The sequence below is a fragment of the Alosa sapidissima genome, chromosome 22 (assembly GCF_018492685.1).
Source record: "Alosa sapidissima isolate fAloSap1 chromosome 22, fAloSap1.pri, whole genome shotgun sequence".
In the NCBI taxonomy this organism is placed as follows: domain Eukaryota; kingdom Metazoa; phylum Chordata; class Actinopteri; order Clupeiformes; family Clupeidae; genus Alosa; species Alosa sapidissima.
This window is the reverse complement of record NC_055978.1, coordinates 15,874,462-15,926,961: the sequence shown is the minus strand read 5'-3', so window position 1 is coordinate 15,926,961 and position 52,500 is coordinate 15,874,462. Positions and strand designations below refer to the sequence as shown.

At 43.2% G+C, this 52,500-nt stretch overlaps 2 protein-coding genes across 8 annotated transcripts; one reads left to right on the top strand and one right to left on the bottom strand.

The window, feature by feature from the left end:
* Positions 1-2,253: 2,253 nt before the first annotated feature.
* On the bottom strand, positions 2,254-38,634 carry gpd2 (glycerol-3-phosphate dehydrogenase 2 (mitochondrial)). Of its 5 annotated transcripts, none has more exons than XM_042078772.1 (18): positions 38,532-38,634; positions 36,800-37,018; positions 34,264-34,272; positions 32,334-32,505; positions 31,341-31,465; positions 30,391-30,488; positions 28,519-28,682; positions 22,491-22,655; positions 21,646-21,790; positions 20,998-21,191; positions 17,166-17,300; positions 15,109-15,284; positions 11,971-12,102; positions 11,110-11,268; positions 8,392-8,504; positions 7,383-7,461; positions 7,047-7,145; positions 2,254-5,515 (listed from the first exon to the last, which is right to left on the bottom strand). In XM_042078772.1, exons 2-18 carry the CDS (start codon positions 36,896-36,898, stop codon positions 5,390-5,392), a joined length of 2,190 nt encoding a protein of 729 aa, XP_041934706.1. In that variant the 5' UTR covers positions 36,899-37,018; positions 38,532-38,634; the 3' UTR covers positions 2,254-5,389. The 5 variants fall into 5 exon arrangements, with proteins under 5 accessions (XP_041934706.1, XP_041934707.1, XP_041934708.1 ...); XM_042078773.1 differs by having other exon boundaries at positions 36,800-37,015; positions 38,532-38,631; XM_042078774.1 differs by having other exon boundaries at positions 36,800-36,904; positions 38,532-38,629.
* Positions 38,635-40,084: 1,450 nt separating this feature from the next.
* Positions 40,085-45,205, top strand: LOC121697599 (nuclear receptor subfamily 4 group A member 2-like). Of its 3 annotated transcripts, XM_042079176.1 has the most exons (8): positions 40,085-40,262; positions 40,858-40,921; positions 41,034-41,872; positions 42,528-42,657; positions 42,775-42,935; positions 43,300-43,502; positions 43,603-43,781; positions 43,922-45,205. In XM_042079176.1, exons 2-8 carry the CDS (start codon positions 40,897-40,899, stop codon positions 44,176-44,178), a joined length of 1,794 nt encoding a protein of 597 aa, XP_041935110.1. In that variant the 5' UTR covers positions 40,085-40,262; positions 40,858-40,896; the 3' UTR covers positions 44,179-45,205. The 3 variants fall into 3 exon arrangements, with proteins under 3 accessions (XP_041935110.1, XP_041935112.1, XP_041935111.1); XM_042079178.1 differs by lacking the exon at positions 40,858-40,921; XM_042079177.1 differs by lacking the exon at positions 40,858-40,921 and having other exon boundaries at positions 40,994-41,872.
* The last annotated feature ends 7,295 nt before the right edge of the window (positions 45,206-52,500 follow it).

Genomic DNA, 52,500 nt, shown 5'->3' with positions numbered 1-52,500 from the left:
TGTGTGTGCATCTGTGTGTGTGTGTGTGTGTGTCTGTTTGTGTGTGTGTGTGTGTGTCTGTATATGTGTGTGTGTGTGTGTGTGTGTGTGTGTGTGTGTCTGTGTGTGTGTGTGTGCTGAGGGGCTGGAGCACAAGCTGTCAGCTGTGGTAGAGTCTGCATGCTCTTTCCGCTGGCCGGTGTGTGTGTGTGATGTATTGACTGCCCTGTCGCCGGCATGGCTGTGGGGGTAGCATAAAATCATTCCCGCCGTCAGTGATCTTCCTGCCGCGCGCAGATTAGCCAGGGAGAAGAAGGCTCGTGAACCTGCTAACCTATGTGAAAGGCTTGATATTTCTTCCCCTCTCCTCCTCTCTCTCTCTGTCTTCTGTCTTGTCTGTGCAGTATCAAAGATCTGTCTTAGTGGAATGTGATGTAGGCAGTGAGGTCTGGCCAGCATCATTAAACACACAAGGGTCAGGGTGTCCATCTGAACAGAAGACAAAGACAGAGAGGGAGGGAGGGAGGGAGGGAGGGAGAGAGAGAGAGAGAGAGAGAGAGAGAGAGAGAGAGGAGGCACTGGGACACACTGACAAATTTCCGTCAATATTTGGGAGGGCAGTTGATGCAGCATTTCTTGCCATTGTACAATGCTTTGTTTGAGTGTTTCAGCCATCAGCTCAGCTGTGGGATGCCAAAGCACTTCAGGGACACGTTGTGGAACAGCAAGGTGTCCTACAGTACTCAAAGTATGGGACTGCTGAACACAGAACCAGTGTGTAGCACCACTGTGCTAATGGCATGGGTACAGCTACAAATAAATCCATCAAATAAATCAGTTTGAGATGATTAATCTGAAATGATAAAACATGTCTATATACTCTATAAGCCTGCCACATTTCAGGGCCCGTAAAAAACAATAACAATTGGAACTGAACCAGGCGAGTGAATGTTCTCCCTGCTCTTTGTTCAATTGTTCAATTGTTCTGTAAACCTTCCAGACTCTGAAATTAGGTAGAAATTCTCGTACAAAAACAACACACACACGAAGACCACACTGCCATTGTGTGTGCTTGGCCTGTCCAAGCCTTATAAAGCCCGCCAGGGCTGGTCAAGCAGGTCTATCTGAGTCTGGAACCGTGAGTCGGGGCTAAGTCAGGGCCTTGCATAATTAAATGGACCCCCCGGCAGGGCGAGGTGAGGTAGGATGGGGTGTGGGGGCGCTATCACACCGCCATTCAAATTAGCTCAGGATTAGAGAGTGCAGTGAACGGAGCTGCCTCCTTAATTGCATTGTGGCGCTGAAATAACCGTTACTCACACCCCTCAGAAGGGGAATAAATCCCCAGGATTAATGGACAGGCAGATGACTGGACGCCCTGGCCATTAATAGACCTTTATTTCTTTGGGGGGTGGGGGGGTGTTGGAAGGTCCCGCTCATGCAGCGCCACTCAACCACCACCACACCCCGAACCCCTCCCTTTGGTGTCGTGCTCGCGTTAATGAAATCAGGCAAATGACAGTGTAATAGATTTATCACAAGCTTAGGGGTCGGATTTGTGGGAAATCAGCTTCATCCAGGCAATCAGCGGATGTGTGGGCTGGGACATGCTGTGTGATGGCCTGTGTGTGTGTGTGTGTGTGTGTGTATGTGATGGCCCGAGTGTGCCTGTGTGATGGCCTGATTGTGTGTGTGTGTGTATGTGTGTGTGTGTTTTGAAAGGAAATGTGAGTATTGCCTTGAAGACATTGACATGGATATTATTTTCCTACTGCTGAAAATAAAAGATAATATGATTCTACACAGTAGAACACTACTCAGCATCTATAAATACATTAAATAATGTGATCTAATCTTTCAGATTATTTCAGGATCAGTGAGCACCAAACATGTACACAAATGACACGAGTCCTGTAAATCAAAACAATGTCAAACAATCACACACTACGCAACATGCAGATAGACCCCCAAAGAGTGCACAAATGACTTTAATATTCAAATACAAACCATTTGGTCCTGTTTCAGGACTTTGATGAATAACAGCAAACAGTTTGGATCTGTAGCAGTGTAAACACTCCAGACTACAGCCCTCACCTGCTGAACACACTGCTACAATGGATTGTTTTGGAGCTGCCAGGGACACTAGATAATGACTGTGACAATACAGTATGTACAGTGTGTATTGATTGTCATCCTGTCAAACTGCATCCCTCTCTCTCTCTCACTCACTCATACACACTGACAGGAAACAAAGACCGCACCTGAACAATGTAGTCGGCAACCAGATACATTTAATGATATAATTGCATTGCTTTTTTAATAAGCTTCCCAGATCATGTTACAATGCATTGCTCTCTCTCTTCCCCCACTCCATCTCCTCTCCTCTCATCCCCCCAACTCCCTTCAAAGAATATGAATCTCTTTCAATCTGGATTAAGATGAAATTACACCCATTGGCACAGACAATCACGAGTGGGACACTCAGCCGAGGAGGTTTCCTGCTCACGACGGGACTGAGCTAGCCGTTCACAAGCCCTGCCTGTCTCGGCATTGTGTCCTGGTGACAATCTGTGTGTGTGTGTGTGTGTGTGATGCAAGCCCTGCCTGTCTCGGCATTGTGTCCCAGTGACAATCTCAGTTGCAAAAACACACCTCCTCCGGGATGGGCACGGCCCCTCAGGTGCCAATCAAACCGAGGAGATGCTTTCCCTGCGCGGTGGGCCCAGGTTCCCAACAGCTCCTTCAGCACTATATGGTTGTGTTGTGTCAGTAATCAACCTCACGTGCTACACGTGCTTTTCTGTGCTTAATTTAAATCTGGAGAAAACGTGGCATACTATAGCTGTGTTTTAGTTTTGATGAGCTTCCAAAAAAGCTGCCTTAATATGAGGTTATAGTAATGTTGTCAAATAAGCCATTACTTCAATTCATTGTTTTTTCTTACTCTCTGATGACATATGGTGATAGTTTTTGGAATGGTTACAATTTATTTTCCATTATTTCCTACATACTGGTCCTTTAAGCATTTCTAATGTGGCCAAATGAGCCTAATAATTACAGTAATTATAAAATAATATGGTGTTGGTGGACATGATGATTACATTGAAACATTTTCTTGGGGAAAAATGAACCTGCTGACTATTATGTGTCAACCTTGATCGCATGGTTACATTCAACTGAATGAAGGTTGGGAACCTGAACCCTTGACAGTGTCTGTGAGGTTTTCACAGTGTAATTCTCAAATCCAGCTTAACTTAAACAGTATCAGTCAGTAATACAAAAAAGATACAACATACTGTAGGTCCATCATATATTTTCAAAACTTGCATTCTCAAGATACAAAACAGTAGCTATACATATTAGAATATATTATTATGTATTATACAGTATTATGCATTATTATGTGCGCTATTAGAATTATTATTTTTGCTGTTGTTTTATTTGTAATTATTCTTGTGTATCCCTGACATAAAAGCTGTGTCATTGGTCCGCTTTTGCATGCATCAGTGATTGATTGACAGGTAGTGATTGATTGGCGGGCAGTGTAGCATGCAGATGTTTGTGTCAATCCACACATTCATGAGCATGACCGAGACCACCAGAAACAAAGGCACATTTAATACAATCCCTTTTCTCCTGTATTAATGTGAGACTGGATCCCTGTATCTCCCACAAACAACACTTACAGTAGACACAACAACAAAACACAAGCAGCGCTGCCACATAGATACAGGCTAACCAACCACATAGGGTGGCCTTCTACAAGCACCTTACAAAACATAAAATACCGTCTTAGGAGTGCTAAGTAACCAAGCATAGAAATTTTCAAGAAAACACTCTTGCACAAATATATAAATGATAATCTATTGGTCCTTTTGGCTTCTAGTAAAAGACCAAATAGGACCGAGAAGCATAATAAATAGAGTAAACCCACACCAAGATGGAAGAAGAATATATTAAATAGAATATATCAAATATAAAATGTAAAGGAGCAGTTTCAGTAAAGCAGTTATCCATGTAAACTTAAGAGACTTGGAGCTTAAAGTGCATCAAGTTCCTCATTACACTCCCAAATCTAAAAGCAATCCATACTCTTTATAAGGAAGGTGCCATCAAAGTGGCAAATAACCTTAAAATAGTCTAAAACTACAGTCCCATTTTTAAAATATGCTTGACTTTCAAAAACAACTTTTCAAAAACGTTGCTTTGATATTTCCCCCAAAAAATATTTTGTCCTTTAATGGGGTTCGCAAATAACACTTCACCGAGAAAACAATGGTAATGATGTTCATAGCCTATAAACTTTCCTGACACTTTTCAAACAAAAAGGGAAGTTCCCCTTTAAGTTGGGTTTTCAAGCACTGTAAACCACACCACAGCCACAACAGAGGCGCCTTTCTTTGAACGAAGTGTTTTCCTAACATAAGTCCCACATTGCTTATAAAATGGCACAGCAGAGAAGTACAGTACAGAAAGCAGTGGCTGGACTGACTCATCAGTATGGGAAGCATACAAACGGCTTCATTCAAACGATTGGAGCACATGGCATAGTGGCTTGTCTGAGACAACAGCCACAACAAAGAAACACAACAGAAAGTCACAAGTCTCACTATTCTCAGGTCTATCGTGTCATCTAGATTTTTTGTTACTTTTCCGAATAAGACAACCAGAACGCAATGGTGTGTGTGTGTATGGGGGGAGGGAGGGGGGGGTTTGCTTGTGTCCTTGTCACATTTCTGTGCTTGTTTTGAAAAATGCCCAAAAAAGCGCTGCAACACGTTAATCATGCTGATGACTGAACAGGCAAGCCCCTTAGCCCTTCATCACAGATCCCCTGTGATTAAAATCATAATAACAAAACACATCCCGTACAAAAAAACAGTTTCAATTGCATAAATGAAGCGTTTGATAAATTACTGAGAAATACAAAATATAAACACAAGCGTATCTTATGAAATCTAAATAGATTCACAATCAGTGTGTTTGACTTGACTTTGCATCAGTGTCATAGGCGTGCGCATACAAAAACAGGAATGTATGAAAATGAGAAAATGAGAAGGCAGATAATTGGTTGGATGAGATCATTGGTTGCTGTGATGGACACAATGTCTGGTCCTATTACAGACTGTTGATAAAGGCAGCTGGCCAATCACAAGTCAGATGTCAAAGGTGGGAGTGGTCCAAGTTCAGAGAGTAAGAAATGATTCTACCACATATATTTTGCCCGGCACATCTTAGGCCATGTAATGTTTACTTCCTGGGTGAGCCACTGTGCTTATCAGTTAATGCACAGTGTTCATATACAATACCAGGGGGGCGTTTACTCTCTGAATGTGAAATTTACCCCTTCTGTCTGAGACTAAGGGTCAAGGGGGAGGGGCTTTGAGGGTCAGAGGTCAAAGCACCAGCCTTAGACCCCACCCCCGCTGCGGTCGACGGACACAGGGCCTCTCTGGTCCAGCCCTTCCTCAACCGTCTTCATTAGGATGGCCAATCGGCTGTCGGACACCTGACCCTTCTTCACCGCACTCATGAGCTGAGGGAGACACATACACACATACACACATACACACACACACACACACACAGACACACAGAGGAGAAAGGTTAGATGTCTGCTGCACAGGACACACACACACACATACATGTATACACACAAGTTCATACACATCATGTGCACACACACACATACACACACAGAGACACACACACAGACACACACACACATACACGTGCATAAAAAATGACCTTGGGGGAGCTGTGGTGCAAGCGGCAGCACCGTACTACATCTGGGTCTCAGACTCGGCGCCCATGGGGACCCAGGTTCCATTCGGGGCTGTGGTCATGTCCCAATCCCACCCCATCTCTCTCTCCCATTCACTTTCTGTCTCTTTCCACTGTCCTATCCATATAAAGGCAAAATGCCCAAAAACTTAATAACACCAATTACCAATGTCAACAACACACATTCAAACACATTCACCAGTAACTCCACTGGTGGCTGTTACTAGACTGTGTAAAGACAAAGGGCTGTGTAAAAAAACAAATAGATAGAAAAAAGAAAAGAACAAATAGTTAAAGGGTAAACAAATGACCTCCCCATCATAAACCTGTGACCCACACATTCCCATCAATGCCTTTCTAGAGGATTCTAAAAACAGTGTATCTTTTTCTTGCATTTCGAGCACAACCTGAACACCTCGAGTGTTCCTGTCAGACATGAATACAGTCAACATTCCAGTTCTCTGACTGGAACGACTGCACCTTCAGTGGAAGTCCAGAGTCTCATTACTTCTATGACATAATCGCACGTAAAAGTACAGTAAGTGATCCTGCTGTTCCCACAGGTGTACTTTCTCACACCCACACCAAACTGAGGGCAACCTGCAAATTAATATCTCATTCACTGCACAGCTTCTATTAGGACAGAGGGAAGACATACAGAACAGGAGGGGGAACATAGGGATGTTTCTTTTTTTATAAAGGGGTGTTTACAGTAATGATTTGGGTTAAAGGCTTAGTCTGTTATTTTAATCCTGTATAGCTTTGGTCTTTTTTATCCATTAAATTATGACTGTTCAGTGCACGTACACACACACACACACACACACACACACACACACACACACACACACACAAAAACACTGTTTGTAAGCTAAGCAGGTATGGGCTAGATTGGCACTTGATGGGAGACCTCTTTGGAAAAAATTAAATAGCTGCTGGAAGTGGTGTTGGTGGGTGGCTAGTAGGTGCCAATCTTCCCTCTGCCCAAAAATCAATGGCAATGCCCCAGCGCAATGACGGGGACACTGTGCTGCAGGAGATGCCGTCCTTCGGATGAGACATATAACAGAGGTCCTGACTCACCGTGGTCATTACAGACACTTATCGCTAAGAGTAGGGAGTTCCCCGGTGTCTTGACTAAATTCTCAACCTGACTCATTCAATCTTGGCCAAGCCATAATAGCCGTAATATTAACAACTTTTCCCCTGAAACATGGACTGCACCTTAAAGGTTTTTAAAGATAGGAAAGCGACTGGCTGGCTGGCTGCCATACATGCCATACCTGCATGAACTCGTCAAGCTCAACCTGTCCATTCTTGTTTAAATCCACCTCATTGAGGATCTCGTGGAGTGCATCCTCATCAATCCGCATGCTGAGTTTCTATGGAAAAAGCAAAACTCATATTGAATGGGCAAATCTTAACGTTTCATGCTTCATGTTAAAATGAAGTGATCAACTTCCCCTGCATTTTGCTATTTGAAGTGTGTACATTTGAATTGATTTAAACATGCTACTTGACTATGTTATATTTTAGGCATGAGAATGAGAGAGGAAAAGCAGTTTGCTATTACACACTAACCAAAAGTGTATTGTTAAGGTATGGCTGTGTTAGCTTACCTCCAAGACCTGCTGCACATCCACTATGGTGATGAAGCCTTTGCTCTCCTTATCAAAGCGGTAGAAACGCTTCTTATACCTGTCAATCACAAGGCACAGGAGGCACACAGGTGAATACGTGGGCACATATGTGTAGGGAGAAAAAAAGAGAGAAAGAGACAAAGTGTGTGTGTGTGTGTGTGTGTTTGTGTGTGTGTGTGTGAAAGAGAGAGAAAAACAGTGAGAGACAAAGTGTGTGTGTGTGTGTGTGTGAGAGAGAGAGAGTGAGAGACAAAGTGTGTGTGTGTGTGTGTGTGTGTGAGTGTGTGTGTGTGTGTGTGTGTGTGTGTGTGTGTGTGTGTGAGTGTTTGCGTGAGTGAGGGTGAGTGTGTGTATGAATGTGAGACAGAGAGAGAGAGATAGAGAGAGAGAGGAGAGAGAGAGAGGTATAAGTAGAAGGTATGTGAAACAACAAGAACGGCAATAAGGCACAATGCTGTAAGAACAAATCCCCTAAACCAACCATATTTGCCTGTACATATTCACATTGTTTTTAGTTGCCCAGACTACTGTAATGTGTGGCATGTGTAGGGGCTTAAGTGTGGGCGCTTTGGATGTCTGGGACGGAAAATTACTGAGCATTTGTGAGGGAATAATAAATAGCATTATTCTTCAGAGAACATAATCATCATATGCAGTCAATCAGGGGCACAAAATCAGTCCTCCAGTCTTTCTCCCTTCCCCCCACCCCAACGCACACACACTCATACACACACACACACAAAACCCAACACACACACACACACACACCCACACACACACACACACACACACACACACACACACACACACACACACGTGCATACACATACACGTTCACACACACACACACACACACACACACACACACACACACACACACACACACACAGACGTGCATACACATACACACACACACACACACACACACACATACACACACATACACACGCACGCACACACAGACACAGACAAACATGTGGGCTTGTACCTGTTGACCTCCTGCTCGTTGAGACAGATCTCGGAGGTCTTGGTCAGCTGTTCTGAGCGGGACTTGTAGCCCATCTCATGATACAGGAACTCCTTCGCTGCCTCCATCTCCTCCTGCACACACAGGAGTACAGCGCAGGAGCATTCAGTGGCCGTGCTAGTAGCAGCCTCTACACACACATCTAGAATCACTCCACATTACAGCTCTTTAGGCATAAGCACTAAAAGTTGCTATATGGAGGTGTTGTTTTGTTTAAAACGTTAAAAAAATGACCTAAGAATATACACAGAATGTTAAGAAACAACCGTTTTGATGTAAAATCAAAAACTCCTGTGCTCTAAACTGTTTAGATATAGTCACGGAAGCCGGGCCTGCTCTCTCGTAATACCACTTTAAGCCACCTATGGCCCTGTATCTACTACTATGAAAAGCTTATGGAAGAGTGCTGTGAGGTTGCAGAGTTCCACATTTACCTTTAAAATCATATATGATTGATCAGAACAACAGTTTTGTTGATGGGATTTAAATCAAAGTATTTGTGATGGTGTCTTTTGTATAGGGAAGGGCCAGGGAGCACTACGACTGGTGGCTATGTGACAGCAGTCAACCTCATTACTGTCTGTGTATTACTGTAACACACCTAGCATAGAAACTAAGCACTAATGACTAATAGCACTGATCCACATCTGTTTGAAGAAAGTTCTCATCAAATGCCATGCATTCCAGCACACTAACTTTCCCACATTGAGTTAAAGGAAGAAAAAGTGGCCAGGGACACGAATGGTATCTGATCTGCTTTTAAATGGTTTGTTGTCATATCACACACAAAGAGGCGGAGGTGAACTTGGCTGCTTGTCTCTCTCATGCCTGTCACAGGCTGAACTGTTTCCAGTCATTCACCCTCACTTACGCCCTCTCACTCACTGAACTGTGCCTCTGAGTTGCTCTCTCGTCTTTCTACCCAGACCTGGCGCGGTTCTGGCTGAAACTTGGGCCAGATCTGGCTGAGGTGTTTTCCATTCAGTGGCTACGTGAGCCAAAGGTGTTGAGTTCTTCAGGAGAGCTCATAATAATGGTGCAGTAGTTACACTGTAAGACGGGAGGGGTGGCTGAGTTGAGTTGGATCTACATGACACGCTACAGTATCCTCTGGAGAGCTACAGATACCCACTGCAGCCTACAGCCAAGTGACGTTCCGGTCTCTGAACTAAAAGAAATCATTTTAATTTTAAGGAGTCTTCAGGGACTTATGTAATGTATGTACTGTACATATGTATTGTATGTTATGTACTGTGCGTATGTGTCAGTTTATACCTCTCAACGTGGGGGTCCTTATTTACATGTTATAGTAATTAGTTTTAAAGCACATTGCATTAAAATGAGGGCATTCTTTTTATTACTGTAATATGTGCCTAGGAGAACAAAAGTAATGAACTGACTACCTTTAGTAGTGTCCCTATCATCATCCAGCAATGGAGCCGACTGATAGAGCCCTGCTGTTTGTGCTGTACCTGTTCCATGGCTTCAGGAGATGGTGTCATGTGAGAGGGGGCTACTGTAACAGAGGGACTTGACCCCTCGGGAACGATTTCAACACACAGGCACGTACACAAACAGCAGACCCAATCAGTCTGAGTGTGTGTGTGTGTGTGTGTGTGTGTGTGTGTGTGTGTGTGTGTGTTGAGGCATGGGTGTGTCCCCTCCCCTGTATTGTGTGACTCCGCTAAGAAAACTCCTCCTGAGAACTTGAATCCCCATCAAAGCCGAGCACAGGGAACCAGGCCTATTAATAGCATCACAGGAAATGGAGGGAGTAAAATGTACGTTCGGAGGAAAAGAATAATCTTTCTCTCCCTCTCTACCTGCCTCTCTCTCTTTCTCTCGCCCTCCCTCCCTTTGCGATTTTCAACGATTGGACACATGGAATACATTCAGTTTACTGAAAACAACCATGGGAGGGTGTGCTTTAATTGTTGTCTTTACGGCACCTCATCCATGTGGGCTATTTTTAATCATGAACAGGAACAATAGAGTGCTGGTGCATTTGAGCACAGAGAACATTTCAGGTCTTGGCTTGGCAGTCATTTAGGGTCACTGGCCTCCAGTATTGTGCCGATTCAGGTGAGGCCAACAGGCACATTGAATTGTGGCTTGAAATCAATCCAAACGCAAAGCTACTGCCAAGTATTGCGTACAGTGGCAGTCAACCCCTGTCTAGACTAAAATGACTTACTGACAGTAAGCATCACATATACTGATACCTGTTGGATTTATGACACATTGTAACTTGCCATACAATTACAGTAATATGTAAGACCTTGTCAGTCTGCCATGGGATAGTATTCAAATAAGAGTATGTGTAGCGTGGCACACAGTTAAGAAACAGGGCTTAGGAAGACGGGGAATGACCTTGGAGGGTTGCATGAGAGAACTTAGTGAGGTTTGTCCTAACCGAGGTCACAAAAATCCCCCGACACTCAACGCAAAGAGTAGCGTGTTCCCGGTGTCCTGGCTAAATTGGTAACTTGGCTCATTCCATCTGGACACCTAATTGGTTGATTGATTCCCTCAGCACAAAATGGCTGCCATGCATCACCCAGGTCAGTTGGGTGCTACACATTCATGATGGTTGTAGTGAGGTTCCCCCCTCACTGTAAAAAGTGCTTTGGGTAACTAAATTAATTTTAAATGAAACATGTTGTTGTTGTTATTTGTCACCTGACTCCTCTCCTCGCTCCAGCCCAGCTCCTTGGCCATGATCTCCACGATGCGGGGCAGCGCCTCGTCAGCCGCCTGCACGTTGAGGAAGCCCAGCCGCGTGCGTCTTGCGATCACGTCGATGGCCGTGCACGCGTACTCCTTTATGGCGTACAGAACCTGTGGCCCAGCGTGAGACAGAGCAGATGGCTTTGATATAAAGGAGAATTCCGTTGTGATATTGACCTAAAGTGTGTTGAAACATGATACCGAGTGTGAACGTACCTGAGTACGTATTCTGAGTGCAGAGGACAAGCCGAGGTGAGCTATGAGACATACGTTTACACTCGGTATCATGTTTCAACACACTTTAGGTCAAAATCACACCGGAATTATCCTTTAAAGCACTCAGAGGAAAGTGTTTGCATCACACTCACTGTGTACACAGAAAACACACACTCAAGTTGTCCTCCAAGTCACTATCTGTGCTTAGTTGATTTCAACTTGAGGTCTCTTCTCGATGTTTCTCAGACTGCTCAATTTACACAATTGGTCCTAACTCAAAATAAGGGACAAAGTGTAAAGTCTAACTAAAGTTAATTCAATAACTAGACAAAATCTATTTGCTAATTTAATGCCATGAGCAAGATCCTAAGCATTAACCTCGGTGGGTCAGCTCAAAACTTCCACATGCAATGCAATAGCTTTAGTTTATGCATGAAACACTTTGCTCACTGACTTAGCACTTTGCCCCACATTTAAATTTGTCAGTGGAACATGTGCTTATAGCTCTTGAATTCTTTATCTAGAGTATAATAGTCTACTTGAGTACAAGGATGATAAACAAAGCCAATAATGTTGAATGTTTAGGCAAAGCCTCACCTCACTCTCGATGTAGGGGAACTCGGAGACCAGGCGTTTTCCAACGATGGGCCACCTCTTCCCTGTCACCTGCGCCATCTTGGCCACATCGAAAGACTTGCCTCCGTAGGTCGCTGCCAGGTGCTGAGCAACCTGCGAGATGAGATGAAAATAGACAGAGCTGGTACACACTGAGTATCTATCAGCAAGCAACTTACTGAGAACCGAGAAAAAGTCAATTAGATGAACCAAAGTCTTCATGACTTAGTTGCATTGTCTGGTTATCAAAAAACTCCTCCATGAAAGCACTATATTAGTTATTTTATGGTTAATGTTTTACTACTATTTTATTACCACAATCATGTCAGTGTGGAAATGATGGAAGCATGAATGGAAGCGATGCATGCGGGCAAGAGATTCCACTGATATGTGTGACAAACCGGGCTGTCTTAAGACCCACACACAACCTAACGAAAGCTCCATTCACCACTGCTGTTTAATGTGTCAATAAGGATCACTCCATCGAGTTGCACCTTCAAGAGGTTTTGAATGAGTTCAGGTAAAGTCAAGTGGACACATATTGCTCAACCATTCAAAATATAGATTTCAAACCATGGTCTTTGCCATGGTCCTAGACTAGAAAGCTGTGTAGCTATGAAAAGCTACAAACATTAAATACTACAAATAAATAAACTAATAATATGAAATAAAATTGAGAGGCCATCTTTCAGAACTCAGTATGACATTTATCAGCAGAACCAAATTGCATTCCGAGCAACACGGGTAACCTACAGCACACTCAAAATCTAGCGTCTATGATGGCTACAGAGTCCATCTAGCTGCCTGCCTGCTCTGTCCAGTTCGTCTTGCAAATGCCACGTGTTCCACAGCAGTCACTCCCCCTGCCCGGGAGAGGCAGGCAGGTAGGGGGATCACCAGGTGACACCTCATTAGGAGACTCCGCAAAACAAACAGATCTGCCTCCCTCTCTTCATCCCTTTATTCTTTCTTTCTTTCTTTCTTTCTTTCTTTCTTTCTCTTCCTCTCTCTCCCTTTATCTAGGTCTTCTTTTTCTTCACTATCTCCTTCCCTTTCTTGCACTTGCGCTTCCCCTTTGCTGTATCTCTCATTCTCTCTAGGTCTCTTTCATCTTTTCTTTCTCTCTCTCTCTCTCTCTCTTCTCTCTCCCATCCTTTCTTCCCCTCTCTCCCTTTCACTCCCGTTTTCGCTCCCCCTTTCCCTTTTATGTCTCTCGCCAAAAAGGTCAAGTGCTGTCAGAAATATCTGCATGCTGACCTTTTTAAATATGCTGGCAAACAGCGGCGGCGTGGCGGGGAACGTCCACGCCCAGCACACCCCCACGCACACCGCTCACCTCCACCCCTCCGACCCACTCTAACGAGGGCTCGCCACTCTGACTCCCCTCTGGCCGCGAGGGGATGCTGCCTGTCCACCTCAGGCGGAGCCAGGCCAATCCCAACCGTTCGATAAATAGTGCCCCGGCGCTAGCTGACCGGGAGGTGCGGGGAGTGAGTTTGTGAAGCGTTTGTCTTGCGCGTTGCTTTTTGGTTGTGGTAAGAGATGGACTCACTCCGGAAGATCCCTGACATGTGTGTGTGTGTGTGTGTGTGTGTATGTGTGTGTGTGTGTATGTGTGTGTATGTGTGTGTGTGTGTTTGTATGTGTGTGTATGTGTGTGTGTGTGTGTGTATGTGTGTGTGTGTGTGTTTGGCAGACAGTGTAGATGTGACTGGGATTACTGTGTGTGCACTAGTTTGCACTGACGGTCTCACTGTGCGTACTGTATGTGTGCGTGTTCATACGGACAGCTTTCCTGAGGTTGAATCATTTCTCAAGTTCAATTACCAAACCCACGGACCTCGCAGACATCTCTACCCCCTCTGTTCCACACGGTGTCAGAAGTGGGACTATGCCCTGAGGTCACTGAGGCATGGCAGATGTGCAGCGCCATATGTGTGTGTGTGTGTGGGGGGGGGGGGGGGGTTGCGCAGCGCTGTGTGTGGGCCACCCTGTGATGGGTGAAGCGCAGGGTGGGCATGCGTGAGGGATGCCACAGGGTACAAAAGACGCCAGCGTGCCAGGAATGCCCAGGGATCACTGTGTATGGCTAAAAACAAATGAGCTTTCGCTGCCATATAAGGGCTTCTACATACTCGACGCACCCGACCGGTAGCGCGACAACGTGACGTCAAAATGACGTAGACCTTGCTGGCGCGCCAGGATTTAACCCAGGTAGCGCGAGGTAGCGCACCACTCATTTTTTTTCAGACGAGCGCGACAAAGCGGAAACAGGAAGATAGACTAGTTCGAGGGCAAGCGAGAGTTGCATTGTTTTGTTATAGTCGTGAATTTTTAATAATTTGCTGGATAAGTTAACAAAGTTACCAGCGAGAGTTGCAACACATGGATTTAAGAGGAAAGAATAGAAACGATTTATTTTCAAACAAAGGATATCTATTAAGGCCTGAACAAAATCTCTTTCCACTTCAGGAAATAACACAAACTCAGCCAGCTGCTAACTAGCTAGCCAGCTAACTAAACTGTTTAAATTATTAAAATTTCCCTCGGGATGACTAAAGTATCTATCTATATATCCATCTATCTATCTATCTATCTATCTATCTATCTATCTATCTATCTATCTACCTGTGCACACACCTTGGAAACTAGATGATAATGATGATGGTAGTTGTGAATAGTAGCAACCAAAGTCTGAAGTACCATCACAGAGGCTAGCTACTAGTGTTTCTTACTGCAGCTTCTTCTGCTGTGTAACGTAGTTAGCGTTAATATTTTCACAACAGCGACACCTCTGTTCAGGAGAATATTGCAACTAGTGTCGCGACCACCACGCGCGACGTGACGTCACATTGTCGCGCTACAGGTCGGGTGCGTCGAGTATGTGGGATGTTTAACAGAGCTTTGCTGATTTGTGACCATAGGAGTCTCTCTCTCTCTCTCTCTCTCTCTCTCTCTGTCTCTCTCTCTCTCTCCTCTAACTCCGTCATTACTAGATTTTACAGAACTCAGAAGCCAGAGATGAGTTAAACAAGTCTTGAATCTTCCCAAAAGATGACATGGGAAAACTACAGTGTTGCTTTAAAAAAATATTGACCATTGTCAGGTAGAGGAGCCCACCTCGTTCTCCAGGCCGTAGTCCTGCACCAGGCGGATGTAGAGGGTGGGGGTCCAGTCCTTGCCCCCCTCCAGGGTCAGTCCCATGGTTCTGCTAGGTCCGGCCGTTAAGCCGAGGGTCTTCACTGCAGTATCCAATGTCTCTTCGGCCATGGAGCGGTACGTAGTCCACTTACCACCTGCGGACAGACGACCACAACTGAACACTAAAACACCCATTGCTTCTGAGCCATTTCAAAGAATGGAGACATTAGATCAGGCTCCTCAGATACTGGTTTTGGTGTGGTATTAGTGTCATATTAAACATGCATTTGAACAATTGCATCAAAATATAATGCAATTGTAAACTGACTAGGGATGTCACTTTTGTGAAAAATTTTTTCGATTTTTGAGACATAAGTGTTCATTGAATTGATTGTAAAATCGATTTTTCATGTCTACAGACGTTTCCATTTTCAACGGCAAATATAGGTCTAGGCCAATTCACAAACAACTAACAGGCATTAGGACGAACGTAAAGAGGGCACTTGTAGACGCAAGCCAGCAATATTTCTGATGATTTATTGGCGTGAAGTTTCGTGCCTGCAGGTACTGCTGCAGGTGTTGTGTGCCTTCCGGTTTTTCCCACCTACTGGTTTCCTTGCGCGTGCTCGTGTTTCTCACCACAGCTGCAAGAGTTGTCAAACAATCACAAACAAGTACTTGTTTTGATTTGAAGTCGCATTTCATATCTATCCCATGATCATTACACTACAACCACTCGTACAAAATACATGAAAAATAAAGGCTATAATTTTGCACACTTTATCATGGGCGGATTATGAACTTTCAGGCCCCTGGGCCCAGATGTATTAAGGGCCCCCCCACTTATTGTCGTATATGTGGGAGGGGGGGTTTGGGGGTCCTCCCCCAGAATTTTTTAAATTTGTTTGATGTGATTTCCTGTATTCTGGTGCATTTTGGGGATGGCCAATACTAAATTCAATCAGATTCATAGCCTACATCCTGATTTGTTGATATTGAGGCAATGATTCCATGCAAAGGCTTGGGCTTCAGGGCCCCCTGACCCCTTGGGCCCCTGGGCCTGGGCCCAGTAGGCCCGTGCAGTAATCCATCCCTGCACTTTATAGCATTAAAATGGATTCGAACCTGCAATAAATACGCACACCTATGAACCAGACCGACCGATCTCTTTGAGCCACTCCAATTCGCTGAAAACCGTCATCAAATCACCTATTAATTAACCACGCAAGCAACATTTTGTCGTGCATTAGGTGACACAAATGGTATTGCCTTTATAACTCCTTGTCTGAGCGACTTCCAGGCCTATGGTTTTGAAAAGTCAAATGTTCCCTGACAAAGACATTCATAAGAATGTTTATTGACTTGAAAAATACGCAATTTTTTTGCAAACTCCCTTCATTCAACCGCTTTGTTCTTCTCCATAGTTTGATATACCAAAAACCCGAAGTAGGCCTACTTCCACATCGAACTCTTCAAGTTATTAGGGCCTATCACTCGTCCCTCATGTCGCACAGGTTGATCGCGTTGTCCTCCATTTTTTGGCAAAACACGAGCAGCACAGCAGCTGATTGAAACAGCTGTTTCCGGTGCGTAAAATTGGTGGGAATTTTCTTTTTAGCTTTTGCAATGCTTACTGCACTTCGGAATTCTTTTATATTCTTATATTGTTGTTTGTGAATTTTGTTACATCTATCCTTTTTATTTGTTTAATTTGTTTAAAATTAATAGTGTATATTTGGTTAAAATCGATTCCCTATTTTAGTTTTCGAAACTTGTGTTGTTTGGTCCAATCGATTGTGCAATCGATTTTCGAACGTAAAGTGACAGCCCTAAAACTGACATACTGTACTGTAGCTGTAAGGAGCTAAAGCTGTGAATCCTAGCTGTAAGTCTTTGAATGTGTGTCTCTTTATTAACATTAAAGCTTGTGCTATGATCCTGCATGCTCTTACAGTAGTCACGCATGTGATATTGATTCCTATTCATGTTATATGAACATATTAGAAAATGGCTAAATAAAAAGTGAGAAGACTGACCAGCAATGGTGACCAGTCCACTGTCACTGATGTTGACAATGTGGTTGCGGCAGATCGACTGGGTATCCTGGGAGTTGGGGTCTGTGACCAGCGGTCTGATACCACTCCAGGCTGCTAAGACATCCCCCCTCCTCACTGAGGACCAGAGAAGGACACACACACACACACACACACACACACACAAATATACACACACAGCCATGAGCGACAAATCAACAGACAATGGGAGGTCAAACATTCATTTCAAGAACTCTTGAGTGTTTCCAACAATGAATTAAGGTTTCACTGACTTCACAGAATAACACCCACAATCTCATAGAGACATTTTAACCAAATTCACCACCATGTGTTGTGTTAATAGTTACACAGCTGTTCTCTCATGTGTGACTAAAAAGTGCGCTCATTGTCAAAGGAAAAAATATTCATCTGCTTCCCAGCACAGCTGTTGTTGATTGTAGTTTATACAAATGCAGCACTACTGATTAGTAAAAACCATACCATTAACACATAACACTGTATTCTTTATTTTCTCTCTTCTACTGGAACATGGACTAATATAATGTGACACAATCCAATCCACACTAAGCTGTTCAACTGTAATGGAGATGAACGACCAGACTGAATAAAGACTGATAGCTGATAGACTCAGCTAATAGCTCATGGCCTGGTCCAATGCGTTGAGCTTTTTCCTGCTTCAGTATCATGAAAACACATACCGTGCCAGTGAATCACAACCTGCGCAATTTAAAACGTGCAAAGTGCAATTTGACACTGTTGTCTTTTGTCATGGTGGGGAAACCTGTATCTGTCATCAAATGCTCCTGTCTCCTAAACATACAGTACTACTTGTGCAGAGTGAAGCTACTCTAAAGTCCCAGGGAAGAAGAACTGGCGCCAACAATGCCAGAGTTAGAAATCCAGTCTCTCAACTCTGGGTTCAAGCACATCAGCCACAGTGGCGCAAGGAAACTCCTGGTGTGGCGGAGTTCGGCTCTCGGCGCTTGGGACATCCCTGGCATTAATTATTCACTGCCAAGTTGCTAATCGATCTCAGAAATGAAATAATAAAAGAAATAAAATAACAATCCCACGTTAACACACAGGTTTGATATTTCTGAGAGTCGGGGGGAAACAGACACAGACGTCTCATTACCAAAGGGCATTTGTGAAACATTTATGACAAGCTGGAAGGGGCCAGGAGTCTTGTACTCGTTGGGAAAGATCAGAGCGGGCGTCCAGGGAACAGGTTACAGTGGAGACTCCGAGTCTGTCAGAGCCGGTGGCGGCAGCAGCAGTGACTCAGGAGGTAGACCAGTCGTTCCACAACTGGAAGGGGAAGTGTCCTCCAACGGGACACTGAGCTCCAAACCTTTGCAAGGCAGCCTCTGCCATCGGTGTGTGAGCGAATGGATGAATGTGAGGAATGAAACTGTGAAGCACTTTGACTGTTCAGAGGAGTAGAGAAGCGCTACACTGGACGAGAGTCATCGTCCTCCGATCTCAAGGCTGACTGCACCGAACATGCTGTTTTAGCCGGTAAATGAGCAGCGGTGAACAGAAATCGGTTGTGACAGATTCTTTCTGCCCTCTTGCATTTTCATTTTTACTGTCCTTCTTGCCCCTGTCTCGTGTCTGTTCTACCCACTGCGGGGTAAATGACACACTCCCCCCCCCCTCATGACACACACACACACACACACACACACACACACACACACACACACACACACACACACACAAACATATGAAAACAGGGACATGCACACTCATAGAGACATGGACACACACACACACATCACACACACACAGAGTAAGATATATCGCCCTGATCCACTGCCTTGTGCACTGTATCCATCAGTGTGGACACCTCCAGTGATCCCCACACCATCCACCTCCAGAGGCAAGGTCTTCTACCCGTCATCTCTCTGTCTTCCCTCTCACTCCCTCTCTCCCTCGTTCCTTCACTCCTCCACTTCCTTCACACATCCACCTCTCCACTGGGGGTAACGTTACCCCCCGCGGGGATATAGCCCTCGTCGGGCCAAACAAGTGACCCCATTCCCCTCGATCTGTCACCAACCACCAGAATGGATGTCAACGCTGTGCATTGTGGGTCTGGTTGGCTCATACAACACCCTGCTCACCCACTGACTGTCTCCTCTCACACGCAACAAGCGGCAGGCAAGTCACTGACTAAAGGGGAGTGGATGACTCATTTTAATGTGTCATGCAAGGAGGTGAGAACACACACAGAGAACTACAGAGAACCTTTTAAGTTGCCAAGGAGCAAGGCACTGGATAAGAAAAGGCTTTAAAGGACTAGATGTCTTTCATTGACAAAAAAAAGGACAAAAGCAAGACGTCATACGTGTATTTGCCATTGAATTAACAATAAAGTTAATATAAAAGCATTAGCGTGCTCTGGGGGGGGGGGGGGGGGATCAATACATTCTGGATTCAGCTCACACACATTAACTGTTTTTAGACATGTCCTCCTCACTATATGCAGATCTTTGTCAAACCGATGTCCGACCCTGCGAGTGATTCAGTTATGATGCTTACATGCGGACATTATAAGCAGCTATATACTCTCGCTCTCTTTCATACACACATATATCATACACACATATATACACACAGACACACATACTCAGGGGCACACATACACACACACAAAGTGGAATCACAGTATGAACATGCATGCAAGCAAATGCACACACACACACACACACACACACAAAGTGGATTTACAGCATTCACATGCATGTACACAATTGCACACACACACACGCACGCACACACACACACACACACACACACACACACACATACACACACACACACACACACACACACAGAAAGCATACCTAGTGTCTCCCTACTCCCTGACAGGCTGCCCTGCCTGCCTATCTGTCTGTCTGTCTGTCTGTAGGCTTCTGTGTGTTCACCAAAGGAGACTAAGACCAACGAGGAGTCACACAGTCCACCGCCACCAACAAACACTCTCCATACAACACAATATAAGATTATTGACACATACTTCCATTAAGGTCTAAAAGAGTTAATCAATCTTTATGGGCCTTTATAAGAGTCAGACAGGGCACATAAATGATATTTAAGTGACAGTTATAATGGAGACACTAAATTGAAGGCAATAAAAAGTTAGTAAGAGTGAGGGCTGAAACAAAGACTGGTACCTATTTGCTAGGTATCTGGGGATATCCCTTAAGTGTGATTCATACAGTAGTACTGCACAGCAGCAGCAGCAGTAGTAGTAGTAGTAGTAGTAATAGATTGGTGGTTGAACAGCAGCAAATGGAGAAGAATTACCAATAGTGTCATCCAAATAAAACCTCTTTTGAACTATGTGTATTCTGATAAATAAATGCACTGTGTAGTCCATAAGTATGTTTGCATTCTTGCATATGGATTTAAATTGAAAACAAAACAATGAAAAGTTCCAATTTCCACTTTTAAGTCAATGCATTTCAGCCATGTACAGCATTGAAACCCATATATGCATATTATGCATCAAACAAGCATGTCCTTGTCCAAACACATGGACTACACTGCATATTTATAAACAGTGTGTATATTCTGTGTGTATTAAGTGTAAACCAATGTAAACATATGTTGCCCTTCTAAGCCTCACAAGACTTAAGACATCAGGGACAGAAGATCAGCATCTTCCAAGCTGACAGGACTGCTAAATGGGGGATTTGTTGAGTTCAAGTGGATCTGGATTAATATTTTTTTTTTTTTAAAACATAAAAGAAAATACCTCCTACCAACATCAGTTTATATAATCGTTTTTATCTTTAACACTACACACCTTCCACGTCGGCGCTGAGGTAGTTGCGGACCTCGTTCAGGATGAAGTTGATGTCTTCCTCCCTGGGAATGGGGTGGGCGGTGACGTCAGTGGGTGTGTCAGTTGTCCCGGCGATGGTCATCTTCTCCCAAGGCAGGAAGAAGATGACCCGTCCGTCACTGGTGGCTGGGTCCAGCAGCCCCATGTTGTCTGGGCTGTATCACAGTAAAGCAAGAATTCACAGAACATGAAAACAAAGTCTCTCCTTATCGACTCTCATGACAGAGCATTTGGATGTCAGTATGAAACTACTGAAGACTCAGTCAAACATCTTTGTGAAGACTTTGTTTTCACAAAGATTTTGCAACAACAACAACAATGTACACTGGCACACGTTAAAGTCTATCAAATCAACCAGTGCTCCCATACATCATAAACACATAAGACTGACATTCTGCAATTTATTAACTACATACTAAGCTGTATGCAAAAAGATAGCTGCATCAATAAAAGGCAAATAATATTTTGCATATCCTGGAAAAACTTGATTCAAAGTCATATTGAAGTTTCACTGAACTTTGACCCTTTGGGAGCTGTAAAAGAGACAGTAACATGCAAGGAAAAAGAAGTGAGCAAAAGAGTAGGCAGAGAAAGGACGAGACAGGTCACCTGTAGTAGCCGGGGATGACTATGTGGACGCCAGCACTGGGCTGGCAGATATTGGCTGTCTTCTGGTTGTCCATCTTCCGCAGTGAGTCTGTGAAGGGACCGGTGGCGTTGATGACGCATTTGGCCCTCACATCAAACTCCTGGCCTGTGAAGACGCAATGGAGGTCATATAGGTGCTGCTGCTTCTGATTGAGTCTGATTGATAGGACACAATACGATACCATACCATACTATACCATACCATACCCTACCATACCATACCATATGATACCATACCATACCATATCATACCATACCATACGGTATCAATATGATATAATACAATACGATACGATACGATACGATACGATACGATACAGATGCACATATAAACATATTCCTGACTTTATTTTTACAAGACTGAATATATGTTCACACATATAACAATCCCATAACTTACAACAAATCACATAAAGTGTCGTGAATTAAGATTGCACTGGTTCAGTTTAGTTGCTTCAAACAAAACCAACTAAACTGTTGCATATGCAACACATGACCACAAATTGTCAAAATGAACGTCACTGAAGGTAATCCACTATATTTTGTTGACAGAACACTACAAGCTCTCGTTTCCCACTTCAACTTCAGTGATCCTCAGTTAAACACAGCCACAGGAGCTTCATGTGAGGACGTCAGTCAAATTAGATCAATCTGAGTCCTAAAGTCTAGCTTTAACACCACATTCCTGTCTAATCATCATTTCAGTTTCCTTTTTCTAGTTTCACTTAGCTTTATTATCATGGTGTGTGTGTGTATGCTTCTCTGTGTGCGTTTATACATATTTTGCATATGTGTGTGTGAGGTACCTGTGATGACATCTTTGCAGCGAGCTCCACACACTCTCTCTTTGCCCGTCTGTGCGTCTGTGGTCTTAAGGAGCCGCACCACCTCTGTGTAGTTGCCGATGGCGGCCCCATGTCTGGCGGCGGACAAAGCGATGGCCAGGTTCATACGTGCGTCATTGTGCTGACCTGAGAATAGGGGAACAAGGGGGGGTGGCGTCAGAACAAGGGAACCACCCCAGGCACAGCACCCTCTACACACACACACACACCCACACACACACACACACACACACACACACACACACACACCCCACCCCCCCCCCCCCCCCCACACACACACACACACACACACACACCCACACACCCCCCCCCCCCCCCCCCCCCACACACACACACCCACACACACATACACACACACACACACACACACACACACACACCCACACACACACACACAGAGACTCTCCACTGTGTCGGAAGCGATCTATCACACATGTCCCTGTCACTTCAGATCAGCTTATATATGAGACACAAGGAAAAAACATTAATGCTCACACACACGCTCTCTTTCTCTCCCTTAGTGCTTCACTGGCATACATACAAACACACACTTCTGAGCACTGCTGTACACACACACACACATGTGCTTACATGCAAACACTGTGCCAACCTGACAGTCACAGTGCCCATATTTACTAATAACTACAAACACACACACACACACACACTCGTACCCACATGCCCATGCAGAAACACCCCTATTGTCTCTTGTCAGCACTAGAGAGGGTTGAAAAAAAGTAAACAGATATTTTCCTAATACCATCTCTCCTACAAAAAGGCTGTATGATATGCATGTGGTTGGTGTGTGTGTGTGCATGTGTGTGTGTGTGTGTATCTGTCTTTGTGTGTGTGTGTGTGTGTGTGTGTGTGTGCGTCTCTTAGACAGACAACCACGGGACACAGTAACTAAAACAGCCATAGCTAAATCTAGTCACAGCTCAAGGCAATAAAGACTGGTACCTATTTGCTAGGTATCTGGGGATATCCCTTAAGTGTGATTCATACAGTGGTACTGCACAGCAGCAGCAGCAGTAGTAGTAGTAGTAGTAGTAATAGATTGGTGGTTGAACAGCAGCAAATGGAGAAGAATGACCAATAGTGTCATCCAAATAAAACCTCTTTTGAACTTTGTGTATTCTGATAAATAAATGCACTCTGTAGTCCATAAGTATGTTTGGATTCTTGCATATGGATTTAAATTGAAAATAAAACAATGAAAATGTCATGAGCTCTCTCTCTGCCTGGTAACACACGCTGATTGAAGTCTGATGACCTCCACCTGTTCCTGCTCTGCTCTGCCTCACCCTCGTTACCTACCAGCTGCACTGCATTCACCACTCATCATGCCCTGTATATAAAGCCTTGCTTTTCAGTCCACACTTGTCAGATCGTCTGCAACCAGCACCAGTTACCTGCCTGTTTTGGAAAACGCCTCTGACTCTTTGCCTGTGATCCCGGACCCGCTCGACTACTTCTGTGTTCTCCAGCCCCGGTAATCTTGACCTGCCTTCCGTCCCTCTTCTACGAATACCGCCTAGTCCTTGACTGTACTGCTGCTTCGTTTCAATTGCTGTTGTGTGTGTGTTTCCCCCAGGACTTCCCGGATCACCCAGCTCCTGCCATCGCTGTTCGGCTACTGGGGGAACACACACACGCAGACTCTTGGAACTCCTGTACCCCCCCCCGGAACCCCTGAAACCCCCTTAACCCCCTACCCTTAAATAAACTTTTGAACGTGACGCTTTTGTGGTCCTCGTCCTGTTTGGTGTCTGACAGAAAAGCTCCAATTTCCACTTTTAAGTTAATGCATTTCAGCCATGTACAGCATTGAAAACCATATATGCATATTATGCATCAAACAAGCATGTCCTTGTCCAAACACATGGACTACACTGCATATGTATAAACAGTGTGTATATCCTGTGTGTATTAAGTGTAAACCAATGTTAACATATGTTGCCCTTCTAAGCCTCACAACTTACACACACTCGTACCCACATGCCCATGCAGAAACACCCCTATTGTCCCTTGTCAGCACTAGAGAGGATTAAAAAAAAGTAAACAGATATTTTCCTAATACCATCTCTCCTACAAAAAGGCTGTATGATATGCATGTGGTTGGTGTGTGTGTGTGCATGTGTGAGTGGGTCTGACTTTGTGTGTGTGTGTGTGTCTGTCTGTCTGTGTGTGTGTGTGTGTGTGTGTGTGTGTGTGCATCTCTTAGACAGACAACCACAGGGCACAGTAACTCACACAGCCGTAGCTAAATCTAGCCGCAGCTCAAGGCAATACAAGCTTATGGGAAAGAAAAGACAGAGCGAGAGAGTGGGGTGGGGAGGGGGGCAAATTTAAAGGGCAAATATTGGAATGAATTATGGGTAGATCGGTGGGCAGGGAGAGGCTGCATACTGTGCATGGTCATATGAACCCCAGGTAGCCACGGGAGAAACAGCCCAAAGCTCTTATGTGTGTGCGCAGGGCAGAGAAATGTGCTGAACGGGCATTCCTCTATTTACAAAGCAGCACAGCCACAAGGCCTGGTCATTTACAAACACCAGCTCGACCAGTTGTAACAATGGCACAGAGAAAGGTAATGGAATCAGCATAATGGCTCAAAATGGCATGCAAAAATATGCCATTTTCATCTGATAATTTCCACTCATATGCGCCTCATCATTTAGGAGGACAAAGGAATGCAGAAATGTCAGCTCCTCAAAGCAGAGCTTGTCATCTAATAAAGACAAAATAGAATGATCTCAATTCCTTTATCCTCTTTATCTCTTTCTCTCTCTTACACACACACACACACACACACACACACACACACACACACCACACACACACACACACACACACAAACCTACTACTATGAACATACACATAAGTAACAGGTAACAGAAGCATGTGAGAGTGAAAATGAGAGAAACAGCTTTAGTCCATGTCCTTAAAAATAAAAATAAAACACTACATGCATACACACATATATCACATCATGATGGTGTATGTAAAGATTCTATGAATGAAACAACATGAAAACACCATCACAAATTTGGACTGCTTCAGCAGTATCGCACACTTCTTGACTCCAGCCGTGATTCAGATCATGTTTTAGATACACTACTGTCACGAAAAGCTACTGAAAACAAACATTGTTGATGTTTTTTTCAACAAAGCTTCCTTAGCTAGCTGTCCATACAGCTGCCCATGACAGCTATCTCAGTACCATCATTTCCCAAGCCGAGGTTTATATATTGATTTTGCAACATTCTTAAGCTATGAGGTTAATACATGTGGGCAGTTAATATGGTATTAATATGGTTTTGTTTTTTTTAACTGGCATAAAACACTGTCCTACACAATGCAGCTAATTCACAGGAAATTACTGCAACCTTCATTGACTAGGTTACAACTACAACTCTGTATGTGTGCTGCTTTACACATGCAAGAGACGAGGTGACCTCCTAGAGTGAGTAAACCTGTCTTCCTGACCAAGTCTATCGAGTCTGCTAGCGAGATTCCTTTTAGCAATTTCTGTTACTTCAACAAAAGTTAATAAACATAATTATACAAAAAAAAGAGAGAACTCCTTTTAGCAGTTTCAACTTAAAAGGGGATCTGTCTTAATTTCCTCTTCACCGCGTTTGCTTGTATTGCTTGGCTTCCTTACTGTAACTTCCTGGATTTCATGATGAAATTAGAGCATTGAGATGAGAATAGCTGAAGAAAGAAGGGAAGAAAGAAGGAGGGAAGGAAAGAAAGGAAGCAATAGAGCTGGAGGAGGACGGAGACAGTACCAATTGAGCTCGAAAGTCCACAAATAAATCTCGAGGGGAGATAGATGGTAAACAACAGTAACGACGTTGACCCCTTGTGTTCCCTTAATGTGATCCCAGTCTCTGACCCTGACAAACAAATTAGATCAGGTATGGTGGGCTGGGCACGGAGAGGTCAGAACTGCTGCGGAACATCTAGAGAAAAGCTCAGAGACGAGATAACGACAACGGAAAAGTACCCATAACATCCAATCGCTGTTTTGGAGAAAGAGAGAAGCCAACAAGGCAAAAATATCACAGTCTTTCTCATAGATTATGTCAAGGGTGCAGACTGCATAGCGACAACACCACAAAACAGGTCCTTATTCATGCATGACTGACTACAATCTGATTATTGGCCAGAGTGAATGCATATTGACACTGTGGCTAAAGCCAGATTTGACTAAATGAAAGAAACAAAAATGAAGCAGCACAAGACCAACAAAGACATCTGTGTGTGTGTGTGTGTGTGTGTGTGTGTGTGTGTGTGTGTGTGTGTGTGTGTGTATGTGTGTGTGTGAGTGTGTGTGTGTGCATGTGTGTGCGTCTAGCAGCAGCAGGAGGAGGAAGAGTACAGCGGCAGCAGTCAGACGGTCAGCAGAGCGGCTACTCGGCTCCAACTCCGACTCCAGCTCCCTCTCTGACTGACTGACTGACTGCGGCCGAGAAGGTCAGACGCTGAAATGTCACCGCCGTGATTGTCCCAGATTGAATAATTGGAGAGAAAAGCCGTCTGACAACCCCAGGGAGAGAGGTGGGGGGAGAGAGCAAGAGAGAGTGAGAGAGGGAGGGAGGGAGGGAAGGAGAGAGAGAGAGGGAGGGAGCGAGAGAGAGGGAGGGAGGGAAGGAGAGAGAGAGAGGGGAAAAGTGGGAAAGTGAGGGAGAGAGAAAGCGATGGTAGAGGAGGTGGAGTGGTAGATAGAAGGCAAAGGGGAGGGGAGGGGCAGATGAATATCATCTCTGGACCTGCTCATTATCATTGTTCCCTTTATCTCTCTCTCTCTCTCTCCTTTCCTTCTTCCCACACAGCAACTGTCACACCATCATTGGCGCTCACACCCCCTAGACCTAAACCATACATATCACCACAAGACGCTACTAGTCTCTTAAATACGGCAACACCGGCGCTGCTTCCAAACGCTCTCCCCCCTGCAGTACTGTCTATCTTGGATGACAGCTAGGCACACACAGAGGGAGTGGACAGGGCAGTCGACAGTGCCGCCGCTGCTCGAATGCCCGCTGTGCGCCTGACCACCAGCCCACCCTGCGAACCTGCGCTGTTCTTTTTCCGCCACCCCCCCTTGTTCCCATCCCCTTTCCCTGTTCCTCTGCTTTCAGGAAGAATTTCCGGGTGGCGGCGCCCAAACGCGTCCTGACAGCTTGGGCCTCCGAGGCGGCCTTTTCCGCGCGCTGGACAGGAGACCTTGAGTGAAGGGGAAACGCATGGCTCGCTCTCTCCACACTGGGGCTAACCAGTAGCATATGGTGGGTGTTCCCAGTGCCAGCCCAGGGCTCTGCGTGTGTGTATTTGTGTGTGTGTGTGTGTGTGTGGCAGGGGGGATGTGTTTTTGGCAGTGTGTATGCATGCGTGTGTGTGTGTGCGTGCGTGTGTGTGTGTATGTATGTGGGGTTCTCGAGCACAGATGTCGGCTCTCGACACTGGCGGTGGGTCTGGTGTGAGATGGCCGGTGGTAGTTTTCCATGTGAGATTATGGAGCAGAGTCCATGTTTGTTTGTTTGTTTTTTTCTAGGAGAGTTGCTATGCGGGTGTTGCTGTAGACTAGAGAGACTGGCTCTCATTAGGAGGCCAAACACAGAGAGAGAGAGAGAGAGAGAGAGAGAGAGACAGAGAGACAGAGAGAGAGAGAGAGAGAGAGACAGAGAGAGAGAGAGAGAGAGAGAGAGAGAGAGAGAGAGAGAGAGAGAGAGAGAGAGATGGGTCTCTGCATGAGCTGCCTCCTGTGTAGTAGTGTGCACTTTAAACATGCCATGGGCAACACTGAATCATGACAAAAAAAAAAAGGGGTGGGATTACCGACAATGAATGAAGTAAAGCATGCGCACACACACACCTTCAAGCACAGTGTCCAGTTATTAGTGTTACAGTAACTGTTTAGAGAACGTCAGAGTTGATCAGATCCCTCCATCAGAAACACACACCACATCCACACACTCACCATCGTAGTAGACGATGGCCCCGACCAGCTTGTCCTTCTTCAGCATGGGGAAGTACTCCAGGGCTTTGCTCTTGCTCAGCACATAGCTGCTCTTCAGGCACTTAGATCCAGCCACCATGTCATACATCTTTATCCCAGCCCAGTAGTATGGGAGCTGCCACCACCTACATACACAGATAGATAGACAGATAGATAGATAGATAGATAGATAGATAGATAGACAGATAGATAGATAGATAGACAGATAGATAGAGAGATAGATAAATAGATAGATAGATAGATAGATAGTAGATAGATAGATAGATAGATAGATATATATATAGGATAAGATAAGATAAGATAAGATAGATGAGGGTCTGGCTTAACTTATGCTCACTTGGAGCGGTAACAACTCAACAGCTACGTAACACTCTTCACAACTATGCAACAACGGTGCTGTTAACCACTCTATAATCCCCTTTCACATACTTGGCACCAACATGCACTTGTTATGGGAATAGAACGAGGACATATTTATCTGGATCACGTTTACACTTTGTATTCAAATGTGTCTCCAGGGTGTCCTCATAGACATCAGCAGCATTTGCAGAAGGAAAAAAAAACCACAATGTTTCCAAAGTTTCCACTAGTTTCAGATTGTTTAAACAAGGTAACATTAGTCTTTAAGAATCTATCTAATCTAAGACAGCAGGTCAATATCACAGACAACTGTTTGGGAAAATGAAGAAGCCAGGACTAGTCGCTGAACTGGTTCCTGTAACTTAGCTTGGAGAGGTATTAACAACATCAAGGTCAAAGTTCAATTATAGAACACAAAACACTGAAAGAGCTTTATACAGTTTTCAGACAACAGGCCTACCCTTGTTCAGAACATCCATCCATTCACTACCAAGTTTATGGTGGTTGCTATATATAGGGAAGTTAGACATGTAACGTAAGATATTAAAAACAGAAAAAGAGCTCATCATGTAGTCAGAAAAGAACACTATGTAGTCAGTGAATAAGTTGATGCTTTATTGAGAACAGTGTATTATGGATATAATAGTGGCTACTGCAAACTATACTTTGCTCTCAAAGTCCAATGCTAAAGTTTGGGTGAATTTCATTAGTTTAACCAGAGACCACTCTGTGACAGTGGGTTTGACAGTAGAGGAGGCAGTCTGTAATGAGACCCCACGTATTCTGTCTTCTCCCTTTTTAAATATCATTACAGAGAATAAATGCCACGGCTAATTAACAATGATGATGTGCCGACTGCTCACATCCACGTATACCTCCACGCTAACACGGAGAGGAGGAGGAGGAGGAGGAGGAGGAGGAGGAGGAGGAGAGGAAAGGAGGGAAGGGAAGGGTGAAGGGGTCTGAGAAGGCTACTGGTCCCCTAGGATCCCATCTAGACCCGGTGCCAATCAAAGACGCAGAGTGCTATTTAAATGATCTTTTTAATGCAGCGGGAGGAGCTGCCTTCTGACTTGTGGCATACACAGAGGTACACTTTGGAGCACACTGTGGCTCACCTATACAGAGATACTCTGTCACACATACACAGATGGCTGGGTACACCAACACACAACTACACACACAGACACACAAAACTGACCACACACACACGCACACACACACACACACACACACACACACACACACAGGCACATTATGCATATCCTTCCACAGTCAACTTAGTGGATGTATGTGTTACTGTCTTCTAGCAGTCATTGTCACCATGAAGTGCACGGTGCCACACACACACACACACACACACACACACAAACACACACACACACACATACATGTAAATATGCCTATGCTTACACCTCTCTGTCTAAATCTACCCCTCTACATGGCTTCCCCAGATGATCACGTGACACTCACTTGTAAACAGGGAGCATGATGGGTAGCGGAGCTGACAGGTGAGGGGCGATGTCCAGCAGATTCGACCGTTCCTCCAGGGCCTCTTTGACCATCATGTACTGCAGGGAGAATCACCATAACAAGACATGACACAACCAGCCATGATCTAATATCACACCTGCAGTGAAAACATGCACTGCTGCCATTAAACTAAAAACACTATTTTAGCACATGAGCCAGCATAGTGTAACTCAGTGGTTCTCAAACTGGGGGTCAGGAATATTAGAGGGGTCACCAAATGATTTGCAGTCTGCGTTCTAAGTTCCGCAACAATTGAAGGTTCTAAAATTCTATGTTGAATTCAATGAACCCAGATATTCTTTAGAACATTCATTTCTCAACATTCCCGTCACACCAGTGTGACGGTACTCCTTTAATTAAAGACATTTTTGTAAAGGTTTTTAGTCAAAGGCTGCCATTGACATAATGCCTTTGATGTTGATATAGCATACCTATGAGTAAAGACATTTTCCAATGCTTCCAATGCCCATCTCACAACATTTCGAAACCAAATTCCGCCGGTTAAGGGGGTTGCGAGACTTGGCCCATGTTTTTTGGGGGGTCGCCAGACATAAAGTTTAAGAACCACTGGTGCAACTGAGTGCGTGTGAAAAGATCAGTGTGCTGCAGAGTCAAATCCCCAGTGCCTATTCCACACAAAACACAACACGTTTCATATCCCTACACCTCATATTGTTTTGCACCATATAATAATAAAGAGAAACTACAGAACATCTCTGAATGGCTCCTCCCCCTAGACAGATACACACACACACACACACGCACACACATACAGTACACACCTCATGTGAGAAGAGGACATACAGAGGGTATGTGTTGGTGGTGAGTGTATATATGGCCATTGGGGAGGGGGGGGGAGGGGGGTTATGTGGGGGGAGGGAAGAGTTTACCTGCTCATAATCTAAATTCATGATGGCTTTCTGCAGATAGCGCACGCCACCATGGATCAGCTTAGTGCTCCTGCTGCTCGTGCCCGACGAGAAATCACTCCTCTCCACCAGCGCCGTCTTCAGATCTGACAGAGGACAGAGAGAGAGAGAGAGAGAGAGAGAGAGAGAGAGAGAGAGAGAGAGAGAGAGAGAGAGAGAGAGAGAAAGAGAGATGGGGGTGTGAAGAAAGGGAGAGATTGTAAGAAAGAAGAGAGTGAGAGACATGGAGAGAAAGTGGGGAGACAGCACAATTAAAGAGAAGTAAAATAATGAGGGATAGAAAGAAGCAAGGACCGAAGGGGATAGATAAAGAGATAGGGAGAAAAGAGAGGTAACATGGAAGTCATAAAAAGAAAAAACAACAGAAAGAAGGGAAGTGGGAGACAAGAAAGAGATGAGAGCAAGCAGACGAGTGGCAGTGATGGCATTTCAGCTCCTTCCCAACCCAAATATTTAGACTGCATCTGCTGTCAGCTCCAGCTCCAATCTACCTGCTCTGTAATATGCATGAGGTGAAATACCAGGCCATGCATACTGCTTCGGGGAAGGAGAGAACCCCTTTATTGTGTGTACCTGAACCAAGAGCCAAGAGCTTGGAGCCAAACACCTTTATGAGAGTGGAAGACCTGAGTGTTTTAAAGACCAATACAAGCCAATACAGCATTTGCTATGCTATTCCATATGCTATTCTGACTCTTAGCAGGATCAGTGTATGTATTTTTAATGACGTGAGATGAAAGAAAGGAACTGGGGTTCATTTGGAAATGTCACATTTTGGCAACTGCTGGAATGACAATCAAATATTTTTAAGTTTATAAAACTAGAGGGTAAATCTTATTTTTGTAATGCTTGTAGATTACTTGCGAGAGCAGGAGAAAGAGATAGAGATGGAGAGGGGAGAGAAAGAAAGATAGAGAGAAGAAGAGAAGGAGATAGAGAGATGGGTAAACTCACTGCGTGTGACAGCATCTAAGGCACAGCCTGCACCGGTGGCCCCTCCACCCACCACCAGGACGTCAAACTCGGGAGTGTCGCGGAGCTTGTTCAGCTGCTCCTGCCGCGTAGGGAGGGCATCCTGATACGGCACCTTCAGCTCACCCTGGGCCTCCACATACGCCAGCCGACTCTGAGTGAGTCCATTCACAAACACACACGCACACACCCACACAAACACACACATACATACACACATGCACGCACGCACAGACAAACATGTACACATGTGGCACACACACACACACACACACACACACACACACACACACACACACACACACACACACACACACATATATTAGTATTACACCCTATTATGATGATAATGATGATTATAAATAATGCATTACAACAGAAAGAAGGAATTCAGATGTATAAATTAAATGCCTATTTTTGTCTACTGAATTCCCCCTTATTTATTGAACATGATTTGATGAAAGGTGGGGAAAAAAAAGATGGAGTGACCTATCATTGGTTATAACTAAATTCCAAACTGTGATGTTAGTAAGTCATGCTGTAATAGTTATGATACCTGTGTAATCAACCACTACATTATAAGAAATGGCAGGATTATATTAAGGATCAATTTCATTCATCAGTCATTCATCATTGTCAAACAGAGACAATGAAAACCATAATCATGATCAGAATACACCTGTGCAATCTTTTTTATTATTTAATTCGATTAAAATTAAATGAAATTTTAATTTTGAACTGAGTGGATTACCCCGAAGCCTGTAGTAAGAAAGGAATTATTCCTTGTATTGCTCTTTTCAAGCCTTCCTACACAGAGTGAATTTTACCGAGAGGCTTATGTCAAACTTTACACCTGGAACAACCTCACAGGGCATGCAGAGGAACCAAATCAACTGGTCTGATGTTTCTCAGCACCCCCAGGAGAACCTCCCAAGGCAACCAGAACAAACTGCTTTGGCTGGTCTACCGCAGGGCACAACACGTTTTTCGTAAATGAAATATCCAGACGGAGGGCAATAGCAGAGCCTTGGGCATGTGTTGGCTACGCTGTCTGCAATGTGTGTGTGAGAGTGTGTGTGTAAGAGAGAGAGAGAGAGACAGACAGAGAGAGAGAAAGACAGAGAGAGAGAGAGAGCAAAAAAGCATTGCTGTGTGTGTGACAAAGAGAAAGAGAGAGAGGAAGGGAGAGAGAAAGAAAGAGAGAGACATCTTTGCTGTGCTAGCAAATGAATGCAAGAATGAATGGGAGTAAGTGATCAGATTGCACATTAACTCATGCTGCCCTCTCTATCGCACTAACAAAGACCCAAACTAACGCGACGAGAACACAATCAAATGACAGCGGCACGCCAACGAGTGGACGGAGCACGGGCCATGTGGAGGATTTTTTAGCCATAATGAAAACATTTTTTTCTTTCGGTCTGCCACAAATTTAGCATTCATCTCCCTAAATGATTACATCAATCTGCCGTGAAGTCAGGTTGGAGGCCATTTGACTTGCAAATCTCTCTGGAGCGGACTCAGACATTTGCAATTTGGACAGTAACGGCAAACAAGATGTCGTAATTAGTGTCTATTTCCGAGGACGCGCATATTTAAACTGTCTGCGGTCAATTAAGAGTCAGACTGGCCTGCAATCACGTTGAGTGTGCGAGAACGACGATGAGCCTCAATGTGAATGGATAATCGGCCACCACAGAGAAACTCAAGTTTCTGTGTCCTTGCCTAGAGGAATCACAGACACACACACTCACAGACACACACACACACACACACACTCATTTTAGAGTGTTCCAATATTCTCTATTAGCATCACAATGTCTCAGATTTTAGTTGGTAACATGCATGATTGGAGATTATTTTTTTCTCTAGGCTACTGTTGATTATTATTTCCCCCAAAACTTTCTCTTACCAATTTTGGCTTGTGAGGGGATGGATGATGAGAAAAATGATCCAAAGACACCAAAAACACAAGGCAAACAAATAAGATGACATTCAAAAACCTGCATATGCAAACAGTTGCTTTGCTGTGAAGAAAATGTTTAAAGTCAGTGACAGTCCATGTAAATTACACTCATTGACACACACAAAAAAAGTCAAAAGCAAAACCAACAAGTCAGGCCTGAAAACCGTATATTTGCCAAATTAGCGAGTGATGGAGTGATGAGTTTCCTAGGCAACCGCATCCTAGTGAGCATTATTTTTGCGCTCCCTGGAGTTCAGCTATGGACGCAGGCGCTGAGGATGAAGGCTAATGGATGAAATGGGCTTTGGGTGGATTTGAATACATGATGAAAATCAGGCTTCCTGTTGTCTTCTGAGCGTCTCCCCCCCATCCTCATCATTTGTCTCTGAAAGGCGTGTTGATTATCTTAATCTACTTGACCTTAAACTTATTTGAAGTAAAATCCAAACAAGAGGAGGCGTGCAAGTCCCCAGGGTCCTTACCTGCTTAAATACAAATAAAATTCGTAATGGGATGGTCTCCCTTATGTCGGGTGATAAGAGATCTCCTGTAATTGAGGATTAGTGTGATATCTATATATAACCTCATTCACTTAATTAAGCTCCTAGCTGACTTCTATGGCACAGTCAGTGCCATAGTCTAAGCATAAGCAGTCTGTTAGCTGAGGCCAGTGGGAGAGTCCTCTGTTCACTTGTTAATGTGCTTCATGGAATTTAGTATATGATGACAACGTTGACCTGTTATTTAGATATCCAGATATTTAAGAGTAATGGCCGTTGTAAAGCCTCCTCCTGGCTAAGATTTGAACTGTGACCTTTTCACGTTACTAGTGGAGCTTAAGATGTATTGTCACCTGCTTGAGTAGACAAAAAAAGTAAACCCTCTATCCCTAGCTAATATAATAACCTGACATGTGTCTACCAGAGGGTCAGGATTTGGAAGGTTAGCTTCAACCAGTTATCATCTAAGTTAATATCCACCATCTTTAAAAAAAATGGCGTCTGACAGGTGTTCAGTTCCAGTCACATTTTCACAAACAAGCCAGTTAGGTGCCTCATTATAGATGGTCACAAATGATGCCATCCATATGGATTGGCTGATCCTCCCAGCTTGTAAACTGCCAGCTTGAGCAAAATAAGCAATCAATGTCATTGTCGATGATTTTTGCTTTGGATCTACAGTTGACCAATCATGGCCTAAGTGTGCAAATTCAAACTGCAGTCCTCTATGACTATCATAAGGGTACTGAACCAATCTTGAATACTTGGGGGTGGGACAGACAAGCTAACTGACGTGACAACTGCAGCCTATAGCAAGCACGAGGCCAGACAGAGCCCACTTCCTAAATTGAGGAAGGTGTCACATTTCAGCTATTTTAAGGCCATGAGGGGATTTTGTTCATGAAAAAACTTCTAAATGTACTCTTTAGAGTAACAGAGAAGATATTTAGGGTGTAAGAAAGTCCTGGAGTCCGTCTTTTTAGAATAATAGTAATAAAACAGTAAGAACAACAGTTTCTCAGGCTATTGTGAAAGCAATGACTATATACACAATATTTGGCTCTGGGCCTATAATATGTCTCTTGATTTCACAGATCGTGTACTGCTGTCTGTAGCTGGGACCATCTAGGTTGCAAGCACAGATTTGTCCCTGTTAGCGTAATAGTGAAAGTTCAATATGGCTGACATCAGACTTCCCTCTGAAGCACCTATGAGGAATTTGAACTGAATGGGCGGGGAGGTGTACAAATAAAAAGGAGAAAAAAACACATTCCATAATCAGGACAAGGCATGTACCTCAAGGAGAGGTCTTTATCGCCTGGAACTGGGAGGTTATTTATACTGTATGTCTAAAACTTATCCTGACACAACAAAAGTTAATATGCAGTAAAACATTTTTTACACTTTTCCTTTTCTATTCCATGTTTTCCTACACTGAACATTAAAAAAAACTTTTGAAAAGTGTTGATGAGCAGCACAGGTTTAAACAGTACAGTAAAAGTTCAATACTTTTATAACGTTCAGCTGCTTAACTCAGAAGCTTCAGCACCTACTACAATGAAGGAGTATCCCACTTTAATAATCCAATAGCCTGGAATTACATTCATAGATATCGGTAATGTAGTAGTCTGATTTGCAACAACATCATATCCAAAAATAACAGGGTTTTGGGCATTTGAAGTAGACAGATTAATAGAAAAGTGTTCCCAGAAGAACAACTTAACTCAAAACAAACAAGTTAATTTTGGACACATTCAAGTTCAGCAGTAGGCACTGTTTACTTCTGATTTCTGAGAGGCACTTCTTGATTTCTTGGTTCATTGAAGTCTCACAAACATCTATCCTAAATATCCTAAATTCTTACTCTGACATAGCAGATACTTCTGCCAATCCTTTTAAGCATTCATTTACAAATGTTTCCTCCATTAGGTTTGGATTCACACACTCACTCACACACACACACACACGCCAATCAACGGTACCTGATTCTTTCTGTACTCCAACAGCTGTGACGCGCCAAAAACAGCCGCTACCGCGCCGCCCCCTATAAGGGTCCCCTTCACCACCTTTCTGAAGGCCATCAGTTCCTGTAAGGCAGCAGGTGCAAGTTGTAGCTTACAACAGTGAGAGATTGGTCCTCAGAAAGGCGCCTCGGTTGACTGTGGCGTTGTGGTGGGTTGGGTTGACTTTATAAGTGTCTGCTGTTTACACAGAGGGGGACAAAAATAGAAATACATCACCTAACCACATGCTTGGAGTAGTCCGGAGTTCATGAATGACTGACCCTGACTCTGGTAATTTTTGGCGAGAATGACTAACGTCATTTTTTAAACACTACTTGTGATGTTAGACAAGTTATCTGTTTATCAATTTCTGAGGGAGAATAATGAATGGAGAGAGGCAAGAGGACAAGGTTAATTTTCTTGGATCCCCCCCCCCCCCCTCCTCATCTTGATCATGTTGTTCAGTCAGGCTAACTGATTGCATCAAGGTGGCACCAAGGCCACCTGCAGTTTTAGAATACATTTGAATCAAGAAACTCAAAAGGTAAGAATTGAATTATGCAGAAACTCTCTCTTTCATACAAACACGCCAACCCCAACACACAAAAGCATATAACCTTCCCCGTACACACCCATACACTGAAATGCAGATTTCTAAATGGGTAAAAAAAAAAGATTAAATTAGGGTTGAGATGAAATAGGTGGTTGCTGCTATACAACAACATTCTCAAATGAATGGATGGGTCACACAGCATAAGCTGTGTCACTGCAGCTATAGGATATAATGAAAAGCTCTCCAATGATTCAGTCCAGGTCAAAGGTTAACTCACCCAACCCTGTGCTGCATGCTGGGGATATGGGCTAGCGTTGGGTAAGTGGGTGAGTGAGAATGGCAGTATGAGTCATTCTTGCAATGCAGATCGAAATCATGACTCGTCCACGTGAACCAGACTTCGACCATTCCTCCCAAACGTGTGTAATGATAAAGCCATTACATTTACACCGGATAGTCACACCCAATTACAACTTCTATAGACTAGTCTACTCAGTAAGGACATAGCCTACGGATATGTCTTATTAACGTTCTGTTTTCTTCTACTGTAATTGTATCCTGAGCAAAAATATTTATGTATTTTATAAATTGGCAAATCTACATATCCTGTCATTTGCCGGACAGAGCTAATGGTGTAACAGTGATGCTGCTTGTCCCTTCAGCGTAGCAGACCACTAACAGCGTTACATTCAGGTTATAAACTATTGCTTGCTCAATGACCCGGCATGAACCCGTAGGGTGTAAGGCTACTTAACAATAATATTACCATTTAATTAGGTAATATTATCGTTAAGTTCTTTTGACACTCAAACCACCAACTCCTTTCACATAAGGAACCTCACCATTACATAATTAATACACTGTTTACAACTATGTACTTTCCTTGATATCGTGTCTACACCAATCAAAAGACGGGGAAAGAAAATAACTGAACAGTGACTTCAAGTCACTCAATTCTATGTTAGCAGTTACATGTGTAGCCACGGTGGGATACACGATAACGATAACCGTGTTGGCCCTCGTCCAGAAAGGTATCATTTACTGACTACATGTTATCTAAATGACACACCGTTGTAGTATTAACGCTTTGTCGGACCTGAGGACATATTATCATTTTTACTCTTCACTTGTGACTGCCGCTGTGGTTAATTTGCCTACCTTAGGTGAGATCCTGTGCGTTATTGGTTACATGTAATGTCAAAGCTGTATCGATGTTTCCCCACCCGAGTACCAGGAAGTAAAACAGGAAGTGAATGATGGACAAGGCTGGGAGCAAATAAAATTAGACGAAGCTTCCCGTATTGTCCAATCACGTGTAGCCTAGGCGTTATCCCATAGCCCAATGTTGACGCACTTCAGGAAAAGCTTGCGAAATTCTTTCCAATTCCACATTTTTGGAAAAGTGGATAACCTATCCAAGGAAAGTCCCACGAAGTGATCAAATTATGTAGTGCAGCAATCACTGCTTATTATCCGTTTATAGCCTATTACAAAATAAATATTTCCATTACTGTACATTTTGGTTTTAATTATAGACTTTTTCTTATTTCTCGACTTATTTTCATCACTGGTGATGGAAAAACAAAACACAAACCGCCCTAACAGACACAAACAGGCCTACGTGGAAAAATTAAATCTGCTTAACACTATTTGCTCTCACTTTGATGTGGTAGTCAAATGTGTGTTTAATCTATCTGTCGCAGATAATTTAGTTGTTGTCAATGGAAAATGGAAATTGATGGTTGAACGCATGGTCGTCTGGATGAGATGTAGCCAGAAGTTAGAGTGAGCGAGCGGTGCATCTAGCGTCATGGAGTTGAATACTGCTGACGTTGTTACTGACGCAACTCGCAAGTGCTTAAACAATATGCCACTGTTGCTGTGGGATTCCCTGTCTACCATAGCAAGCTAGCGGTGTCTGTGTAATGAGGAAATGCGCCTCACAAGTTCAAGACTACAACTTTCCACAAAAAAGAGGAACTGTGCCATAGCGGGTGTCATTGTTTCAGCTGTGCACATGCGAGATTTCTTTTCTTATTAAGCATACTGGCCACCTTTTGCGCATAATGGGTGTTAGGCTATCCCACCGTTTCCACTGGAGCCTACGCAGTTGATATTTTAATAGCATCTTGACCCAGAGCTTACTGCATCTGGCAAACACATTCACCTCTAAATGTAAAATTGAATAGTACAAGTAGGGGTAAGGGGTAGAAAGGGAAATGTCAAATGAATCGCTGAAGCCAATTAACTATTAATGCTAGGTCTGATATTGTTCTGTGTTAACGGCAGGAAGTATATCTGAAGGAAATAAGCCAATGGTAGGGGTATACCGGACGGTGGAAATACATGTTAAGCTGATTTTTGCAATTAGTTATTTAATTCAGTACATTGATCCCAAAACTGAAAGTTTATGTTGTCTGACAGGCACAAAATACGCAGGCGTCGAAAAGTGCCTTCTTTTCAAACCAAGGAATAGAGTGCAAGGAAGCATTCTAGGTCTAGCCTGCCTTTGCACAAATATAGTGACTTCACTCCGTGTCTTTCTATATGGCCAGACTCTGTCGTTCTCTCTTGACTATAGGAGCAGTGCAAAGAGGAACACGCGGTCAGTCATTTGGAGTGGTGGCGTCATGGACGTAAGATGACGTCCAGCCTTTTGGCACGTGGGCTGCGGCATTCCAAGTGCAGATAAACAAAGGCGCACATTGCGCGCGGCAGCCAGTACTCGCTCAGAGCGCACAGAGAGAGTATCCAGCGACGGAATGATCTGTTTTTTTCCCAGTCTCACAGGACTCAGGACTTACCGCCAGATTTTTTGCTGACAAGGATACAAAAATAAATATTTGACCACTCATCTGTATGGATAAAGAGCGGTGCTGACACCTGAAGGTAGAGCTCATATAATAATCAAGCAAGTTTGTGCACATGTAATAATAATGTAATCAATTGGAATGCGAATTTTTGTTTTAGCTGTATTGATGTGTGAATACAGGTTTATGTGTAAATAAATTAGCAAATATATGGTTACAAGATCACCAACGTGAGCAGGTGCATGACGTGGATCAGAGTTGCAACATAATTTTCCTTTAAAAAATAGTTTCAAAAGTTTACTGCGTCAGACATGTTTACTTGACATGTACATCAAGTAAGAGTAAGGGAGACAGTATGATATGATGATAAGATTAATCTAATTTATTTTAATTCTGCAGTGGAGTTTGGAGAGAATCAAGGGATTCAGATGGTTGTATTGTCCAACTAGTGCGCCTGTCTTTATATCAGAGGGTTCGAATAAGTCCAGAGTCGAACAGAGGAAATTATATGAGAGGACTACTGAAAGACCAACTGTACAAAAAATATCTTTATTTTTATTGGTGTTCAGATTACTATAGGCATGACAGGTAACACGCAGTAAGCACAACGGTACTGACAACTGCGTCATGATGTTTTTGCTACAAGTATGCTTTGTTTACTCCAATCACTTAAGGTGTGTTTGCAGTTCAAACAGAGAATTGCGCACAGACGTATGCATGTTATTATGGAAGCAGTAGGTGAGGTACCCAATTGCTAGGTAGCCTTGAACATGCAACGCGTTCACATATTTGTATTTACACAAAATCCAGTGCCAGATTGCTCAGACGTCTTCCCCACTCTCGTTGGCAGCCATGCCCTGTGTCCAGGCTCAGTATGGGTCTTCACCGCAAGGAGCAAGTCCAGCATCCCAGAGCTACAGCTACACGCCAACCAGAGAGTACAGCTGTGACTTCCTGACGCCCGAGTTTGTCAAGTTTAGCATGGACCTGACTAACGCTGAGATTTCAGCCACCACATCCCTCCCAAGTTTCAGCACTTTCGTGGACACCTACAATTCCAGCTACGAGGTAAAACCCCCTTGCCTCTACCAAATGTCTCATGCCGGGGACCAAGTATCCATAAAAGTAGAAGACATGTCCGTACACGGATACCATCCCCAACCTCACCTTCATCATCAGTCCGAGGAGATGATCCCTCACTCTGGTACCATGTACTACAAATCCTCATCTCCCAGTCTCTCCGCGCCGCCAAACTTTCCAGTCACAAGTAACCACGGGTGGGACGAAACAGGGTCCCTCCACACTTTTCATCAAAACTATATGGCGACCTCACATATGATGGATCAGCAGCGCAAAAGCGCAGTGTCCCGGCTGTTCTCCTTCAAACAGGCTTCACCGTGCGCGCCCGTGTCTGGCTGCACGATGCGATTCGACAGCTCCCCTGCAGGCCATCGTGTGATGGAGGGACAGAACTTTTCCGTTCCCGGCGCCATCAGAAAGCAGCATGGACTTGGCTTCCACCACTCCTTACAGCTCGGACATGGGCACCATCTGATGGAACAAGTTCCATCGCCTCCGCCCAGGGGGTCACCGGCGTCCACCGAGGGCCTGTGTGCCGTATGCGGAGACAACGCTGCCTGCCAACACTATGGAGTGCGGACATGCGAGGGTTGCAAGGGATTTTTCAAGGTAAGTTTAACCTTTCTCCAGCACGAAAGTCTTACCTCCATGCCTCTTAATTTTGAAAATATAAGTAGGCTACCTAATTTCCTTATTACTGAAATGCATTGGTTTGGGCGCACAACTGGAAAACGAGTTAATAAATTAAACATTATTTTTGAATAGCCTATGAAGCCATTAATTCGCAACAGCTTTATTCTCTGGGCGTACGTAATTCCTTAAAGTGAATGTGATCTCATGGGATTTTCTCTCAAGTATTTATTCATTTCTGACAAAACCTTCATTTGGGGAGAAAATGGTTTGGGCTGAGCACAGTGACTCGGTCAACCGTGCGGAAATCCCTGGGGTCAAATTAAACGCGCTCTTCATTTCGCCATTCTGATAGAATCATCTCGGCGCTCCGGTGGGAGGAGAGCTGGAGACAGCGCCAGGGGAGCAGAAATTATGACTGCCCACGTATTTGTATTTACTGAATGTCTGCTCTGTCCGCCCCTTGAATGCATTACGCAGCTTTGGATCGGAGATCAGGATTTTAAGTACTAACACTATCCATTTCGAACCGTGCCTCACTAATTGGCACGGACAAGTGTTTGACAACTTTTTTTTCGCGTAGGTGTTGCGTTTGATTGCATATGAAAAGCCATTTACTTACTCTCATTTGCAGAGAACTGTTCAGAAAAACGCCAAGTACGTCTGTCTTGCCAACAAAAACTGTCCCGTTGATAAACGGCGGAGGAATCGGTGCCAATACTGTCGTTTCCAGAAGTGCCTTGTCGTGGGGATGGTTAAAGAAGGTACTCACTTCTCTACGGCTAATAATTTGTACAACATAACAACTAATGACAAAGACAATCAGTCCAATAAAGCTCAAAATTAACTGACTTGCCACACCTATGTTTTTTCCCCTTCAGTTGTTAGGACTGCTAATTTAAAGGGTCGCAGAGGTCGTCTGCCGTCCAAACTGAAGACCCCACAGGATCAGTCTACGTCGCCACCTGTCAGTCTGGCCACGGCTCTTGTCAGGGCCCACGTGGATTCAAACCCGCCCATGTCCCGACTCGACTACTCAAGAGTGAGTGGAAATATTCTGTGCAAAAGAAACGTCACCTCAATAACAGACGTTTAGAGTAAGCGATAAAGACACAGTTTAAATGGCCGCGTAAAATGGCCACAATTTCAGATGATTTATCATTTTATGATAAATGACCCACAGAATCGTTGTCTCATTACGAAGTGAAATGGATCATATAACTGTGAACACAATTTGTTGAACAAGACTACCTCATGTGATTATCATGTCACCACAATAATACGCAAGGAAGTGTGTAACTGTCCTACAAATAGTGCCTTTGCAAGTAGCCTGTGTAGACCCTCTTGAAAGATGTCGCAGGTCGTATATTTTAAGGCCCATTTAACGCGTTTTAATTAAATTCCAGTTTCAAGCTAACCCAGACTACCATGTTGCTGGGGATGACACGGAACACATCCAGCAGTTCTACGACCTGCTGACTGGGTCTATGGGCATCATACGGGGCTGGGCCGAAAAGATACCAGGGTTCTCTGATCTTCCTAAACCGGATCAGGACCTCCTCTTTGAATCGGCCTTTTTGGAGCTCTTCGTCCTTCGTCTGGCCTACAGGTAGGCTATGCCGGTAGATTCCTCACAAAGAACAGGGTTTGGCAATCTTCACGCAAAAGCCTACATTACTTTATTGACACACACGGTCCCCTTTCCACAGATCTAATCCGATGGAGGGCAAACTCATATTTTGTAGCGGAGTGGTCCTACATAGGCTGCAGTGTGTGCGGGGCTTTGGAGACTGGATCGACTCCATAGTGGAGTTTTCAGCCAACCTGCAGAGTTTAAATCTGGACGTCTCATCATTCTCCTGCATTGCTGCGCTTACCATGGTAACAGGTGTGCCAAATAAACTATTCGACCTTATATACTCAAGAATGTAGCCCTTTTTTTACAATCTCTGTGTGCATGCTGTCTGATTTTGCTTGTCTTGGTGAGGTGAGGCGCGTGTCCTTTAATGAAATGTTTTATTTCTACAGAGAGACACGGACTGAAAGAGCCGAGGAAAGTAGAGGAGCTGCAAAACAGAATTTTGAATTGCTTGAAAGATCAAGTTACGTTCAATGGCACAAGTCCCCATAGTCAAAATCACCTGTCCAAACTTTTGGGAAAGCTCCCCGAGTTGCGCACGTTGTGTACGCAAGGACTGCAACGCATTTTCTACCTAAAACTTGAAGACTTGGTTCCCCCGCCGGCAATCATCGATAAACTATTCCTGGATACATTGCCCTTCTAAATATTTCAATTGGATTTATTGAGATTGTTTGGGACTCAAGTCGGACAACGTAAAGATCTACAGTGGAGAACATGTCAAATTTCCATAGCATCCTATTAATTAATTTCCTCTTAGTCTGATGGATAACGGCAGAAATATCTAGAAGAGATGCATAAATCACAGTTTAGGTATCATTATTTATTAGCTGGTTTATTGTTCAAGCACAACATTTGGCATTTGAAAGTATAATGGTTTTCGATATAAAACCTGAACCACTATCTGATTATTTGTATTAACTACAACAAGATTACGAACGGATCCAGCCCTGAGCAGATTTCGGCTATAGTCTATCTACTGTCAAAATCCATTCAGTGGTCAGTTGCAGTCTCTTTCACACATAGTTCTTAATAGTGCTAAAATTGTTAATTTGTACAATCAAAGGTGTATGATGAGGTCTCACTTGCGGCAATTTCTAATTTTCTAGAGTTCAGTTAACTATTGACTATGTCTCTATCTTTGCCTATATGTAAGGGCTTGGCAGGGGGGGCTTTCGTAAGATAGCCTATGTATATTTTATAAATGGTCTATAACCACTAACCGCCCAATTTTACACAAGATATGGTAACATACAGATTTTATTAAATATGATTCACCGAGAATATACATGTTTGGCTCAACTTTGAGCAGAATGTGGACTCCTGCTATAAGCATTGCTTAGTATTTTGTGAGTTTGTTCGACATTTCTAGTTTTTGGTGGATATGAGATCATCGTATTGTTGTTGTGATACAGGTTTTATGATAAAACTGCCTTTGCATGGAATTTCATAATTCATAAACACACTGTCTTAATTTCTTACCTGAACTAAGTTTCTGACATTGAATTCAATGTGTAAAGCCAGAGAGACTTAAAGAGACTTAATCAAATCACACTGTATTTTCTAAGTTTTGATCGTTTTGGAAATGCAATGTGTTGATAAGGTACCCTGTATGAAAGATACATATTTGTTTTGCTAATAAAGCTGTCAAGTAATAAACTATTTTCTACTTGTTTATGGAGTGTTTTATGTTCTGTAGATAATTCTAGCGCCGAATATCAAAATTACATTTTCTTTTGAGTTTGACATGTAGCCTATTGCTTCCTTTTCAAATGATCTAATTTATTCGTTTAGAAAAATGCATTGGATAGGCTACCTTGCATTAAGTGGTGTTATTATGTGCTTGCTTTGCAACAAAAAAAAAACAACTTTCATTCCATTAAAATGCAACAGAATTGCGTATCAACATCATCGCAGGTATGCGTGATTAATTCACAGCCAATTTTGCTTGAATCGAATTACTGGCCACTAAAATACATTATCCTACATGGCGGGTCCTATGTGATTTTGATATGTGTAAAGCAAAACGCCTTATAGGCAAAATAGCCCATTTGTGCTATGTTTTGAGATTGTTTGTGGTGGGAGAAACTACCTGGCCTGGATTGAAAAATGACTATCCATCCAAACAATTTCTGTAATGCTTCAAAACACGTCTTCTTACTTTTTATTATAGTTGATAAGGACGGTGTGCCATTGCCAGTGAAGTAAAAACGATACATGCGCAAACATTCATTCATCGCTGAAGAAACAACAAATTATTAAGATTGCTATTAATTGTCAACATAGTTGTGTTGCAAATTGCAAATGATAAATTACGCTATTTAATCTGAGTCAATCATCCCATTCAAATTACATATGATTGATGCGCGCATGTCGAGGTGTCCTTCCCTGCTCCGCCACAACGCACACCACACTTAACTTTTTAAAATGCCTCAGCATTTGGTCTGCTCAACAACATTGCTTCCTTTTAGTAACAAAAAGTATGATCCCTTATTCGCGAGTTTGTTGGTCTCAGCATTCATTTAAATGTAGGCTACTTTTAAAGTTCAGTATGGACACAAAGAAAGGTCATAGGCCTCAGCACTGAGATAATTACAATAGAATAAACGTGTGACCAGGCTCATTTGGCCATTCAGTAATTGCTGGTACACCTAATGTACAATACTGCAACACATTCAAAATAGATTTAAAACATCTCTTAAATGCAGCATGAGAAAGTTTAGGCAAAGTGTCTAAATAAGCAAAAGGGAAAGACAGATGTGTGTAGAAAGAGGTGGCCCATACACATAATGATTTGCATGTATTTGATTAAAAAATAAATAATCTTCTCACTGGCATTAGTGGCCTCTCTCTCTCTCTCTCTCTCTCTCTCTCTCACTCACTCACTCACTCACTCACACACACACACACACACACACACACACACACACACACACACACACACACACACACACACACACACACACACACATTCTCCTCACATTCCACCACCAAAAGGGGTAGTATGGATGAGAGTTTCTCTATTGCATTATTGTAAGGCCTTTCAAACAACCCTGAAGTATTAATAATAGCAGGGTGACAGTTTCCCCAGCAGGTACATTTCAGCGTATTCTCAGCACCTTGCCTTTCCCACACACCGAGAGATTACTCTAATAGTCTTTAATAGTCTGTAATAGTCTGTAGCAAGCTGCCTCAATCAAACTATACAGAGGAAACGAAAAAAAAGGAGGAAATCTCATATCTGTGTGTTTAGGATGCTGTACTTCACACACCACAGATGGACACACAGCACAGCTGCAGTCTACTTTCAATGAATGGTCTTTCAAACGTAATCATGTAATATGTGTAAGAACGCTGTACTGTTGTTTTCCTTTCCCAAAATTGCAGTTATTTACTATTTATTTGATTGATGTATGGTTCATTCAGTTATAGTAAAAATGGATTTGTATGTCCTCATATTGCTGTGTCCTAATGTATCATAGGTCCCTAACACAATCAGAAGAAACCATAAAGGCTGTTAAAAGGCTCTGATTTGGGAATTGTTCTTGCCAAACTCTGGTCTCATAGGCCACATCTGCAGCTTTCTTTAAGAAAAACAATCATTTGATTTCATAGCGCAATTGGATTGTTTTAAGGTCAGGCTTTGTAATAGAATTAAAAATGGGACAACTCATTTTACTGACTGGCTGCACATCTGAGGCAAATGCAGTGGCTGAAGTCAACACAGAGTAACCGACGATGCAAAACCCCCCACACTTGGCTGAGAGAGAACACATGACAAAACTTTACCTGATAAATAATTTGCTAAAAGTTCATTAAATATGTATTGTTAATCCATTGTAATGCATAATCTTGCACCAAACATAACTAAGTCTGAATAAGATATGGTGCTTTGGCCACCTGATAGCCAACTCTCTCACTCCTTCTTTTCTCTTCTTTCTCATGTCTCTCTCTCTCTCTCTCCCCCTCCCTCTTCCTTTCTCTCTCTCTTTCCATGCCGGAAGAAGGGATTGCAGGTGTCAGCTCTCCCCTCGTGAATGTGACACCTTCTCCTGCATGCCTGGGAAGTATGAAATATTGATTTACGTGCAGTAAAAAGGCCTTATAAAAATGATCACATACACACCCGGTATTAATGCGGCCAAGATCAATGGGAATGCTGTTTCTTGGTGCTTCAGGCTGTCACCGACAGGGAAATGCTAAAATAAGGAAATCGATATTATCTGGGAAATGTCAAATTTATTATAATTATGAGGCTGAGAGACTGGCAGAGCCTATACCACTGGGGAAAAGGGGCGAGTAAGGGGTGTCAACTATTAGCATCACCACCCCCCCCCCCCCCCCCACACACACACACACACACACACACACACACACATACACACCCTCTTTTCATTCTTGTGGTGCAACTCTTTCTGTGTGTTTCCAGTGTGTGTAAGTGTATGGTGTATGTGTGTGTGTGTGTGTGTGTGTGTGTGTGTGTGAGAGAGAGAGAGAGAGAGAGAGAGAGAGAGAGAGCGAGAGAAAGGAATAAAATGTGATTTTGCGTATATTAGAGAAAAAGAGATAGGGAAAACAATTTGCATCAGAACACTGTCTCTTTCTGCATCTGTTTACATGTGTGTGTGTGTGTGTGTGTGTGTGTGTGTGTGTGTGTGTGTGTGTCTGTGTGTATCTGTGTCTGTGTGTGAGCACACATGCAGGAGTATTTTCTTATATGCAAAAAATGTGATTATTGTAAGCACAGTAGTAGTAGTAGTATGTATATATTTACACTTTGCAGTGCAAGTTCATACTTATTTTCCCAGTGTTTTACTTTAACAAGCATCTTTCACATTATTTCATCATCTCCATGCATCTTCTAGTGTGAATGAGAGTAACAGATAGATAGACAGATTGATAGATATTTTGTTAATCCCGCAGGAAATTGTGAACTCATCTGCTTTTAAAGTAAAGCTGAGGGAGGGGCTGTAGGTGAATGGCTGTCCTTGGGGGTGGGGGGTGTGGGGGGGGGGGGTGCAAGCTGTAACAAGAGAATCCCATGGTTCAGACTTTGTGGTCACACCATAACCTCAAGATTTACATGTGAACAGAATGAATGGAAAGATGAAGTGGAGATTCAGTTACAGGTGGAGGCGTTAATCCTCTTAAGAAATGCAACTTCAGAATTTTGTGCCAGGATTGGAGCATCTAGATAGATGAGATAGATAGATACTTTATTGATCCCCAGGGGAAATTAAAGGTCTCAGCAGCATACAGACAACACAAACACATTCTTTAACAGCAGAAAGAGTAATTAAAGTATATAATATAAAAACACAACTAAGCAATAAGGACAGTAGAAGATAAAGAATATGCTAAATATACTAAAATACAAATTATACTAACTAACACTTAATCTAAATCAATTCTAAAAACTACATTGCAATGCAGGTGTTTATGTTGTGTTTGTATGTGTGTGTGCAGAGCCGACCCAAGCAGAATTTGATTTGGGGGCCCCCTACCACCTTAATGCCACCAGAAATATTGAATAATGTCAATGCTTGATCATTCACATCACTGATTATCCTAGCCCCCTCATTATTATAGGAAATATTATATATATTTTATCATTCTAATATTTTGTCATTTGAATATTTCATATAGATTTTTATTTACTTTTTTAACACTTACCTTTAATGTCATGATTGCATTGTATTGGTGGTGTGTAAATCTAATTAGTCCTAAGTCCATGTCCTATTACTTGGACATTAGGTGTGCATAAGGATATGAGTCACAATATTTTCTATTTCATTAGTTAAAAGAAATGTTGAAAAATCAAACAACTCAAAGAGAACCTTCCTTGGATCGCAGATGAGTGTTATGCAATGTTCATTTCTGAGCACTGCACAAGCGTGAGCTAACTGGATAGCCTAAAACGAACTAGGCTGTTTTCAGATGTAAAAGTTTGCTAATAGTTACCAAGCCTCTTACTCATGTCATTAAAAACCAACAGTGAATTGATTTCATTTCATTGCCTATACTTTCACTTAAGTAAAGGAATTGTGTCTTCGTCCACCTCTGTGTGTGTGTGTGTGTGTGTGTGTGTGTGTGTGTGTGTTTGTGTGTGTGTGTGTCTCTACTGTACCCATAGCAGAAATATATCAAACCACTTTCACTTTTACTTGGTTTCCTTGGTAATGAGCTACACGGCACGGTAACAGGGAACCTTTGGCTCATCCAAACATTGGTCGGTGTCCTGGCACGGAGAGAGGGGTCATCCAGCTGTCGGTGGCCTGTGCAGACCTGAGTCAAGGGACGTGTCATTAAGGCAGAGCCACTGGACCAGGCCCTGGGCACGGGTCGGGTCTCTCCAACTCCCGCTGATGAATTATTTAACTGGTGGGAATAGAGCAAATTGTTCGACAGGACAGGACAGCCTGCTTGTGGCATTTTACACACAATGTGTGTTCTTTCCTTATGTGCGTGTGTGTGTGTGTGTGTGTGTGTGTGTGTGTGTGTGTGTGTGTGTGTGTGTGTGTGTGTGTGTGTGTGTGTGGGTGTGTGTGTGTGTGTGTGTGGGTGTGTGTGTGTGTGTGGGGGGGGGGGGGGGGGGGTGGGTGGGTGTGTGTGTGTGGGGTGTGTGTGTGTGTGCATGTGTGTGTGTGTGTGTGCGTGTGTGTGTGTGTGTGTGTGTGTGTGTGTATGTGTGTGTGTGTGTGTGTGTGTGTGTGTGTGTGTGTGTGTAGAGGGTGCTGTGCCTGGGGTGGTTCCCTTGTTCTGACGCCACCCCCCCTTGTTGTCAGACTGGGTTTATATCCACTATTCCCTGACGTGGTTATAGAGACATGCAAATAAATTAGTAGATTGCACAATTAGAACCTTTAGCATGCAGCGGAGAAGTGTATAGGGTATTTTTCTAACAGTAAAATCAACAACATGTTCATTTAACTCTTTAAGAGATGATTTTAGCACTGTTCTCATTTAATCAAGTGTTAAAACTACTCAATAGTTGTAGAGATTGTTGTATGCAGAGCTTGTAATGGAGCAGTTAAAGGAGTGATTTGTAGGATTGTTACCGAATGTTCTGTAGGCCAAAATCAAAACACTGGTGAACGTTCTCAAGACTACCAGACGCGAGCCTCTTCTGGGTTGCCAGATGTAATGAAGACTTAGCTAACGTTAGTTGACCTGCAGCTGTTTTAACGTTTCTCCAACCATGACCCAGCTACACATTACGGAAACAGTGAAAACAAAAAATACCTCTCTAACCAACGTAACATATTTAGCTGATTTAAAACATGTCTGTCATTCAAGTCCATGCCTAGCACTAGCACTTCCAGGTTAATAAAGGTAATCATGAGCCACATGGCACTTTGACAGGTAAGACAAAGCAACCAATAATCAAATATAAACCAAAACACAACAAGATCATAATGTTTACATACACACAAAAATATTATATTTGAATTATACAAAAAAGACATTTAGATATTAATAACCCATAAAATCACACCTACAACTCACACAGCATTCAGCTGACCAACCAGCGCCAGCTACATATCCTTCTTCTCCTTCCTCTGACTTAACTTGAAGTGATAATAACCTATTCTATGCCAATAGTACTTATTGCTGCACTAACATGTCCTAGTCGCTCTGTACCTTGATACTTCCATTTTTTGTAGGTTGATTAGGATAAAAGCATCAGCTAAATGACTAAATAAAGGTAAATTCTTGAAAGATTTAAAATTCTGACTACACAAATTCTGATCACATTACATGAACTTATGGTAGGATATCACAGGGGCCACATTTTATACATTTTTATTTGTAATTACATTTAAAAACAAGGGCCTTGTTCATTAGTATGTGTGAAGAATTATGTAGATTTATGGTAAAATATGTAACTGTATAGTTAGTTTCTGCTTTCAATCCCTTTTCACCTTACAAAACCCATTTGCCGGACATTTTGAAAATGGGCCAAATCCAAGGCACCCATGATTCTAAGTTTGATCAGAGCCCCTTTGTAAGTTTTTCTACCAAATTGGTCACAAACTGTTAAATTCTTAACTGTCCCACTATTGTTACTTTCCTCATATCTAAAGACTATATTACAATTTTAAATATAGTTTTTGGATTTAACTCTTCAAATCTTACACTTGTGATTTTACTAATACACCAGCATTGCTGAAATTGCTGGTGTTGTATTATCAATTGCCAATAGAAACGCGACAGGTTCCTGCAGACAACTTATACTGTAGGCTAACCCACTCATTCAGAAACATTTTTTCTCAATACAGACTGTATTCAGTGACCATACTCTTTTAATACAGTCAGCTTAGAGAGCTGTGGGTTTAACTAAAATGGACTGAGTGTTTAAGACTGAGCTGTCTCTTTAACAAAGATTAAGGTAGACCGTAAAAAGGCGCTAAACTGTCAATTCGCCAGACCGGAGGAGAATTAAAGAGCATTCAAATACCAATCAATAAACATGGCCCGAAAGGAAGCAGGCTTGCGGCAACTGTTTTGAATGTCATCCTGCGAGAAAAATCTTTAAATACAGTGGATACTCTGCAGGAAGGCACAATTGATGCTTCTAATTACCAGCATTTAGTCAAAACACTTCATCCTCCTGGGAAATGGCAGTGAACTGCTTAATAGGGTGGGTATGAAACAGCTGTAAGCAGAGGTCCAGCACTTTGGCCTCAGTTTGTGTTTTGGTTGGCTTTCACTGTCAATAACCCACATGCTCTTTTTTTAATGTCACAGTTCATTCACATGCCTCTGTCTCAAATCAGCATTCAAAACCAGAAATCACTGACCTGCACTGGATGAATTAGAATAGATTGAGACATCATTCCACTGTTAGAGCATTAATTATTAATGAGACAACTTTAATGTTTGTTTGTTGATTTGTTTACATAGCTGTGTTTTTTTTTTGTTGGTCCCTTTCAGGCGTGGCCCGAAACAATGTCATTTCTGCTTGGCA

Bases quoted from the DNA above. Each gene is read 5' to 3' on its own strand.
- gpd2 (XM_042078772.1), bottom strand. From the start codon at position 36,898: ATGGCCTTCAGAAAGGTGGTGAAGGGGACCCTTATAGGGGGCGGCGCG. The intron at 31,466-32,333 runs GTGAGTTTACCC...GTCCTCTGTCAG, and splicing joins CTTAGATGCTGTCACACGCA to ATCTGAAGACGGCGCTGGTG. The intron at 7,462-8,391 runs GTACAAGCCCAC...TGTGATTGACAG, and splicing joins AACGAGCAGGAGGTCAACAG to GTATAAGAAGCGTTTCTACC.
- LOC121697599 (XM_042079176.1), top strand. From the start codon at position 40,897: ATGCATGTTATTATGGAAGCAGTAG. The intron at 40,922-41,033 runs GTGAGGTACCCA...TCTCGTTGGCAG, and splicing joins TGTTATTATGGAAGCAGTAG to CCATGCCCTGTGTCCAGGCT. The intron at 42,936-43,299 runs GTGAGTGGAAAT...ATTAAATTCCAG, and splicing joins CCCGACTCGACTACTCAAGA to TTTCAAGCTAACCCAGACTA.